This window comes from Nuphar pumila, chromosome 9 (genome assembly GCF_984573655.1).
Source record: "Nuphar pumila chromosome 9, dmNupPumi1.hap1.1, whole genome shotgun sequence".
NCBI lineage: Eukaryota > Viridiplantae > Streptophyta > Magnoliopsida > Nymphaeales > Nymphaeaceae > Nuphar > Nuphar pumila.
Genome location: NC_143257.1, coordinates 94,264,450 through 94,336,538, shown reverse-complemented (window position 1 = coordinate 94,336,538; position 72,089 = coordinate 94,264,450). Strand labels below are relative to the sequence as shown.

Here is a 72,089-nt window from a genome sequence, read left to right as displayed (position 1 = left end):
CTTGGCTAGGCCTAACTAACAAAAGGTCTAAGGGTAACCTAGGGGTAAAATTGTAATTTTATGAGCAAGACAAGATAAACTGACCTCTAGATCGGGATAAACCTAGGGGTGAGACTCTACACTGCCCTATAGGGGATTTGGCATCTGCAAAAGGAGAAGTCTTGAATGGACCTAAATTTTGAGGTATTTACAGCATGCTGCTTGGCAAATATGGCATTCTACGACCATTTTATGGCATTATTAAGGAACATCAACATATCATGTTTCTTACTCAAGACATGCATCATGGTTTATATAGCATTCATTCCATGACTTGATGTGCAAATTTCGTAGAAAATACATATATGCACATACTTCATCATATGCATCTTATGAATGCATGAACGTTTATACATAGGCATTCAGCATAAGCATGCTCACTTATGCAATACATAAAAATGCATATGTATGAGTTATTTCATCATATGCATCTCATCTCATCTCATCATAAATGCATAAATATTTATTCATAGGCATTCATCATAAGCATGCTCACTTATGATATACATAAAATTGCATATGTATGAGTTATTTCATCATATGCATGTCATCTCATCATGAATGCATGAATATACATAGGCATATTTTACTAGTACAGTGCATCAAACCGAAAATGCATGAGCTACTTTATTATATGCATTCTCATATTATCATGAATGCATGAACATACATAGATATGGTTACTTGTATAATACGTTCAATTGAATATATATGAGTTACTTTATCATATGCATCTTATGAATGCATGAACATATGCATTTGTAAATAGGCATTTTACTCATGGCCTATATAGACTGCATATCATATTCATTTTGTATCATTTTAAATTTTCACATGAATATATATATATATATATATATATATATATATATATATATATATATATATATATATATATATATATATATATATATATATACATATATATATAATAGGTTTCACAGAGTGGACTGGGCTGTTTCTGGTCAGTCTGCTCTGATTAAACATAGACCAAATCTGAACCTATGTGGTTCAAATCGGTTTGCCCTGGCTGGGTTCAGACCTGGACTGAACGGAGCATTGAGTTCAGGCCAGTCTGAACCGTCTAGGCACAAGCTAGGCCTGAATTGAGTGGTTTGATTCAGGCCGGTTTGGCCTGCCTGGCACATGACCAGGTCTGAACCGATTGTGGTTCAGACCTAGTCAGGTTTGTCTAGTGTAGACCAGGTCTGAATCATGTGCACGGTTCTTGTCGGACTGGCCAACAAGGGTTCTAATCTCTTGGTGCATTTTTAAAAAAAAAAAACAAAACATACTAAGGCATGATTTTTTTTTGAAAAATTATGGATGGGCTTTAAGAAAGAAAATGGTAAATGTTTCTTACCTTTGAAATGCTTCCTAAATGATAGGACTATACTAAGTTTTATGAACAATATAATTGAAAATTTTCTAATCATGATTCAACACTATAGAAACACATGGATAATACTTTATTCATTGAGATGATTTCAAAATCTCAAGGAAAATTTGTGTAGAGTATTTATAACTCAATGGCATGTTTTAAGAATGTTGTCACCTTGGAAAAAATGATACGATCACAAAAAAAAATCTATTAACTAGGTTTCTATCCATTGGTGTATTTCAAAAATGATAAGACACCATAATTAGTACACGTGAAAAGGTTTCTAATCATGAATGTGCTTCAAAAATGATAAGTCACACTAATTAATACATAAACAAGGTTTATAACCATGAATGTGTTCCAAAAATGATAAAACACCTTGTAAAATACATAAACAAGGTTTCTAACCATGAATGTGTTTCAAAAAATAATAATAAAGCACCATGTATAATACATAAACAATGTTTCTAACTATAGATGTGTTTCAAAATGATAAAGCACCATATAAAATACATAAACAAGGTTTTTAACCATGAATATGTTTTAAAAATGATAAAATACCATAAATCATCTATGGATCAAGTTTTCAACCATGGAGATGCTTTAAAAATAATAATGACAATAAATAATCTATATACAAGGTCTTCTAACCATACATGTGCTTCAAAATGATATGACCAAACTAATACATAAACAAGGTTTTTAACCATGAATATGACTCAAAAATGACAAGACAACAATGAACCACATATGAACAAAGTTTCCAACATGAGACACAGATCGAAATGATGAAACACCACTAAGATTGGTGGATATCATTTTTAACCATGGTTTTAAACTAAAAAATGACATGAATATAAGAGAAAGCACATTTGTATGTGCATTCATGGGTTTATCCATAAAGATCTATGTTCACACCCACATGCATTACAAGAATGCATGTATGTACGGATGGAAAGGAAAAAAACTGGGATATATTCAAAATACTATATGAATAGAAGATTAACTTACACTTTTAGATGAAATGTTGCTTGACCTTACAAAAATCCTCTACCATAAACTTCCCTCTAAAGTACCCACACTACACTTGAGTGAAAAAAAGAGAAGAGTCCTCCAAAAAAAATTTGGTAGATGTGGGAGACAGAGAGAGAGCCAAGGAATGACTCTCCTCTACTTTTTGAGAGGTATTTATAGGCAAATTTTAGGCCATGTAAGATGTGTGGTTATGCACACAAGAGAGAAGATGGAGGGTTGTGGTAGAGTCTAACCCTCTACTCCAAAAACGTTTTCCCAAGTTTGACTTCTTCTTTCTTAAGTCATATGAGAATTTTCACAAAAATTGTAAGCTACTACAAGGCCTTACAACATGCCTTACTACTTTCGTTTTTCCTTAGGAAAGTAGAGATCCTCCCTTGGGATCCCATGTGAGGATCTCCTTGGGTTTCACCCTTCCTTCACATGGTTTCCAAAGTTATCATTCTAGGCAAAATCCCCCCCCCCCCCCACCCCTTGGTTGGCTTAGTTGATCATATTCCAAATAAGTCCAACTAACTCTATCATTACATTATTTAGTATAGTTATTATACTTAAAAAAAATTAATTCATTTATTCTTATTTTAGAAATACCTAATTAGGTAATTTCTATATTGGATCTTGTAAATACCCCAAATTTTTCAGAGGGCGATACAGAGTCTCACCCCTAGGTTTACTCCAATCTAGAGGTCAGTCTACCCCCATTTGAGCAATAAAATTACCATTTTACCCTTGAATCACCCTTAGACCCTTGTCAGATAGATTTAACCAAACTCATCTTAAGTTCAGAGAAGTTAGAATATTAGTCCTTTCTAGCTCCGCTGAGCTCACGATGAGTTGTGTCAGTTCATTCTGGCTAAATTTAGTTTATTTTAAGCGAAATGAGCTTATTTTTAGCTTGAATTTTAGTCAAACTGTCTCCGAGTTAGTTTAACCTAGTAGATCCTATCCCCATAAGTCTAATCTGAGTTCATCAGGAGTGTGAATGGTCCAGTTTCAGTTCAAAGTCACTCTCCACATATCGGGACCTTTATTTTAGCTCATTTTAGCTTGTTTTAGCTCAATTCAGTCAGAATTGAGCTAACCCTAGTCGGTTGAGCTAGTGTTTTAGCTTCGAAGTTAGTTTACCTTAGTATAACTGACTTTCAGATTAGTTCATTCCAATTCCATCTAGTTCAAATTAGTTTAGACTAGTTTAGTACTGTGTTTTCTACTCCTGCAGGGCAAAACAAAAAAAATAAAAATTTCTTCAGAACATCATTTCTATCAATTTTCAAACTGAGATAAGTCCTAATTCAGACTCAAAACAATTCCTTTATCTGATATTTTATCAATATCCGAGATCCAATCCATATTTTAATTCGGATACTAGATCCAATGTTGGATCTAATGTCCATTTTTCATCCCAGGCCTAGATTTTTTATCTGATTCATTCTATAAACCATATTCAGAGTTTAATTCACTTTCTGAACCTGAAATATCACATTGGATATCCAGGATCCAATTAATTATTTTAGATCCATTTTCATCTAGATCCACCTTTTGATCCATTCAAAAGGATAATTGAATCAATTTCTGAATTCAAACTCAGATTAATCTAACATCTGAGATCCAATTTCACTTCTTGGATTCTGATCCAGATCCAAGATCCAATTTTATTTTCTAGGCTTGATCCAATATCCAAGATCCAAATCCAAATTTCATCATGAGCCTGGATCTTTTATTTCAATTCATTTTATAAATCCACATTCAATGTTCAAACATCGTTTCAAACCAATTTCCTTCATCATTATCTTCAATTAAGATCTAGATCCACTTTATTTAAAATTTTAGATCCAGATCCAAATTTAAAGACCAAATTTTTTATTCAATTTTCAAAATCAATTATCGAATTTCAAATCCAAATTCATCATTTTTACAAAATCTTTTAAAATTTAATCTGGATCCAGTTTTTAATACAATTTTGAAATTATATTTTCTAAAGGGGGTGCCACTTGGCATTTTGCAATTTCAAAAACCATTTTCTTCAAAACCCCCTTTTTTTGTTAAAAACCTTGGTTTTTAAACTCACTTTTAAATTCTCCTTTGTTTTTAAAGACACACATGGGCATCACTTGCCAAGTGATGCCATGTGTCACCCTAATTTTAAAATTCCAACATAACCCCTTTTAAAAAATTAAAAATGCCCACATGCCCCCCCCCCTCCCACTTGTGGCCTCTCAAGATGACATGTGGCAAGGGCCTTCTAGAGGCCTTGCCACATTAGCCCTAAGCCTAACTAATTCCTAACTTTTCATGCCCAAATTGCTCTCACTTCTTTGCTATAAATAGACCCCCTAGGGGGATCAATTTTGAAATCTTGAAAAAAATTGAGAATTCCCAAATCCAGTTTACGCTGGTCAAACTTCATAAATCCAATTTACACTGGTCGAACTTCCCAAGTCCAGTTTGCACTGGTTGAACTTCCTAAATCCAGTTTTATGCTGGTCGAACTTCTTAAATCCAGTTTACGCTGGTCGAACCTCTCAAATCCAGTTTGCACTCATCGAACTTCCTAAATCCAGTTTTACATTGGTAGAATTTCTTAAATCCAGTTTTACTTTGGTTGAACTTCCCGAATCCGGTTTACGCTCGTCGAACTTCCTAAATCCAGTTTACGCTAGTCGAACTTCCTAAATCCAGTTTTACGTTGGTCGAACCTTCTAAATCTAGTTTGCGCTGGTCGAACTTCCTAAATTCAGTTTTACGTTGGTCGAACCTCCTAAATCTAGTTTACGTTGGTCGAACTTCCTAAATCCAGATTTACACTGGTCGAACTTCCTAAATCCGGTTTACACTAGTCGAACTTCCTAAATCCAGTTTACACTGGTCGAACTTCCTAAATCCAGTTTACATTGGTCGAACTTCTTAAATCCAGTTTACGGTGGTCGAACTTCCCAAATCTAGTTTTACACTGGTCGAACTTCCTAAATCCAGTTTACACTGGTCAAACTTTCTAAATCTAGTTTTATATTGGTCGAACCTCTTAAATCCAGTTTTACACTGGTTGAACCTCTCAAATCCAGTTTTTCATTGGTCAAACTTCCAAAATCCAGTTTACGCTGGTCGAACTTCCTAAATCTAGTTTATGCTAGTTGAACTTCCTAAATCCAGTTTTACACTTGTCGAACTTTCTAAATCCAGTTTACGCTGGTTGAACTTCCTAAATTCAGTTTTATACTGGTCGAACTTCCTAAATCTTGTTTACACTGGTCAAACATCCTAAATCCAGTTTATGTTGGTCAAACTTCCTAAATCCAGTTTACACTGGTCAAACTTCCTAAATCCAGTTTATGCTGGTCGAACTTCCTAAATCTAGTTTTACACTGTTCGAACTTCCTAAATCCAGTTTATGCTGGTCGAACTTCCTAAATCTAGTTTTATACTGATCGAACTTCCTAAATCCAGTTTTATACTGGTCAAATTTCCTAAATCTAGTTTTACATTGGTTGAACTTCCTAAATCCAGTTTTACACTGGTCAAACTTCCCAAATGCAATTTTACACTGGTTGAATTTCCCGAATCCAGTCTTCGCACTAGTCAAACTTTCAAAATTCAGCTTTTGAGTCAATAACAATCTTTTCAAGGTCCAATGCTTAGTCACGAATTCATCAATCTAACATCAAGTAATAATTTCACAAAGAATTCCAGGACATATTGCCAATTTGCTACCAAAATATTATTCGATTTTAACATTTTATTACGCAAAAGAATTACCTCAAACTACCTTCAATATTCTTTCTAAGAGGGTGAAGCTTTCCCAAAGAAAGAATAAAATTCAAAGCTTTTTTTGTTGGTCAACCAAAATGATGAATAAAAATCCTCGATATGGCTGGCAAAGAAAAATTCAATGATGTTGAAAAGCCAAAAAGGAATTGATATTGATCGTATCTATGGCACATTTTTAAGGGTGATTCTTTTGGCAATAAGGCAGTGAAAATATCTCATGCGATAAAGAGTCCACTCAATTTTCTCAATAATGCAAACATAGTTGATTATCTGCAAAAGGGATCTCTTTACTATCATCAAGTTGAAGATCGATAGGCAAGTTAGACTCCTGGGGACAAAAAAACTGGGATCATCTCCAAGTTAAAGGAGCATGTGACGTATTCTTCCTGGAAAAGTTCAGATCATTGTCAAGTTGAAGGCTGATGTGATGAACCTTTCAACAAACCCAAAAAGATATTTGATTTATGTTACCATCAAAAGATTTTCAATCAAAGAGACAATATCATCAATTTAATCCCTGTGGACAAAGAAGGCTTTAATCATCTCCGAGTTGAAGGAGAATGTGACGTGCTCTTCTAGGAAAGCTGTGAAATATCTCCAAGTTGAAGGTTGATAAGACGAACTTCCTGCTAAACCCCAGGAGAGCTCAATTTTTATGTCTCAAAAAGAAGACAAAAAGATTATCATGGGAAAACCCCAGATATCAAACTGCCGAAATTGCCAGAAATCATCTTTACTTATGCAAAAATTCTTTCATCAATGTCTTTTCATCATTTGCTTTTATGAAGCTCAGAATAATTCCTCTCTTTTCATATCAAGGAAATGGATAGCTTCCTTGAAGAAACCCAACAACAACTAATTTGAATTTGATTCTTGATTCTATGGAGTTAACCTCAATGGGGGAAATACTCTAGGTAAAAGACGAAATATCTTTTGCACACACATTCATATTTTTAAAATCTGGATCATCAACAGTTTTTCTCTTATTGGCAAAATTTCCTGGCTATCCTGACCTGAAATAAGAACTTGATTTTCTTTTGATATATCCTGGCATTGCTTCATCCCTCTCTCACATGGTTGAAAGAGTTGCTTCATCCCTCGTTAGGACTTGATAACCTGGGTTTTCAAGATCCTTCCCTTCTTTTTGGTCTGAGCGCCCAGGCTCTGAGATCTGCACATTTCCCTGCTTTCTCCATTGTCCCACCATAGACAGCTATTTTCAGGTTCTAGGACAAGCATGGTTTTCTGCAAAAGGTCATTTCAAAAGCTCATTTTAGTCTCAGTCATGAGACGCGCTATTTTCTTTGATCTTTTTTTCAAAGCTTTAGGGACTCCCATTTTCCTTACCTTTTACAACTCCTTTCGGATTCTTTATGCGAAATTTGTAAGTCCCATCATGGTTTTTTCATCCGAAGATCCCATATCCATTCAGTTTAAGGATTATACCTGAGCCTCAATTCATGAGGTATTTTCATATCCGTTCACGTTAAGGATTGTACTTGAGCCTCATTTCATGAGGTATTTTCATTTTTCCGCTCAGGTTAAGGGTTAAACCTGACCCTCACTTTGTGAGGCATTTTCATTTCTCGCTCAGGTTAAGGGTTAAACTTGACCCTCACTTCGTGAGGCATTTTTATTTTCTTGCTCAGGTTAAGGGTTAAACCTGACCCTCACTTCATGAGGCATTTTTATTTTCTCGCTCAAGTTAAGGGTTAAACCTGACCCTTACTTTGTGATGCATTTTCATTTTCCCGTTATGGTTAAGGGTTAAACCTGACCCTCACTTCGTGAGGCATTTCATTTTCACGCTCAGGTTAAGGGTTAAACTTGACCCTCACTTCGTGAGGCATTTCATTTTCACTCTCAAGTTAATGGTTAAACCTGACCCTCACTTGTTACGACAATGAAGCCATACATGATATTTCAAGTACAAGGTTTTGATGATGAACAAGTGAATCAACTGCATTTCAGATAAGGCAATGAAGAAATGTGACAAACATTGAAGAATTCGATGAAGAATCATTGAAGACTTATGTGCAAATGTTAAAATTCATTAAAAGTCTTAGATTCTTGTAAGAGCCTTACTTAGAGTGCATATTTCGGTTGCATTTCAGCTAAAAAGTCTTTAGAAAAACTTTTCTAAAAGAACCCTTCATGAAAATCTTTTTAGAAAACTCTTTTCTTAAATTTTTGTGTTTATTAGTCGACCAATAGACTCACCAGTCGACTAATTCTTTCACGCCAAATTTTTTAAACAAAATGTCATTTTTGTCAAATTAGTCGACTAATGACTTTATCAGTCGACCGAACAGAATGTCTGTTTTCTGGAAATTTAGCAGCAGTCGACTAATGATTTTATCAGTCGACTGAACAGAACATGTATTTTCAGAAAAATTTAGCAGCAGTCGACTGAAAGGTTTTTCAGTCTACTGATGATATTATCAGTCAACTAATTTTTTCTCTAGTCGACTAAGTTTCAAATCTTCAGATTTTCAAACGGCTCGATAAACAGATCAGTCGACCGACGATAACTGTCAGTCTACTAATAGCTAATTATCAGTCGACTAACTATTGTTCCAGTCGACTAATTTTGTCATTTTTCCTAAAACTTTTAAAAGGCGTGTCTTTTTATTTTTCAAACATTTTGATCATTCAAAATGGACTGTTTTGGCACCCTTTCATACCCTCAACGTATGGAATCTTTTAACTATAAATATGAGTGCATTTTACACTCAAAAGCACTGCAATTCAATCAATTTGAATCAATTACTCTTTGCTTTTCACTCATATTCATTTTCTCACTCACATGATATTTTTTACTTCAGTTTTTCACTCAAATTCCTTTGAGAGATAGTGAATTCGTGAGTAGAGTATTTCAACAACCTCAAAAGCCAATTGCAGCTCATTTGCATTTATAAGAAGGGCTCATAGGTTGTATTGTAAGTTGTTACTTGTTTCGATTTTCTGTAAAAGGAAGGACTCCTTGGTTTAAAGGAGTTGTTTGCTTTCAGCAAGTGTGTTACTGAAAGTGGGACCGGATTTGGTCTGTATGATCTTGTAGTTATACAAGGTTGATAGTGGAAATCTCAAGCAGGTTTTGCTTGGGGATTGGATGTAGGTCGAGAAAGACCGAACCAGGATAAATTCTTATGTTATTTGTGTGATTGCTTTGCAAATTGCAAAATCCGTCAAAATTCCGCAGACGATATTTAAAAGCACTATTCACCCCCCCCCCCCCCCCTCTAGTGCTCGTTGCCTCGATCCTACTGCACTTTCATCACTTCTTAAGGCATTTCATTTTCTTGCTCAGGTTAAGGGTTAAACCTGACCCTCACTTCGTGAGGCATTTTCATTTTCCACTTAGGTTAAGGGTTAAACCTGACCCTCACTTCGTGAGGCATTTCATTCCCCGTTCAGGTAAGGGTCAAATTTGAGCCTCATTTCATGAGGTATTTTCATATCTGTTCAGGTTAAGAATTGTACCTAAGCCTCATTTCATGAGGTATTTTTATATCTGTTCTGGTTAAGGATTGTACTTGAGCCTCATTTCATGAGGTATTTTCATTCCCCATTAAGGTAAGGGTCAAGCCTAAGCCTCATTCCATGAGGTATTTTAGTCTCATCCAGGTTAAGGGATAAACCTAAATTTTCTGCAAAAAGATCGTTTCAAAAGCTTACTTCTCCTTTATCAATCTCTCTTTTCAAAGCTTTGAAGATCTCATTTTTTTCGCCTTTTGCAACCTCACTTTATGAGGATCATTTTCATAATCAATTTCTTCATACCCAGTCAGATTTTCCTAACTGGGGCATTTTTATTTTTAAAATTTGGTGTGTTTTCTTTGCTACTAACCTCGGCTTTCAACCGGCTTAGCAGCAAAAAGGGGCATCTGTAAACACCCCAAATTTTTTAGGTCTGTTATGGACACCTTCTTTCACATATGCCAAACCCCTGTAGGGCGATGTAGAGTCTCACCCATAGGTTTACCCCAGTCTAGAGGTCAGTCTACCCCCATTTGAGCAATAAAATTACTATTTCACCCATGAGTCACCTTAGACCCTTGTTAGTTAGATTTAACCAAACTCATCTTAAGTTCAAAGAAGTTAGAATATCAGTCATTTCTATCTCTATTGAGCTCACGATGAGCTGTGTCAATTCATTCTGGCTAAATTTAGTTCATTTCAGTCGAAATGAGCTCATTTTTAGCTCAAATTTTAGCTAAGTTATCCCTGAGTTAGTTAAACCTAGTAGATCCTATCCCATCAGTCTAATCTGAGTTCATCAGGAGTTTGAATGGTCCAGTTTCAGTTTAAAGTCACTCTCCACATCCTGAGACCTTTATTTTAGCTCATTTTAGCTCAATTCAGTCAGAATTGAGCTAACCCCAGTCGGTTAAGCTAGTGTTTAGCATCGAAGTTAGTTCACCTTAGTATAACTGACTTCCAAATCAGTTCATTATGATTCCATCTAGTTCAAATTAGTTTAGACTAGTTCAGTATCGTGTTTTCTACCCCTGCAGAGCAAAACCAAAAAAATAAAAATTTCTTCAGAACATCGTTTCTATCAATTTTCAAACTGGGACAAGTCTCAATTCGGACTGGGATCAATTCCTTTATCTAATATTTTATCAATATCCGAGATTCAATTCATATTTCAATTCGGATACTGGATCCAATGTTGGATTTGATGTCCATTTTTCATCCCGGGCCTAGATTTTTCATCTGATTCAATCTATAATCCATATTAAGAGTCCAATTCACTTTTTGAACCTGAAATATCTCATTGGATATCTAGGATCCAATTAATCACTTCATATCCATTTTCATCTGGATCTACCTTCTGATTTATTCAAAAAGATAATTGAATCAATTTCTAAATTTGAACTCAGATTCATCTAACATCTGAGATCCAATTTCATTTCTTGGATTTTGATCCAGATCCAAAATCCAATTCCAATTTTGGCTTGATCCAATATCCAAATCCAAATTTCATCATGAGCCTGAATTTTTTATTTCAATTCATTTTATAAATCCATATTCAGGGTTTGAACATCGTTTTGAACTAATTTCCTTCAACTTTATCTTCAATCGAGATCCAGATCCACTTTATTCAAAATTTCAGATCTAGATCCAAATTCAAAAAAAAATTATTAAATTTTCAAAATAAATTCTCGAATTTCAAATTCAAATTCAACATTTTTACAAAATCTTTTGAAATTTAATCTGGATCCAGTTTTTAATATAATTTGGATTTCGAAAAAATTCCAAATGAACCTTAGATCCAATTGAGATCCATTATCTTTAATTTTCAAATCCCCTTTATTTTTCACCAAGATATTTTCCTTTTATTTTCAAATCTTTCATTTTTAGTTTTGAAAATCAAAAAGAAAAAAATATATATTTTCTAAAGGGGGCACACTTGGTATTTTACAATTTTAAAAACCATTTTTTTCAAAACCCCCTTTTCTTTCTTAAAATCCTTAGTTTTTAAACTCACTTTTAAAATATCCTTTGTTTTTAAAAAGACAAATGGGCATCGCTTGCAACGTGATGCCATGTGTCACCCTAATTTCAAAATTCCAACATAGCCTCTTTTGAAAAATTAAAAATGTCCACATGGGGGGAGGCTTGTGGCCTCTCAAGATGACATGTAGCAAGGGCCTTGCAGAGGCCTTGCCACATTAGCCCTAAGCCTAACTAATTCCTAACTTTTCATGCCCAAATTTTCCTCACTTCTTTGCTATAAATAGACTCCCTAGGGGGGTCATTTTTGACATCTTGAAAAAAAATCAGAATTTCCTTGAAAGTTGGAATTCTCTCACTCTTTCTCTCTTGGGATTTGAGCCCATTTGGAGAAGCTTAAACCCTCTTCAGCCAAGGTAAGTCTCATCTCTTCTCTAATTTCAAATTTTTCTTTTCTTCTTCTCTTCTTTTATTCCTTTTTGCAATTTTTTATTTCTTTGATCTCTCTCCCTCTTCTTCTTCTTTCAATTTCTTTCTAATTTCATAAGTAGCAAGCTAGATCTATTTCATTTTTGTATAAATTTTTATTTTATATTTTTTTATTAATTCAATTTTCTATTTGATTCATGCAATTTTATTTTAGCCATTAGAATTATGAGATTTGATCTTCTATAGATCAAATCTCATATTCAGTTGGCCAAATTAATTTTAATTCATGCTTTAGCACTTTGATTATGTTTATGAATGCATTTTATCTTAAATTTCTTTTATACATGCATTCATTCATGATCTAAAACATTAGATCTCATGTTTGAGCATCCATGCATATGTAATTTGCTTTTATCATGTTTAATTGCATTTAGATGGCATTTTAAATTCTGACTTGTTTTTAGATCTGTTAATTCACATATAATTAGAATTCATTTTGATCTAAATTTTTTACTGCAACTTTATGCATATGTTTTTGCAACCTTCACCAAAAATTAGTTTATTCTAAGATTGTTTGATCCACTTTAAAAATTAGGATTTGGATCTTGTCATTCTTCACCGTCTGGATTTTCCCCGAATCTGAATCTACTTGCCAAAGTGATTTCTCCCTGACCAAAGGTGATCTCTCCAATCCCTAAAAAATGGTGTCTTCATCATTGAATCTAGTTTGTTCATGCTAATTTTTAACAATTTCTATGTTCATTTCATATCATTTTTTTATCAGAAACCATAACCCTGCCACTTTGTGTCATTTTAATGGCTCATATTTTAATCCATTTTGTCATAGTCATATCTCCCTAATAAGAGATCATTTTCTAGATCTATAAAATGGATTCTCTTCACCTGCATGTATAGTTTATCCCTGAAAACTTTCAACAATTTCTATGGTGTTTTTTTATTTTATTCGCATTTAAAACCGAAACTCAATCTGTCTACAATCTCAGGCATTGCTCAAACCCAAGATCGACTTGATGTAATGGGGAGATCCATTTTTAGATTTGTAAAAAAAATAATCTTTTTTATAATGTTTAGTTTATGCATGCCAATTTTCATAAATTTTTATTGCCTTTTAATATTCTATTCTGATCAAAAACTAGAACCCTATCATTTTTCTTTGTCAGGCTTTGCACAGGTTTTGAGCCAACTTGCTTGGATCAGATCTCCTCAATGGGAGATCATTTTTTAGATCTGTAAAATGGATTTTTTTTCTCTACATGTCTAGTTTACCTCTAAAAATTTTTAGTTATTTCTATGAATATTTCATATTCTATTTAGATCAAAAATCAGAACCTTATTATCTTTCATTATTAGGCATTGCTTAGATCTTATCTTATCTTGTTTAGATTAGCTCTCTCTAATGAAAAATTATTTTCAAAATCTGTAAAAAGGGTTTTCTTTAGTTTTGTATCTAGTTTAGCCGAGTCAATGTTTATACATTTTCATATTCATTTGCTATTTTAATTCTGTTAAAAACCGAAACTGGTTACAAAACTTAAAGTTTTGTAATAGGTTCATTCCCTAAGATGGAATAGTGACTTCCCGAAGTCACCATTTTTAAACAAAGATTGATTTTCAATTTATATAAATTGAAGTAGTTTTCTGATTGTGTTTAGCAACTTTTCTCACAAATTGGGGAGAAATTGAGTCAGTTTATTCTCTGAAACACTCAAATTATAGAAGCTTGTCTGCTAAAATTCAATTTTTTGCTTCTAAAATTATTGTTCTGATGTTTCATTCATATCTCAAGTTTCAAAAATAATTTTGAAGTTCTGTAAAAAGAAAATGCTTCTATGATGTGTTCTGAATCTATGGATTCATTTTAAGCATAATTTGAGTTGTTTTGAATCTTTATTCACCCGAAATGCTCTAACAAGTTTCTTTGTAAATCCTGATTTTATAAATTCCTGTTTTAGTTGAATAAAAAAACCCTAATTCGGGTTTTTCTTTAATATTTTCTTAAATTTTTCAATTTTAGAGTGTTTCTAAGGTTGTTAGGAGTCTCCATGTCAATTTTCATAAATTTCAATAGTCATTTGACCTTTCATTCATAGCATTTTTTAAAACTGGTTTTATAAAAAGCATATTTTTTTGTTAAAATAAAGTTAAATTGGGCATTATAACATTTTAAAATTTAATTATCAAATATAATTCATATATTTCATAAATTAAAAATGTTTTTTAACAACTTAGAATGCCTTATCTTTATTTTAACAAGTTTTGGAGTTTATTTACTCTTTATTTCAATAATTTTCAATATCTGTTTTATAAAATCTTTAATTTCAAAGTAGAATTCACTTTAAATTCAAATTTTAAAGTGAAGTTATATATTTCAAGTCACAATTTTAAAATTTTAAAACTCCAAAAATACATTTTTAAATGCTTTTGTAAAGTCATGCACCATTTCCAATTATTTTGTTTAATTTTCCTGTATTTTTGGGGCATAAAAGGCTAATTTTAGCTATTTTTCTTTAATTTTCCAATAATTGAAAGGCAATCTATAAAAGCCTACATTTATTTCTAACAAGTTTACTAATTTTGCAGGAATTTTCCTTTTATCAATTATTGTATTAATTCAAGGGTTGTAATTAATTAATTAATGAGAATTTTACTTTATGCTTAGTTTAGGAATGAATGAGCATATAGTTTAAATTCAATTTTCATAATTAATTTGTTTTATTTTTCTTATTTTTATTTCAATTACACCATGATAAAACACGAATGGCATGTGCACCACTTTAATAGAGGGTAATAAAACTAAGTAAAGTTCATATTTGTGGCCATGGTCAGAATACGAATAATACTTAGAATTATTATTCTTTATTAAGAAAAAATTTGACCTACACTCTTAGGTCATTTTCAAAAATTATCATATTTCAAAATCCATTTTTTTCTTTCTTTATTAGAATTTAAATAAAGACTAATTCAAAGTATATTTGTGGCCATAGGTATGAATATATAAAAAGTAATTTTGTTTAAATTCTATAAAGGCACAAAACCCTCTTTTAAAATGAAATTTTGAATAATGCATTCATCATTTATGATAAAATTGCATCATTTTATTCTTCAAAAATCTGAATTTTCAAAATATTTTCTATTTCAAGATTAATATCAAAGTGATTTTTTAAATATTTTTCTTTTTCAAGTTTATTTCAATTTATTTTCAAAATATTTTCAAGCTTATTCCAATTTATTTTCAAATCATTTTCAAGTTTATTTCAATTTATTTTCAAAACATTTTCGATTTTAGTTCAAAACATTTCAAAATCATTTTCAAGTTTATTTCAAATCATTTTCAATTTTATTTCAAGTCATTTTTGAAATATTTTCAAAGTTATTTCGAAATACTTTCAAAATATTTTCAAAGATTATTTTCCAAATATTTTTGAAATATTGTCGAAGTTATTTTTAAATATTTTTGAAACATTTTCAAAATATTATTTTAAATCATTTTCTAAATACTTTCAAAACATTTTCTAAGTAATTTTTAATTCCAAATTTAACTTCAATTTCAATTCAGATTCAATTTCAAATTTCAATTTCAAATTTAATCTCAACTTCAATTTCAATTCATATTCAATTTCAAAATGATTTCAATTTCAAAATCATCTCAAATCAATTTCAATGATTTTAAAGATAATTTTCCAAGTAATTCCAAAAATCAAATTTTCCAAATCATTTCAAGTCAAATTCAGGATATTTTCCAAACAATTTTTCAAAGTATATTTTCAATTCAATTTCGAAATCACTTGGAAGTTCAACTTTTGAAATATTTTCAAAACAAAAAACAAAAAAGCAATTATCCAAAGCATGCACCATATTTTCAAAATTAACATTTTCTGAAAATTCATAGCATAAGCATGATTCTATGTGCATTTAGGATCTAGAATAATTTCTTAGGCAAAGCAAAGGCATAAATTTGATTGTTGGTTCAATTATCCCTGGTAAAGGTGCCAGGAACGGTTAAACCTCATAACGACAAGCGAACTCTGTCTCCCAACTTTCTCGCATATTTTTCAAAAACGGAGGCGAGTTATTTTCAAAAGGTCAAGTGGACCTTGCGAGAGTTTTTTTTCTAAAAAGAAGAAAATTTTTGCAACGATCACAAATCTCCAATAGGATCCGACTTCAATTTGATCTGGTCTAATTCAAGCTTACTTAATTTATTTAATACTTAGTATAAGTCTTCATCAACCATAATTTTGGTCAATGCATCTTGGTAATAATTTTTTTTATCAAAGTATTAATCCACTATCATAGCCATTTTTTTATTTTCCTCTGGTTAGCTAATTGATTGACTTTCTTATTATTTTATTATTATTTTTTTTCTTAGTTATTAGTCAGAACAATAATTGTCACTATACTTATGAAAAATTCAGAACTTATATACTTTCTTGAATTCATCACACCTACAAACTAACTTGGACAGGTGAAATGAAATTTCTTCACAAATTCTTATTTAAATTTACTGAAATTTTTGTGGGTCTTACAATCTGAACATGATTTTGTACTATATGAAAAAATCTCAAAAAAAAATTAAAAATCCCAAAAAAGTATATGTCTTGTTAGGAGAGGGCATCACTTCCCCCCTATTCCAGAATTCATTTGTACTTGTGAATAGGGGTCAAGAGGTCTTCATCATTATCTCTTTTTGTCAATGTTTTTGTCCTTTGTTTAAAAAGACAAAATAAATTGGATATCTCAAAATTTAAAAAAAAATCAAAAAATTGAAAAATCTGAAACTGTCATTCCTATCGAGTTTGCAGAGTCCGAGCCAGAGAGCAGTCTGGACCATGAGTGTGAAGTGAGAGAGGAAGGACCTGATGAGGACATCACGAAACTTCCTGAGTTCAAAAGAATTTTTGAAAGACAGAAAAATCCTTCGGTAGTCATGGAAGAGAGAATAGAAGTTAACCTAGGCACTATAGAAAGCCTTCAGGTCGTTAGGATAGGAGCCTCACTGAGCCCAAAATAAAATCAAACCTTAGTCGAGTTCCTAACCCAGCATAAGAACGTATGTGCATGGTCATACCAAGACATGTCAGGTCTCGATCTGGAACTTGTCGAACACGGCCTTATTCTGCATCCTAACCCCAAGCTAGTCAAGCAAAAACTCAAAAAAATAGATCACAGGGTAGAACTGCAAGTCAAATCAAGCCTAGAGGACATGCTCAAAGGGGGGTTCATCTGAGCCATAGATTACCTTGAATGGTTAGCCAACATTGTCGATGTCCTTAAATCAAATGGCAAAGTCAGAGTCTACATAGGATTCAGGGACCTCAACAAGGCTATACCCAAAGATGACGCCCCCTACCTAATATTGACCTTATTGTAGATAGCCCTGCCAAATATGAGATATTCTTCTTCATAGATGGTTTCTCAGGATACAACCAAATTAGGTTAGTCATAGCTAACCAGCCTAAGACCTCATTCACTACACCCTAGGGCATATTTTGTTACATTGTCATGCCCTTTGGTCTCAAAAATGCAGGAGAAACCTATCAAAGAGCTATGGTTGTGATCTTTTATAACCATATCTATGACTATGTAGAAGTCTATGTAGATGACATCCTGGTAAAGTCTAGGACTAACCACCTTGACTCATTAATGAGGGTTTTCGAACCTCTAAAAAAATTCTTACTCAAGATGAATCCTCATAAATGTATCTTCGATGTCGAGTAAGGTAAACTCCTTAGTTTCATTGTCAGCAAATGCGGTATTGAGATTGATTTCGCTAAGATCAAAGTCATTGTCGACATTCCTCCACCCACCAACCTCATAAGAGAGAACTCTCTTTTTTTTCTTTTTATATAATAAAAATCCACCAAGAGTGGGGGCATCCGCCTACTTGGAGTTTCATCCTATTCGGAACTCTCCAGAGTCGATCCCTATGAGTCCTATTCTAAGGGTATTTCAACTAATTTTTTTAATTAATTAAGAAATTAATTTAATTATCTATTATTTTAGTCTTAATTAATTACTAATTAAAAATAAGTATAAGTTTACAAAATAAATTCAGATTTCTGGTAACCCTATTTTATAAAATCTGTAAAAAATAGCATAATGCTTATAAAATCATGGGATTTTGATTGTGGTTACCTGTACCTATCAAGAATACAACCCAATGGACCGTTTGCAAAAAATAATGAATATAAAAATAATTAACAATCTTTTACAAAACCCTTTCCTAATAGAGTTTCAATCCAGAATGTGTAATCTGCAAGATGTTAATCCAATTAAAGTATTTATTAGAATTTTTGTAGAATATTTTTTTACAAAACCCTTTTGACACAGTCTAATATTAGGTATTAAAATTCACCCAAAAAAATTATAAAATATTTAGAGACATTTTCCATAGGTGTTTATAATATTTATCAAAGATGAGTCAAAATTATCCTATAAGCAGGGTCCGAAATTGGGGATCTATTAAAATAGGCATAACGTCAACAATACGGATCCAAAATGAGTGAAACAATATTCTAAATTCAAGATCAGGATGTGTAGATAATCATGATCATTTTATTTATATTTTATGAACTGGTATTCATAATGTTATTGATTTATTTTTGAAACTGATCAAAAAATAATATATCAGACATCACAGCTTTAGGTTTCTCAGAAAATGATTTTGTAAAACCCTTTTTAAGATTATAAAACCTTTAGAATCTTATTATTTTCAGTTTGTTTTGACTTAATATGGATTAATACATGAATATCACCATAAAGAATCATATTCAAACACCAAATCCAAAACAACACTCGATCCAACTCAAGTTTGGATACGAAATTAACTCAATCCAAGATCCATAATACAAATGTATACAAAAATTGTTTATTCTCTTGTTTAAGCCACATATTTTAAATTTTATAATTATTATTGAAATTTTCTTAATAACTTGAGTATTAATTTTATAATAACTCAAAATCAAAAATTCCAAAAAAATCACAGATGTTACATTCTACCCCCTTAAAGAAATTTCCTCCACAAAATTTGATATAAACATTAGACAAAAGAACCACCAAAATATAGTTCATTAATCTTTCGTTGCACACTCTGATAAAATATTTACCCTTAAATATTAATAATTATCATCTAAAAAAAACAAATGTTTATTTAATTATCAAGACCTACAGTTAGGTTTGTCATGTGAGGTCCCTAGCATGTTTCTAAGTTCTTGCATTACACTACACAGTTTCAACAACAAAAATCAAACAATCAAAATTTTAAATCGGACCATACTTACAGTAATGACTGAATGCTCGACAAGCCATGCACCACAAATTCTTTAACTTATCCCTGATACCAAGACTATAACGCCCCAATTTTTGGAAACCGAAAATTTAAGAAAAATGTTTTGCTTTTTTTTATGTAATAATGCAATGGTCTTATCAATAGACTCGTTCCAACCATACCAAGTATTAGACGACCCGCCTGAGCACAAACGTGAGCTTGTCTTAGCCTCCTAGTACCAGATGCAGTATGGAACCACCGTGAAAGAATCCAATTGAACCATTACATATAAAAAATTCTTTAGAATAAGTATTTCATCATTAGCCTTGCCTTAACCAAATTTAGCTCTAGGGAGTCAGCCTGCGCATGCACTGGTGTTTAATATCTTCATAGAACCAAGTTTGAAATTAAAGCATCCAAATGAAAAAAACCTTAAATTATTACTTTTCAAGAAACACAATAAAAACTTTTTTAAATATGATTCAAGCCTTGGGCGGGTTACAGACACAACACACACATATGAAACTAGAATAATTAAATCAAACTATGTATTTAATAAATCAAATACTAGTCTCAAACATTATCAGAGTTACATGACTTAATCAAATAAACAATTATCAAAACATTAAGTTCCCTCAAAGTCGTAAAGAAATTGTGACCCTCTTGGCGCCACTCTGAGCTTACGGTCATCACCCACCGGCCTATTCATTACCGGAAATATTAAAAATAGAGGCATAAGTCTACAACTTTAATAGGTGAACCAAACACGTGAGCACAAATATTTCAATCACCTAAACAGACATTGACACATTTTCAGATATCATCTAAATCATTCAATATTATAATATCATAATTAAGCATAATTTACAACTACACAACTAATCCTGCTTGCATTCATATTTCAGAAATAAACATGCTACAATGCTTCATGCTAATGAAATAACAATTTATGCACTAACTAAATATTACAATGATTTCTTTTTTATTTCTTATGTGTCACTTTTTCTCACACCCGAAGGTACACTCTCAGGTTCCTAACTTTGATTCATCCAATCCAATGAGGAGTATATTATGACATATATTTTATTAACCTCATTGAACTGAAAGAACCTGCAACCTCACCTCGAGGTCCTACTGGAGTGGTTCGTAACCGAGAGAATTCTTAGTGGTCCAGCGTGGAATTGATTCTTACTCTGCAGAGATTTTGGCCCTACCACCTAGAACACATGGTAGTCCGAGACCCCTACGATCAGAGACAGGGGACCAAGAGACGCCGCCACTCTCCAAAACAAAACAACGATCGTTCGGTCGTGTGTACCCTTACTTTCTCCAAAGTGGGCCCCAGTCTAAAGAACCTGTTCTGAATGGGTCATGGGTATTATTTAATTATTAGGCTCATAAATTAAATTACATGTAATCACCGCACACACTCGGGCTCACCAGCCCAATCTCCCCACTGGAGATTTCATAAGCAAGTATGTTTCTGACTCATCCAAATCTCACAGTTTACACTATGAGCCCGACCTCCATGAGGCAATTATGTGATTATGTGCATGGATATTTTTTCTGTCTCTGGTGCACCACAGACACCCATAGGTTCCACCGAACCCTGGCTCACACTGAGCCTTACACACATGCTCATATCATACATCATTATCACCATGTCATATGCTCATATTCACAAATAAATATTGCAACTATAGGCATTTCATGCTCATGCTTAAACAAGCAACAACATGTGTAATGATTCACTTTACATTGATCATGCCTTATAATATTCAATATTCATCAACATGCATGTCATATGAATGGTTATAAAACAAGGGAAACATAGAATACATTCAGATTGTATACATCCATAACCATACTGCATAATGTAAAATACATTCAAGCAATTATGCATGGCCTCATTTGTAAATATTGGGTCCTTGTTAACCTTTTTTTGAAAAATCCACCAAAAATTCTAGAGATCGAATTACACTTTCTTAGTTTTATTGATAATGACCTTATATCTTATGAAAATAATCCAAAAAATAGAACCTAAAAATTCATTGAGTAAAAATCACAAAAATTCTTAGACTAAACCTTGTTAAGAAAAAATATAAACTAGATCCTGTCATTTGCATAAATTTATCCTAGTTTTGAAAATTTCTTCAGGCCTACAAAAAAAGGTTTTTACAAAACCTTTTTTATAAGATCTTCTTATACTTATTACCTTTCACCCAGATTTTTCTCAATTTTTTTTTATTAATATTTATTGGATATTTAAAACTAACAAAATCATGGGTCAGAACAGTTCTATAAACAAGGCAGAAAACTAATGCTCTGTTATGAAGAATGTTTCAGCCTCAATACCACTTCAAACGAAGCGATTCAAGAGTCTAAATTCAATCTCTAGATGTGTAGAACACTCCAGTATTTTTATTTTAATTTATTGACTTTGATTTAAATGAGTTATTAATTTTTTTTAAATATATCAAGATAAAAAATAAGGGCAAAAAACCAAGATCCAAAATCATGTAAGATCCATCAAGAAAGATTAAGATTCAAGGTAAAGATTCATACAATCATGACTTTTTTATGCTTTAATCATGTTTATGTCATCATACAATAATTATTTGCTTAGATCCATATTAATCTTGCTAAAACAAATAACATACATCATCCAAGAATCTTAAAACCATCAAGAAATAGCTCGAACAAGGTTTCATTTATGCAAGAATCATAATAAACCTTAATCAATCATGAAAACATGTATTGTTTATACATTAACATGGAGTTTAATCATGCTAAATATGAAATAATCTATTATACATGCTTATATCAACTTTCTTTATCAAAAACAATAAAGCCCTAAAATATTTTTTAAAAACCTTCATTAAAATAATCTTTCGCATACAAAAACATGGATTCAAGCATATAACAAATTTTTAAATCATATAAAATCTATATTTTATAAATATAAACTAAGATTAACATATTAATCATGCTAGAACAATAAGATCTAACAAAAACATTAAAGAAACTATTCTCAAATCATTTTTTTTATAAGCTCATAAAATATCCTATTTTAAAAATTACTTTTATTTTTCTATTTTTTAACAACATAGATCGATAAAACTGTATTCTCTAGATTGAAAATTATCCTTACAGAGGTGTTTCAAGGTCTGATTCACCATTGGTTCATATCTAAAAATTGTCCCATGCATATTTCATGCGTTTGGAAAAATCGGTGTCTACGTGATTGCACTACAACAAAGCAGTAGATTAGCGACGACCACATTCCGTCGCTAATCCGTCGCTAACCATGTTAGCGACGGATTAGCGACAATGCGGCGACAGTATGCTTACGTCGCGAATATTTCGACGCTAACTGGCGACGGAATAATTCCGTCGCCAAGTCCGTCGCTAATTGCGACGGAATAACGAGCGCTATATTCCGTCGCCAATCCGCCGGTACTAAACGGCGACCACGGCGTGGCGACGGATTTAATTCCGTCGCTAAGCCGTCGCTAGATTAATATGAATAGCGACGGAATCATCCGTCGCAAAAACGAAAAAAAATCAAAAAAAAATTATTTAAAAATTAATTACCGAGAACTGTACAATTTATATTTCCTGTACAATTTATATTTCCTGTAAATAAAAAACAAACCACACAAAAAAATTCATATAACAAGTATCTATAATAATTAATCGTTCCACCTTAAAACTAAGAAGTTTAATTATTTACAATTCAACAATTACAATTAGGAAAAATAAAAAAAATAGAACTTCTTCAACACAGTCCTCTAATCATCGCCAAGATTTTGTGCGTCTTCTTGTTCATTGTCTTTATCTGTCCCTTCAGCTCCACTACCCTGATTATCGCTAGCAGCCTACACAAGAAAAGAACAGTCAGTATTGATAAACAAAATATAATGAAATAAATTACACACTATATGTGATTCTATCATGTGCTCATGTGTGATCTAAGGCAATAAAAAAACTCTATATGTGATTCTATCATGCTCATATGTGTGCTAAGGCAGTCAAAAAATTGAATATGTGATTATAGCATGTTCATATGTGTTCTAAGGCATATAAAAAAACTCTATATGTGATTCTACCATGCTCAGATGTGCTTTAAGGCAGGCAAAAAACTATATATGTGATTCGATCATGCTCGTATGTGTGCTAAGGCAGTAAAAAAATTGAATATGTGAATATAGCATGCTCATATGTGCTCTAAGGCAGGCAAAGCCAAAAATTTTATATGTGATTCTATCATAAATGATATATAACATGTTCATATGTGTTCTAAGGCAGTTAAAAAACTCTATATGTTATTATAGCATGTTCATATGTGTGCTAAGGCAGTCAAAAAACAGAATATGTGATTATAATATGCTCATATGTGTTCTTAGGCAGTAAAAAAACTGAATATGTGATTATAGCATGCTTATGTGTTCTAATGCAATCAAAAAAACTTTATATGTGATTCTATCATGCTCATATGTGCTCTAAGACAGACAAAAAGTTAAATATATATATATATATATATATATATATATATATATATATATATATATATGTGATTCTATCATGCTCATATGTGTGCTAAGGCAGTAAAAAAATTGAATATGTGATTATAGCATGTTCATATGTGTTCTAAGGCATCTAGAAAAACTCTATATGTGATTCTACCATGCTCAGATGTGCTTTAAGACAGTCAAAAAAACTATATATGTGATTATACCTGAGAGGGACCTGGAATCGAAGATCCCCTATCCTGAACAGCGGCCTTGATCTCATTTCGGAGAAAGGGGGCGACGGTGTATTGGAAGTAGTTATTCAGTGATTCATTAATGATCTCGCGTACATCATCACCGGAAAGAATAGTCGGCTGATTGGAGCTTATGTCGGCGCAAGAAGTTGGTGAGCCGTAACTGGAAGAACCAATAACTGGTGAAGTGTTCATATTACTCCCAAACCCGAACACGCGACCTTTTTTGGGTTCACCTGCTGCAGTCACCCATGCTGTAGGATCAAATGATGGATGCTGAGTAGCGTCTTCGCCATATCGCTCTACCATTTGTTGCTCATATGCCTCCTACAAAATAATGTTTAAAGTATTCATTAATAATTAATGATAACATTATGATGACTTGCATATATATTGCAATGATTATTAATAGAATTAATACATACCGTTGTCGTTCTCGCCTTCTCTGATACGAAGACTCCCGTGGTCTTCCGTTTATGTGTTTCTACAAACACATCCTTATATGGTACACTGCCTCCTTTTTCTGCTTCCTGCGAAGTTAAATGACAAAAGATTTAGTACACAAATTTGCAACAATACTTATAAAATTAATATTATATATTGATGAGTTACCATTTTCTTTAGGTGGCTCCCAAATGTCTTAGATCCACCTGTGTGTAGATGGGCTTCGGGCATCTTCGATCGATTTTGTGAAGCCTTCGCAGAGCGATTTTTAAATGCATCTCCCGCCCACATATCGCACATTTCATCCCAGTAATCTCTCCTGATAGTAATAGGACCATGGCCCTTCCACAGTAATGGATCATCTACTACGCCAGATGCTTTTTTTGCTGCAGTCTTCATAGTGTGCAGCATGTCTGCAAATCGATTGGCAGCCACCTTCTGCCACACCTTCCTTGCATCATTTTCTTCCACCGTAGTTGCAAAGCGATTCGAAGCCTACAAATATTTTCAGAAAGTTAATAGACATTGCTTAAATAAATTAAATATGAAACACATTAACTATGAGGAACAACTGTATACCATGAATGAGGACCACAATCTGTCTAATACCTCCTTTGGGTACTCTTTCCATTGAGCAACTGGTCCTAGTAGATGTTGAAGAAGTGAATTCCTAATCTCCCGTACTACTTCTTGTGGCTCAAACCTCGTGCTGCACATGAATTGTTACACAGTAAATATCAATATAAAATATTTAAAAGATATGCAATAATTGAAAACAAAATACTTACGGTCGATTATCGATATACACTATTCGAATGAGTCTTCTTGTGCCAGCCTGAGAAGACCCTGTTTCCTGTGTTGGCTGTTGACTTGTGCGATCAACTGGTGTAGGTGGGTCGTGTACAGGCGCAACATCATCTGTAAAAAAATACACACCAAGTTCTCAGAATGTGCATTTGAACTAATCAAGCATCTAATTAGTTATATGATATACCTATCACAGGAGCCCATGAAGATGAAGGTTGAGCCTGGATACTACTGGATGAGCGACCACTATAACCTCCACGAACCATATTCTAACAAATAACATATGTCATACAATACATTCAAATAATTCACATCAAGTATTACAATGCATTCAAGTCATTCACATCAAGCATTGCAATGCATTCAAATAATTCAAATCATTGACATCAAGTATTGCACTAATTCAAATCATTCGTTAATTGCATAAATTATAATACATTCAGATAATTGAAATCATTCACATCAAGTATTACAATGCATTCGAATCATTCGTATCAAGTATTACAATACATTAAAATAAAATTTTTAATCATTCACACCAAGTATTGCAATACAACTCACATCAAGTATTACAATGCATTTAAATAGAGGTTTGTAGTATAAGATTTTGCTCACTAGCTTGAGAATTCTTCCTCGTCACTAGTTTGACTTTCTTCTTCTTCTTCTTCTTCTTCTTCTTCTTCTTCTTCTTCTTCATTGTTTGCCCATCCACTTGGTACATCATTTGGATCACATTCCTCTATGAATGTTTCATCAGCCAATGGAGATATGACATGCATATCATGTGCAACATCATGACCATAAGCGAAGTCACAGACATCATCTGATTGATAGTAATCACTGTCTTCAGCTAACTCATCTTCTTGTAACTGATCATACTCGGGGTATAGTTTGGATTTCACCTTGCAAACTGCCCACCATTCATTTCTATCTGACTTTTTTATACTCGGATATGAAGTATAATAAACTTGTTGAGCTTGCGAGGCTAATATGAATGGTTCATATGTTCCAAACCTGGATTTATGATTCACCTCCACAATGCCTGAAGCTTTGTCGAGTCTTGTTGCAGTTGGATCAAACCAATGACACTTGAATACCGTAACCCTGTTATTCATGCCTAAGTAAGTCAACTCCATTATTTCCTCTATAACACCGTAGTAATCATGTTCATTTTCACCGTAGCTGCTACCCTTGACACACACGCCACTATTTATCGTTGATTTGTTTATACCGTAGTCTTTTGTATGGAATCGATAACCATTTACGATATACCCGTTGTAGCATTGCACAACTTTGGTCGGACCATTTTCTAAATCACATATTCCTTGATCTTTAACATCACCATGGCGAACCTACGCACAGACATAAACAATTATTGTGATCACGATCAATTAAGTAACTTAGTGTTGTTTATAAGTACAAAATTTATGTTAGCTTCTTTACCAACTGTTTCAACCACTCCACAAACTTAGTTTCACGTTCTTTTTGTACTTCTGCATTAGTGAGATGTGAAACTTTGCTTTGCAACTCCAGATCAAATCGTCTGCAAACCACAAATACTTATATTACCGAGCCATGTATCCACATATAGAACATAAAAGGATTTATAATTGAGTTGCATATACATATACTTACTCGATGTATGGGTCGATCGCTGAACAATTAAAAAGAATATAGATGTGTGTTGCATCTTGCTCTCGATCTGTCAATAGCCTTGATCGGCAACTACTAAATGCATGCCCAAGTCATTGAAATATCGACAGCTTGTCAGCTACAGTTACTTGTTCTCCATCATCGTTACGGGGCGGGCATGTGTAACGTGTTGAAATATGAGGTTCGAAGTACATAGATGAGAAATTTGAAATCTCTTCTAAAGTGTACGCCTCACAAATAGAGCCTTCTACTCTTGCTTTATTACGAACCTTTTTTTTTAGGTCGAACATGCATCTGACAAGAATATACATTTCAAATTTTAAATATCTGTCATTAAAGAGACAAATATAAAAAAACATTATACCTTTCAAATGGGTACATCCATCGATATTGCACAGGGCCACCAACCCTTAGTTCATATGGCAAATGTATGATCAAATGTTCCATAACATCGAAAAATGCTGGCGTAAATATCTTTTCTAACAGACAAACAGTGGTGATGACAGAGTCCTCGAGATTCTTTACATCTGATACAATGACCTCCGATGCGCACAATGTTCTGAAAAATCCGCTCAACTCAGACAATACCCCCCATATAGGTTTGTCTAACATATCATGGAATGCTAGGGGTATCAATCGTTGCATAAAGATATGACAATCATGGCTCTTCAACCCATATAACTGTCCATCGTCAATCTTCACAGCCCGAGCAATGTTAGAGACATATCCATCTGGAAATCTCAGTTGTCTCAACCATTGACATACATGTTTTATTTGATCAGGTCCGAGCACGTACTTCGCCTTTGGTTTCAGTACTTTGCCATTATACTCTTTGAGTTCCAATTCTGGTCTTTTACATATTAATTTTAAATCCATACGGGCCTTCGGATTATCCTTTGTTTTTCCTTTAATATTCATTACTGTATTGAACACATTATCAAACACATTTTTCTCTACATGCATCACATCCAAATTATGTCGTATCAATAGGGTCGGCCAATACGGTAGTTCCCAAAAAATAGATTTTTTCGTCCAATTGTGTTCCTTCCCAAATCCACGGAAGGGTGTAGGACTGCGGGCATCTGTTAATACATCTGGAAAGTATCGCAATCTTCTTAAAATCTCTATGCCAGACAATCTTGAGGATGGACCTTCCATTTCAGTTGTGCCTGCTGTAAATGCATTCTTTTGACGTCGGAACGGATGATCGCTGGGTAGAAATCGACGATGGCAATCAAACCAGCAAGGCTTCCTTCCATGCCTCAATCTAAAAGCTTTGGAATCCTCCATGCAGTACGGACAAGCCAACCTCCCATGTGTGCTCCAACCAGATAACATACCATATGCAGGGAAGTCACTGATTGTCCATAGAACAGCGGCCTTCATGTTGAAATTTTGTTTTTTGTGGGCATCATACGTGGTAACACCGTCATCCCACAGTACTTTTAATTCATCAATCAATGGCCTTAGATATACATCAAGATTTTGGCCAGGTGAGGTCGGACCAGGGATCAACAGAGACAAGAAAAGATTTGGACGTTTCATACACAAGCTTGGTGGAAGGTTGTATGGAGTTACAAATACTGGCCAGCATGAGTATGGAGTTGATCTACCCCCAAATGGATTAAATCCATCTGTACATAGACCGAGTCTAACATTTCGCACTTCCATTGCGAAGTTCTGATGAGTACGATCAAAGTGCTTCCAAGCTTCAGCGTCAACAGGATGCGTGATCTTGTTTTCATCGTGTCGAACTTTATTTGCATGCCATCTCATGTGTTTAGCTGTCTTTGAAGACATATACAATCGCTGCAATCTAGGAGTGATAGGAAAGTAGCGGAGCGACTTGTATGAAACTTCCTTTGATCTCGTGCTACCATTGCCTCTTGTCTTTGGCTTGAACCGAGGATGCCCACATGACGGGCATGATATGTCGTTTTCCTGCTCCTTGAAATACAACATGCAGTGATTTGGACAAGCATCAATCTTTTTGTAACCCATACCTAGAGCGTTGACCATAACTTTCGCACGATAGAAATTTTGTGGCAATTTCTCATCTTTAGGCAACATACTCTTCACAATCATGCACAAACGGTCAAAACATGATTGACTCAAATTATACTCGGACTTCAAATTCATTAGTTGAAGAACTGCAGATAAGATAGTGTGACTCTCACAACCGTTCCAAAGTGGCTCATCAGCATCTTTAAGTAAATCATAAAATCTACTAGCTGCATCGTTTGGTGATTCTTCATCTACGACAGTTCTTACATCACTAGAACTCATAGCAGAACCCAGTTCTATTCCTGCAGCATCAAATATCAAATTCGTATATGGATTATCGTGCACCACATTCACCCGTGCATCAAAATCGTTTCTAAATTCTTCTCCATGAAATGCCCAGTTCTGATAATCACTCACAAAACCCTTCCTGTATAGGTGATGTCTAACGCCATGAGGTTCTACAAATCGATTATTCTTACAAATCTTGCAGGGACACCTAATCCGACCTGTGGGATCTACCGTACTGACACTCGCCGTTGCAAATTCAATAAAACTATCGACACCATCCATATATTCATGCGATAACTCATTGTCCACTATCCTGCGGTACATCCATTCACGGTTTGCAGTCATTCTGTCTTATGATGTTACGAATAGTATCCTAACGAATTAAGAAAAAAACAATCAGAATGCGACGATGAAGAAAATATCAAATTTATCATGCAATATACTATGTCAAACAATAACAAGAATTTTGATGCATGCATTGATAACTTAATATTTTCATGTGCAAACTATTAATGACATGATACAATCATTTGAAGCATGCTTTTATTATAAAATTTCACATGGAAGTCAAAATCAAATTGAAAGTAACTACATGCAAGCGTGGATACAATTACATCAAACATTGCAATACATCATAATCATTCATATCAAATAAATGGCAAACATGTACCTGCAGCAAACACACTTCAATATCTCACTAACTACTACCATGCTTAGCATGGACTCCGTACTCCAAAAATAAGAACACTTCCATATTTCTACATTAAAATCATGCTCAGCATGATCTCCGAACTCCAACAAAGCAGTCCTAGATATCAACAACTAAGTGAGTGTGTGAACAATAAAGTGTTGCATTCAATAAATTAAATAACATGTGATACGTTTGCATCACTTACTCACCACGGGTATTTATCCGATTTGCATTGTTTTTGTCATTTACTTACCACAGGTGGCCGAGCACGAGTTGGTTCCGTTGAAAAATCTGCACAAAAACAAAACAAATTAAGTAACAAACTAACTAATCATGAAACAAGATGAAACATTAACTAAAAAAATTAAAACAAATTAAAACAACTCTAACTAATTGAAAGAAGAGAAAAGAAAAATAGTATATATGTTAAGCCAAATCTAACTAGAAGATGCTAATTTAACAAACCAGCTATAACATGTTGAACCAGTCGACTAACATAAAGTCATAGACAATTTCTAATCTGAACTACTTAGCAAAGGAATAGTAAATCAATCAATTAGTTTACTAGAAAAGATGTGAACTCCGTTTAACCACCACTATCATAAAGAATTCAAATAGCCCTAATCTAACTAACTGATTGTTAGAACATTAAATACCAATCTATCTAAGAAAAATATAATTATAAAAGACTAATAGATTGAAATACTCTAACTAACCAGATTTCAAGAAAACAAATTGAAGTAAAACTAACTACCAGTAGACATTAACAAACTAACAAATTGATAAAAATTTATGAACTACTCTAACTAGAACAAACTAACAAATTGATAAAAATTTATGAAATACTCTAACTAACCACAGTTGATTAAATCTCAACCTAGCCAGTTGATTTCGATTTGAATTTTTTTTTTATAATTAAATTTTTTTTTGAATTTTAAATCTCAACCTAGCCAGTTAAACCACCTGCCTTTCCGGCAGGGAAGGGGGTTAAACCCCCTGCCGGAAAGGCAGTTCCGGCATGGGGGGTTGACCCCCTGCCGTGCCTTTACGGCAGGGGGGGTCGACCCCCTGCGTTTTCGGCAGGGGGTCGACCACCCATGCCTTTCCGGCAGGGGGTCGACCCCCCTGCCGGAAAGCACGGGGAGCGGCGGCTGGCGAGGTCGCCGGTGGCTGGCGCAGTCGACAGCAGAGAGGGGGAGACCTGGAGCGAAGCTCGGGGGCCACTGGGTCGCCGGAACTCAGAGCGAAGGCGAAGAGGTGGCTACAGGGAGGATCGTCGGTCGTCGGCGGCTGAGGACGCCGGTTGCGAGTCGCCGGCGAAGGGGAGACAACACCTCCCGGCAGCAGCCACAGAGGAACAGCAGGGAGGAGGAAGAGGTCGGCGGCGGGTCGCCGGTGCTCGGAGTCCCTGGCGCAGCCGCTAGCCAAGCAGGGAGGTCGGCAGCGAGGATCGTCGGCGAGGCGGCGGCCGGACGGTGGCGAGAGCCGACGGGCGGCGGGAGGGAGAAGGCGGCGGGCGGGAGCAATACAGCGAAACAGGAAAAAGAGAAAGAGGGATGGGATTAGGGATTTACGCGATATTTAGCGACGGCTTAGCGACGGAAACATTCCGTCGCTAAGCCGTCGCTAAATCAAAATACAAAAACCGCGACGAAATATATACTGTCGCTAATTCGTCGCTAATTAGCGACGGATTAGCGACGATAGAGTTCCCTCTCTAAATCCATCGCTAAAATGGTGTTCTTGTAATAAAAAGTAGCGACAAAAAATTTAGTCGCTAATCCGTCGCTAAGTAGCGACAGATTAGCGATAAAATTTGTTTCTTCGCTAATCCGTCGCGAATTAGCGACAGATTCTATCTCTAGCTAATATGTCGCTAATTAGCGACGGAAAAAATCCGTCGCTAATTTCCGTCGCTAATTAACAATTTTCTTGTAGTGTTGATCTACCTACCTTAATCGAGTTTTCAACCATAGATCGGCCTTCATTCTCCTACTTAGCACCTTAAAAGAGCTCCAATGGCTGCTGAAAAAGGTTCAAGAAAGAAAAAGAAAAAAAGAGTTAGAAATAAGAATAAGAGAGAACTATATATATATATATATATATATATATATATATATATATATATATATATATATATATATATATATATATATATAATCCACCAAGGGTGGGGGCATCCCCCTACTTGGAGTTCCATCCCAGCCGAAACTCTCTAGGGTTGATCCTTATGAGTCCTAATCTAAGGGTATTGCAACTATTTTTTTAATTAATTAATAAATTAATTTAATTATCTATTATTTTAATCTTAATTAATTACTAATTAAAAACAAGTATAAGTTTACAAGACAAATTCATATTTTTGGTGACCTTATTTTATAAAATATGTGAAAAATAGAAGAATGCCTATAAAATCACGAGATTTTGACTGTGGTTACCTGTACCTGTCAAGAATACAAGCAAACATACCATTTGTAAAAATAATGAATATAAAAATAATTAACAATCTTTTACGAAACCCTTTCCTAATAGAGTTTCAATCTAGAATATGTAATCTGTAAGATTTTAATCCAATTAAAGTATTTATTAGAATTTTTATAAAACATTTTTGACAAAACTCTTTTGACACAATCTAATATTAGGTATTAAGATTCACTTAAAATTTTTATAAAATATTTGGAGTCGTTTTTCATAGGCGTTTATAATATTTATCAAAGATGAGTCAAAATTATCCTGTAAACAAGGCTAGAAATTTGGGATATGTTAAAATAGGCATAACATCAACAATACGGATCCAAAATGAGTGAAACAAGATTCTAAATTCAAAATCAAGCTGTGTAGATAATCATGGTAATTTTATTTATATTTTACAGATTGGTATTCATAATGTTATTGATTTGTTTTTAAAACTGTTTAAAAAATAATATATCAGACATCACAGCTTTAGGTTTCTCAGAAAATGATTTTGTAAAACCCTTTTTAAGATTATAAAATGTTTAGAATCTTATTATTTTCAGTTTATTCTGACTTAATATGGATTAATACATGAATATCACCATAAAGAATCATATTCAAACACCAAATCCAAAACAACACTGGATCCAACTCAAGTTTGAATCCGAAACTAACTCAATCCAAGATCCATAATACAAATGTATACAAAAATCGATTGTTCTCTTGTTTTAGACACATTTTAAATTTTATAATTATTCTTGAAATTTTCTTAATAACTCGAGTCTTAATTTCATAATAACTCAAAATCAAGAAAATCAAGAATTTCAAGAAAACCGCAGATGTTACATTATCTGTCTAAAACCAACACTAAGTGTATCCATATCATAAGAAAATGTAATTGATGAAGTTGTTGTAGTGGGATGACTCTGTATGAAAATAGCTCTGACACGTGGTTGTAGGCCAACCATGGAAGGACTAGATGCAGCTAATGCACGAAAACAAAGAGGTATAGGCATTGTGGGTGGTCTAAAAGTAGGGACATATCACCAGTAACATTTAGAGGCATATGGCCTTTCTTTTCACACATTTGGCACACAAGATTGAAATTATTTTGGGGTGTGGGTAAGAAACATGCACCTCAACCACTACAACCAAAATTCCGTCCACCGCCCTGCCTCTTCCTCCAAACACAGAGGATCTAGTATATCCTTGGGCAGCAACCAGCACTACATGGCTAACTTCATTCTTTTGAGGTTGTGCTAATAAACCGAACATGGCCTTCAAAAGGTGAGCATGGAGTCATACTTGTATACACGGTGATAAACATATTGTATTCTGCCCCTAGTCCTCAAATAGTTTTTGTGCATATGTCCTCCTCAGACAAGGGAGAACCAATGGTTGTCAGTTGATCCACGATAACCTTTATCTTGGAAAGATAGCCAACAATACAGGAATCACCTCTCTTAAATCTGCAAATTCGGCTTTCAATCGATATACCTTTGGAGTAAAAATCTCTTAATTCTAGTGGTGCAAGACATCCCACAATTGCTTCGCAGGAATGCCAAATGGGATATGCAACAGAACTTCACGTGAAAGAGTGGTCATAATGAATGCAACCACTGTTTGATCATCTTTCGTCCAAACAATAAAATCAAGGTTGCAAATTTGGGATTCCACTGCCTTTTCTAAACATTTTTTTTGTACTGAAGTTGTTTGGAAACAAATTCCAAAGGTACATGGATTGACCTGCCAAGATATCCTATTAAATTATAGATGCACAAGAATGTAATGATTTGCTTTTTTCAAGTAGTAAAATTTGTGAAATCAAGTTTTTCGATGACGAGATGGTTGAAGAAAGAAGCATTGAGCCCAGCCATTATAGGAACCAAAAAATAGAAAAGACAGGAATGAGAACAGATAAGAAAAGTCAAAAACAAAATAAGACAGATTGCAAAACAAAGAACGAGTACCGAAGAGGGATGAAATATCAGAGGAACAATAACGCCTTCCTTTTTTTTTGGTAGGCAAGGACGTTTGTCAAGAAAATGACATCAGTAGAATGTTCTTCCCCCTTTCTTAAAAGAAATTATATATATATATATATATATATATATATATATATATATATATTTAGAGAGAGAGAGAGATAAACACAAATCAGATCTCAATATGGTATGATTTGATGCAGAAATAGGAATGTAAAACTATATCTGATGATTTTTCAATCAGATCTTTAGAGAAAACAATAAATCTAAATGATTGTGGTGGAGAAAAGATGGATCTGATCTGATTTCAATTAGATCTGCGAGAAAGGTGACAGATCTAAAAGATCTCGATGATTGGGAAGAAAAAAGTTAGATTTGACACTATTCTGATCATATCTAAGAAGAAAAGGTCTAGAATTGGTGAAAAGTGATAGATCTGAAAGATCTTGGTGATTAGAAAAAAAAGAAGTTAGATCTAATGCTATTCTGATCAGATCTGAGAAGAAAATGTATAGATCTCGTGAATACAAAACAAATCCGACACAAAAATGGTAATGAAAAGGAGAAGGGCATATCTGATTTAAAAATCAAATCTGATTCAGAAAATGGGGAAACAAGAGATCTAGGTGTGATAAGAGGGGCAGATCTGATTCAGAAAATGAAGAAGCAAGAGATCTAGATGTGAGAAGAAATTGTGCGGTCAAGATTTAATGAGACTTACCTTTTTGTAGCCTCTGATACCACATGAGAATGCCTCAAGAATAAGTTTTTATGCACAAGAAACAGACGAGAGAAAGAGAATGAAAGAAAAGAGGATTTCCAAATGAAGACATCACCCATTATGCAAAGCAGGTTATATGTTCACCCCCCAAACAGGGCAGTTAGCTACATCTCATGTTAGGGGGTCCCAAAGAGCACCACGTATGTAAGCATGTGCGTCTCGTATCCCCATGTTTGTCAGCATTAATTAGCATTGGAGTTTGATGCGATTGGAAAGACTTAAGTACCCGCTCCTCCATTGGTGCCAAAAAAAATGACGATTCTTGAAAAGGAGTGGTTGTAAAGACTTAAGTGCCCCGAAGATGATTATTTAAGACCTAGTCTCTGCACTGCAGGATTATCTGAGAAAGAAATCTCCCCTGGAGGAGGCCATGAACATCAACCCTCTCACTCTCTCTCTCCCCCTTCTATTTCTGCTTCTATGCACATCCAACAGAAGGTCTTACATTGCTCCATCAAGCATCGGCTGACCTGCACATTGACTGTTGTGGAGCCTGATTCAGAGTTTTTACCCTTACAGGAGGAGGGTTTGGGGGCTCATCCCAGCGTGGGTAGCATCATTCAACTAAATGAGTTGTAGATCCTGAATCAGAGTTTTTACCCTTACAGGAGAGGGGTCTGGGGGCTCCTCCCAACGTGGGTAGCATCATTCAACTTGAAGAGTTGTGGAGTCTGATTCAAAGTTTTTACCCTTACAGAAAAGGGGGGTCTGAGGGCTCCTCCCAGCGTGGGTAGCATCATTCAACTTGATGAGTTGTGGAGTCTGATTCAGAGTTTTTACCCTTACAGAAGGGGGGTCTGAGGGCTCCTCTCAGCGTGAGTAGCATCATTCAACTTGATGAGTTGTGGAGTCTGATTCAGAGTTTTTACCCTTATAGGAGGAGGGTTTGGGGGCTCCTCCCAACGTGGATAGCATCGTTCAACTTGATTCGTTGTGGAGCCTGATTCAGAGTTTTTGCCCTTACAAGAGAAGAGTTTGGGGGCTCCTCCCAGCGTGGGTAGCATCGTTCAACTTGATTCGTTGTGGAGCCTGATTTAGAGTTTTTGCCCTTACAGGAGGGGGGTCCAGGGGCTCCCCTTCGGCACGGGTCCCGGGTGTCGTGGTCAAAAAATGCACAGGGTGTCGTGGTGAGAAAGACATATGTTTGTTCCAAGCAAGGTTGGAAGAAATCAATGGAAAATCCAACAGGGAGCATGCCAGAATCAAGATGTGGATGTCAAGCGAGAATGGTGTTGTGCAACTCAAATAACACAAAATAATAAGGGTCTGGTTTTTAGTTAAAATGGGGAATGAAATGACAATAGAAATTGCTTAAAATTTACAGAAATAAACTAGACTCAATAACGAAGCCAATATTTTTTACAGATTTGGAATATGACCTCCGGTTAAGGAGATATGGCCCTGACAAGTTGGTCCTAATTCGGGTAGCGATTTGCTTACTGAATAACACTATAAATCGCTATAGCGATTTGCGGAAGACACTACAAATCGCTATAGTGAGATTCAAAAATACTATAAATCGCTATAGCGATTTGCGGAAGACACTACAAATCGCTATAGTGAAATTCAAGAACACTATAAATCGCTATAGCGATTTGCGGAAGACACTACAAATCGCTATAGTGAGATTCAAAAACACTATAAATCGTTATAGCGATTTGCGGAAGACACTACAAATCGCTATAGTGAGATTCAAAAACACTATAAATCGCTATAGTGATTTATGGAAGACACTACAAATCGCTATAGTGAGATTCAAAAACACTATAAATCGCTATAGCGATTTGCGGAAGACACTACAAATCACTATAGTGAGATCCAAAAATACTATAAATCGCTATAGCGATTTGCGAAAGACACTACAAATCGTTGTTGAAAAGCCGAATAACACTATAAATCGTTGTGGGGCTCGTTGGAGACCCGAAAATACTACAAATCGTTGTAAGAAAGCCGGATAACACTACAAATCGCTGTTGGAAGGCCCCAAAAAAAATTTGGTTCGGAGGGCGCTGCCCCCCGAGCCCCCTGCCCACTGACCGCGCAGCGGGATCCGCGTCGGGGGGGAGCCCCCGAACCCCCCTCCTGTAAGGGCAAAAACTCTAAATCAGGCTCCACAACGAATCAAGTTGAACGATGCTACCCACGTTGGGAGGAGCTCCCAAACCCTTCTCCTGTAAGGGCAAAAACTCTGAATCAGACTCCACAACTCTTCAAGTTGAACGATGCTATAGTCAGTGTGCAGGTCAGTCGGTGTTTGATGGAGCAATGTAGGATCATCTGTTGGATGTGCACAGAAGTAGAGAGAGAAGGGAGAGAGAGTGAGAGGGTTGATGTTCATGGCCTTCTCCAGGGAGAACTCTTTGCCTCACTTGATTTCTTCTCTAGAGAGAGAGAGAGGGTTTACAGTGTTTTACGGAGAAAGAAGAAGAAGACTTTGAAGAGTCAACATCATCCTCGACTTTCTAGATGGAGGACATGTTTGTCCTTTTTTTGAACGGAGAAAGAAGAAGACTTTGAAGAGTCAACATCATCCTCGACTTTCTGGATGAAGGACATGTTTGTCCTTTTTTTGAACGGAGAAAGAAGAAGAAGACTTTGAAGAGTCAACATCAACCTCGACTTTCTGGATGGATGACATGTTTGTCCTTTTTTTGAACGGAGAAAGAAGAAGAAGACTTTGAAGAGTCAACATCATCCTCGACTTTCTAGATGGAGGACATGTTTGTCCTTTTTTTGAACTGTTTGTTTTTTCTTTTTTGAATGAAGGGCATTTTTGTCATTTTCTCAAACCATCACTTTATGAGAAGAATAGCAAGCAAGGGTACTTAAGTCTTTGCAACAACACCAGAGTCCGATGCAAAGTTATGTCAACATACACGAGAATACGAGCCCCATGTGCTTGTATACGTGGTGCTCATTCAAAGCCCCGAACACAGACGTGGGATTCAGTGAATCATCCGGGGGGAACATACACCACCCTCTCCCCATTATGGGTGGGGTGATTCTATATTTATATTATAATATAGAAAGTATAACAATGCCCTTCACTTAGTTGGCTATTTATAATGTACACATTACATATGTTTCTCATGGATCCTGTCCACATCCGATCCAAACAGCATACTCTTAACACATGCATGCAACTAACGCGATCTTTATGTGGCAGGCGTGGGCAAGCTCAGTTATTCAAATGTACTTGACATATATACAAGTATAAAATGATATAAAAGCAACATGCAAGCTTGTTATAAATAAAATTATTATTTTCTATATGAAAATGGCAGGAAGGGAAAAACAAATGAAAAGTGATATGAAGTGAGAAGGATACATTAAGTGATAGGGAATCAATTTAGGAAACAAGAAAGATGCAGGCTTACGGCTGAAGGAAATCAAGTTTTTCATATTTCGGAAGTGGGTTTGCCAAAACTTCTTCTTTTTTCAAGTGAAAAGTTCCTCGCTTCTGAAGTCAACTTCCTCATGTAGCAAGAAGCTTCCGGTAACTATGATTTGGACTATTAGGGGTGCAGCCAGCAAAATGTTTGAGAGCCCCAAAAAGTTGCCAATTAAAATAGTACTACTTACCAATCTGACTACTAAAACTCACCCCCAAAAACTAATACATGTTAAATAGTTGGTGAGGAAACTCCTTTTTTGCTTTGTGTTAACAGTCAGGTCAGGGTAGGCTCAAGTGTAATTGGGTTGCAGTATGCATTTGTAGCACCATGGCAGGGCCAGCCAAACAAACCGAACAGAAGGTGTTAGACTTGACTCGTTTAATATTGAAAGATACTTGAACTCGTGCTCGTTTCATACCAAAATGAGCTGAGCCCAATTCGGGTTTGACCTTGAGTTAGATGAGCCCAACACAAGCGGCCCTGTGTAAAAAGGATGCGTATTTTTTTTTTTTTGAAAGGCAAGCTGGGGTTAGGCAGACCTCTACCAGAACAGTCCCCAAGTGGCAGAGGGATTTGATCCTGGGCCTTTAGCTTGACACAGGACCCCGCTTACCACATGGGATACCACCTCATTGGTAAAAAAAGGATACTTATTTTATAGGGTAAAGTCAATGACATTTCAACCATGAGCCTCTATGTCGAGAGGCATCTACTCTTTCCAGTTGTACCATGTTGCATTTTATGGCACACTAATACTTAAAGACCTAAGACCTGTATATGTTTATCTGCAGAAGCTTACCCGAGCCGAATACCGACTATTTGTGCTAGACTCATTTAAGCTAAATGAGCTGCTCGTGACTCAGTTCACCAGCTACTCAAACAGATGAGCCAAACCACAAGCTGCTCTGTTAGTTTCCCAGAACCCAGGTCCAGTACCCCACAACCAGCCTCTTATTCATCCAAATAAAGCAATCAGTTCCCAGCATTGGATGACATGAGATTAATGCTGCAGCTGGTAACAGCCTAAGCTTGTGACAGGTGAACTTGCCCTACTTTCTTGAGGCCTGTCTTGCAAACCACACTGTTACTGTCAATTCACAATGGCTGAAGGCATGCAATCAAAATAACACTAAGCAGTACAAGAGTGCCTACAGAAAGAATATGGATGCGCACATATAAAACAAAACAAAAATGCTTCAGTTAATTTCAAAGTTAAAAACACCTTCAGGATAGCCCCAAGGGGTTTGGCGTAGTGGAGGGGGCCTTGGCCACTAGGTGGGTGGTCAGGTTTCCATTCCCATGAGCGTCAGCCCCTTGCATTAATGAAAGCAAGGGATAAGCCCTTGCTCAGCCGAAGCTTGGCAACTTCCTGGGGGCAAGTGGTTTCCCCATCCTTCATGGAAAAAAAAACCATTTAGATAATGCAAAACTTCAGTGAATGTCAAAGACTACCTGTTTTATCTCCCAATGTAAATTACACCAAAAAAAAATTCACACACAAGCGCAAGTCTGCAAGAGGAGAGCCATGCCCACATGCAGACAGCTTCTGTAAACAATAAGGTAAAACCAAGAACTATAAAAACTGAATATCTAACTTGGCTCGGGTATCTGAAATTACAAGACCCAGTTGAGCAACAAAAAAGCAGGCGCAGATTTATAATCTCAGTAACACGTTATGGCTTGTGGGCCATACTTGTGTGTGAATGACCAAACATGCCTTACTGAACTTTAAGTGCCGCTTTGTGAACCATGGTCTCCTTGTGGATTTGATGGCAGCTCTTCTCCACAAGTTCGAGAAGCTTCTCTAAGTTTGTTGCCCATGAGTTAAGAATGTCATTGCTGTCCTTTGCAGTCTGGAAGCAAATGATACCTGCTGGCCTGTCAATCTTCGCAATAAGGGATTTGGATACAACCATTTCTGACAAGTACTTTTCTGTCTCCTGAAATGGAAAGTTGAAGCCAATAATGTATTGGTTTCACATGAAATACCTGATCTTCCTGTCAACTATGAAGTTAAGTTGGCCCATTGTTGAAGACTTGAAAAAGAGTTAGATTAAACAGGTGCAGTGCAGACCAACGGTAGCAGAATATGTAAAATTTGAGAAGAATCACAAAAGCAGCAAATTCCAAGGCACAATGTTCAACCTATCAGGTGTACTGTGACCTTCCACATGCAAACACTGGCGTTTCAATTACAGTTTCATTCGTTACCGAGCTTGACAAAGCTATCAAGTCCGTGAGTTTAGACTTGCACAACTTGGCCAAGAGGTGTTGTATTTGTTGTTAATGGATGAATCACCAATTTTCGAACACTAAAAGCAGTTTTTTTGTTCTCCCCTGCCCATCAATCCAATGCAAACTTTTTGCAATTTCCCAGAAACAAACTGAAAAAAATCAGATGGCATACTGGTTCAATGACTACCGTGGATCATTCTCATAGGCTGTAAATCTAGACAAAGTTCAAGATGAAAGATCAATAGGTGCAGACTCTAATATACAAGTCACAAACCTGTGAACTAAGGCACAACAGCTCGGCAAGCCTCTTCAGGGTGATCCTTGTATAGTATTTTGAAACCACCAAAATGTTCTGCAAAGGTAGAGCATATTTCAACACAGAAAATAGAAGCATAACCTAGAGAATAGTACAGTAAAAGACTACAGGTGAACACCTACATGTTCAATAATTCGTTGACGAAGGTCTTCAGCTGCCTTCTCACCCAAATGCCCACCTAGCATATCTCTCTCATGCTCGAACTCATCCTTGTATGTTTCCCAAAGAGTTGTCCACCGGATGACCTCCATTGTTACTAGTTGCTTTAACATCAAACTTGATTATGCACAAATCCAAGAATAGCAAAAGGATAAGTCATGCATCAAACGCAACAGGTGTAGTAGCAACACAGATGGTGAATTGAATTACCCTGTAGATGGAAACTCAATAAAAAACAAAAGCTTACCGAAATTTAGGAATCTCAGTGAGATTCTTATCTTCCAAAGTAGAGTTAAGAAGACTAGATTGCATTGGGCCATGTGGAGACAATGCAAGATACCAACAAATTTTCCTCAGGACCTATCATCACATAAGGAACATAAGGCAGAGAATTTCAGAAACAACCGCCATAAAGATGTAAAAATAGATTAGCACTTACTGGCACCCACTGCACCAGGTCTTCTTTGACAGAAGGGATTTCATAAATTGCCTTGTAGCTACGGCAAATCTCTAGGTAATCATTGTGATGGGAGTGATACCTAGCAAGAGAGAAGCAATAAAAGAAAAACAAATAGTTTATTTCTATTACGGAATGAAGTAAACCATAGGCTGAAAGTTGCAACATGAAGTTCCATGCATTCTAATTTCCACTAGAAAAACACTTTATCTCATCAACCAGCAGTAAATCAGAACCTAAATCAACATGCCAAAGAAGTTTTAAACCAACAATTTCCTCATTTTCAGTGAAAAGCACTTTGAAACAGCATCTAGGTTCAATATCATTTCCCTTATGCAGTCAAATTCTTCCTAATTTATTCTCTAAACTCTCGAAATGCATATGATCTGACCTTCAACCACAAAAAATGAATGCTGCAAGAAATTCCTGATATCCAAACTATGCTGGGAAAATCTAACTGAACCATATACTGCTTTCTACCAGCGTTAACCAACATCAGTATGAAATCGACCTCAAGATACCCAAATATAGAAGCCTATGGACATCAACAAGTTGGAAAAACAAATTAAGAATCCAGCCATGTAATGAGATGTTGGGAACACAACAGTAAGTGGCTTTAGTTAGAACAAAACAGATTATGAAACCATTAAAATCGATTATAAAGGACATGGTCACAAGATTATGTCATGAAATTTTGAACTTTATACACACATGCACACACACCTATGTTGGACACTAACACGGGTATTGGTGTCAGACACAGCGGCTTTGAAAAACTAGCTACATGGAGACGGCTATATATATATATATATATATATATATATATATATATATATATATATAGAGAGAGAGAGAGAGAGAGAGAGAGAGAGAGAAGTAATTAAGTAAAAGTAAAAGAATTATTTCAAAAGAAAAAACAAAACATCCTTGGTTCTCTCTTCCCTATATGTGGCACCACACAATTCATCAAAATTGTGAAAAAGGAGAGTTCTTAATTGGGACTGAGCAGGTCTCAACTGCGGTAACAGCAAGAGTCTTTTTACCAACTAGCTTAACTCCATCAACTGAGAGAGAGAGAGAGAAAGAGCCCCTTTCATATAGTAAAGAGGCATTCCGACTCATTCTCATGGAATTAGGACCAAATAAGACATATAGAGAGAAAAATACAGTTTAAACAATGTTGACAAAGTGTCAGCAATTGAACACTTCGTGTCTAAGACACCCAAAAGTGTCAGACAGGCGACACGAAATGTCCATTTTTTCTTGGACATTTTTATGTTGAAAAATGAAGTGCCCATATAGTGTCTAAGAGTGTAGGTGTCAGTACCCAAGTGTTGGACACTGACATGTTGGCCCTCTAGAAGTGTCAAGGTAATATAGACGCACACACACATACATGCATTTGCACATGACAATATTATGGCATGGAAATTCGAACTCTACACATGCAGGCATGAATGCACAAATACAAGCAATTATTTTCCAAAAAGCATATTATATTCCTTCTCTCAAGTTAAAAAAAAACATGCTGCAAATATTAAATATAAGTACAGTTTGTGTCAGATATAACTGAAATTCTTCAACTTCTAAGCAAGTACTTCCCATTACTCATTCTCCCTGATGATTAACATATAAGAAGATGCAGCCCTACAAAAAATGTGAAAATTTATTTCAAAATGACTGGTTTTAAAGGAAAAAGTGTCACCTTTTTAGTTTATAATCACGCTTGCTGCTGATACAGAATCAATTACAAAATCAATCTTTTCCACATGTACTCCAAATTTTGATCCAGCATTGGAATCCCTTGACAATCATGTCTTTTATATTATCACATTCACTAACAATAGTCTGGCTTATTTCTCAAATTTAAAAAAAAGAAAAAAAGAAAATTCTAATGCTTGACATGTTTAAGTGATTGCAATTACAGAAGCACAAATTGTGCAACATTAAGATTCTCCAATCTGTGTATTTTCTTCACGGGCTCAAATAGACAATCAGCAACATGGTCTTAACCAATTGGAAGAATGAGAAGACCAGAACTACCAAATTCATGGCTAGGACAAATTTGGCACTTCTTGACACACAACTGAGGTATCTTAAGAAACCTAGGTCCTCTCTGACCTTAAGTTCAGATTTTTCAGTCAAATAGGCAAACCAAGACAGAAATCACCAAGGTTTAGAAGTTTACAAAGAAATAGCCTGTAGTGTTAGACACCATTAAAGAAGATCATTAAAACTAGAAACTTGACAAAAGCAGTTCAAAATGATCAAAGAATTAGTGGAAACATCAAGAAAGCTTAATTACTCCAGTATCATATCAGAAATTGGCAAACAAAACATGAAGTTCCTGTAAATTGGGCCCCACAATACAAGCATCTACTGTAACCACACCAGCATGGCATACCCAACACATGTTATGAAGAAACAGATGTACCATAACCACAATAAAGCTGACTTCTATAACTGCTGAGTCTAACAGCACAGTGAAATTGTTCGGGAAAGGATGGAGACAAATTTCCAGCGGAATAAGAAACAAGGCAATAAACAATTCTGTTACCAAAGGGAGACATCGGAAAGGATCACCCTCTTACATCAATGAGTTTATTTCTAGCAAAAAACATTTCTCAATAATCAGTCACCAGAACAAAAGCATAGCAAGCTTGAAAATGTAAGAACTAGGAAGAAAAAACACCATTTCCATAAGAGTAGGAGCATAAAATGGAACCAGCAAACAGAGAACTGAATATGCAGCTGCACATTTAAACATGTAAAAGACAAAAATGATGTTTTACAAAAAGTTCCAAGCATCTTCAACACTGCCAGACTGCCCATAATAGGAAGCCTAGACTCTAATTTCAAATAATAAATAAGCAACTGAAGGAGGTAGAAAATCATGCATTAACCAAAACAAAGACCACTGGTATCCTGAGAGATCAATAACAAAAGCAGAAAATATGCAGGTGATATCAATCATAAATAACATAACCATCCTACAGCATGTCAATAACATGATGCTAGAAAAAAGGCAACAAAAATATGAGGCAAATTTGCAACAAGACTAAGTGCTGGCTGAGAAAGGGAGAGAACTCAGCCCGCCCCACTGAGTAATAAGAAACCTCACTTAATTAACAAAGGACACGGGACGATTAAGCACAAAAAACGAACAATGATTAGAAAAATTACAGAAAGATCACTGTCACGTAGCTTGATAAAAGCAATGGAATTAATACGCTTGCATAACAAGCAAAAGTCATCATACCGAATCATTAGTTCATAGTAAATTTGTTTAAGCTCCAACAGTGAAGGAATATCTGCAGGAGTCTCCTCAACAACATTATCACCTTCCTTTGGCTTTTTCTTCTCCTTTGAAGTCTCAGCATCAAATACTCGAGGACTAATTTTCCTGGAGAGGATTTGTGCACGAACGTAATCTTTGCAATCCAAACACAAACGTACCTACAGAAGTATTATCAGGATGATAAACCATTTTTTGTAAGAAGTTATCAAAAATAAATAAATAACTTTGTAGTTTGTACAGAATATATTCTTCATGTGAAATATAAAGCCGAGGTTGTTCAATACTTGTTCAAGTATGAAAGCTATTTTTTCTGTCTTGGCCATTGCACCAAATGTCTCCACCTACAGTCCAGTATCAGTGATAAAGTCAATGAAAGTTACCCATAAACTTGATAAAATAATGTGAAGTATCAAATTTTCATAACTGCAGCAATATCATAGTGAATATATAAGTTTAGACTACATATAAGATTACATTCTGTTCTTTCTATTGAACATTGAAAAGGAAAGTTCTTTTGGAACAGATATCATAGGTCGTCACAAGAATATCAGATATCTTCTTTAATTCCACAAGTAATATGATGCTTGAGTTTATACTTACAGCAATTTCTTGCATCAAATCAGCAGCCTCTGCAATAAGTCCTTGTTCTTCTTTGATTTTAGCAAGTTTCTTTATAAGCCTCGCCCTTTCAATTTCAACATATATCTGTTACATAATATAGGCAGGGGTTAATGATCATAAACAGAATATGCTACAAGCCTACAAGAAGATAACGGGTAACATGTAACAGCCCCAAGCATAAGAAGAAACCTTTCCAGCTGAGACATTATTCAATGTTTTGATAAGCTCAATGCGAGTTTCCAGATCAGGTGTTTCATCTATATATTGCATCGCTTGCTGCACCATTGCAGTTACTGCCTGCAAACCAGCAAATAAGAGCACACACAAGGTAAAGATGATGATGATAAAAAGAATCATGTAGTGGATAAAATATTACATTTTCTGCTAAATTGATCTGACAATATCGGTCACAGAAACCAGGCACTGTATGCTTTTTTTTCGATAATCACTTTATGCAATATGAACACCAATATAATGGTAAAATAACACATGTAATCTATGTCACAGGGACTCGCCCAACTGGGTGCCGCACCCGCGTCGATGCGACGCAGGTGAGAGTGCGGGTGCGGCACCCGATGCGGTCAACCTGACCCTGGGTGCGTTGACCGCACCCAGGGTCATTTATGTCCAACTTTTGGACTTTAACTTTATATATGTCACAGGGACTCTTCAACTGGGTGCCGCACCCGTGTCGCACCTGCACCCGCACCCGATGCGGTCAACTTGACCCTGGGTGCAGTCAACACACCCAGGGTCATTTATGTCCAACTTTTGGACTTTATATATATATATATATATAATTTTTTTTTTTTATATATATATATATTTTTGCCGCACCCCCGCACCCGGATTTTTTGAAAGTGCCGCACCCCCGCACCCATGTGACATAGCATCAGTGTTGTTAAAAGCGTTCAGGCGTAGCGAGGCACTCCACCAAAATCTGAGGCGAGGCGTAAGCCTCGAGGCGCAAAGCGTAAGCCTCAAAAAAAAAATTTAACTTAAAAAAAACTATAAAAATGATCTAAAATTATAAATAAATAAGAAATGTTTTATTGATGAAGCGCCAACCAACACGAAATAAAAAATCTCAAATAAATACGAAAAAATATGAGATTAACATGTAAAAGTAGCATTAATGCAACAACTTGATCTATATAAGTATCTAATTGCATAAATATGAGCATTCATTCAATAAAAAACTAACATTAACAACAAAATGCATATTAGCACTAACAACATCATGTCATAATTAAAAAATGCATGTTAACATTAACAACCAAATGTTAATGTATTTGTCCAGAATTCTTCAAAATGAAAGTGTTAACATTCACAATTACAACTGAAAGTCCCAAAAAACATATAAATGGCCAATAGCTCTATGATATGAATTAGGGCTTAGGCTCTTGTTGTGTCTCGTCATCATCAATATTTAAGTCTTCAATATCATCATCTGAAGAATCCATATAAATAGGTTCTTCTTTATCTTCATTCTCTTACTCTTCATCATCTACACTTTCTTCATCCACGTCCTCAATTACTTCTTTTGCTTTTCTTTTTCCTTCAATAAAAAAACATGTATTAAATATTTAGGTTATGTAATTAAAAAAATACATTTATATTCATAGCTAGGTAAAAGGAATATAACTTTACCTCGATCTCTTGAAGACATGTCTTGCCTAGAACCACTTTGTGAAACATGAGGTGAAGTGACTTTTTCAATAGGAACATGCTCAATGGCATTTATGTCGAAGTTCGGATCCAACCATGAATCCTCCAACCAATTGGGATCACTTGGCAACACTGGATCTTCCTTCTCCACAATCCACTCATCGTCTGAGTCTATATGATCTAGACATATAGGGTCTTTGGTAGCCCTCCTCTTTATATTTCTCTCTCTTAATTTCATATTGTACATTACAAAAACCAATGCATTCATCTTCTCTTGTTCAAGTCTATTCCTTCGTTTTGTATGCACCTATAATTTCAAATCATTGATAATCAAATATAAGATAATTAAAATATAAAAATGTATTTCAAAAATAAAATACAAAGTCACAAACCAATGAGAAAGTACTCAAATTCCTCTCACAGCCCGATGCACTGCATGTCAAACTTAAAATTCGAATTGCAAAATTCATCAACTCAGGATTTTCGTGCCCAAATGAACTCCACCAATCAGCTGCATTCAAATAAAATAATAAAAAATTGATAAAAACATTAAGAATGTCATAATTAACAAAAACATAAAAAAATATTGACAAATAACAACATAATTGCAAACTTACCAGGACTTTTTAATTTTCTTGTTGTAAGAGTTGTCTCTCTGCCAAACAAGCCATTTGCCTTTTTAAATGCATCGATTTGTGTTGTAATTTTCAACCGAATATTTGCATCAAAAACTAATTTTTCAACACAATCATAAAAGCCACCCATAACTTCTCCATCAGGGTTGAAGTTGTCAGCATAATGAAAATGTGGATTTAAATAATAGGCAGCTGCATGCAAAGGCTTATGAAGTTGCAAGTCCCATCGTCTATCAATGATATCCCAAATAGGTTTATATTTTCTTTGGACATTGTCAAGGTTTGAAGCAATTTCCTCCTTCGCTCTATCCATTGCCTCATACAAAAATCCCATAGCAGGTTCGTCTGCATCAACGAGTCGCAACACTTTGACGAGAGGTAGTGTAGCTTTAATTGCATATGATATGGCAGCCCAAAACTTATGATCATTAAGAACAATACAAGAAATGTTCTTAGCATCAGATTTCTTATAGTAATTAGATGTTCTAAAATTTGAAGATAAGAACATCGACTTTAACTCTTTCTTATAACATCCAATACTATGAAGTGTAAGATATGTTGTGGCAAAACGAGTGACGGCTGGACACAGAAGTTTTTTCTTCTTTGTGAATTTTCTCATTAAATTTAATACACATGCATGACTATAAATGTATCTTGTAATTTTTTTTGCCTTTTCCACTGTATCTTTAAAAATTGATATCTTTCCAATATCTTCTAACATAAGATCCAAGCAGTGGGCTGCACATGGTGTCCAAAAACATGTTTTTCCTGCTGTTAACATATTTCCAGCTGCCACATAATTTGGTGCATTATCTGTAATGAATTGCACCACATTACTTTCACCAACTTCTTTAACAACTTCTTCAAACAACTGACACAAATTTGCACCAGTTTTTTCCATGTCGTTGATGTCAACGGACTTCAAAAATACTGTCCCAGATGAGTTGTTCACAAGAAAATTAATTAAGTTTCTTCCTTTCCCATCTGTCCAACCATCTGCCATAATACTGCAACCAACCTTTGGCCACTCTTTTTTGAACTCTTTCAAAATTTCATGAGTACAATCTACCTCGTCCTTCAAAATCCACGTTCTGATCTCATGATAAGAAGGTGGTTTGAACCCTCGCCCATAATTTGCAATAGCTTCTACCATTGCACCAAAATATGGACGGTTGCAAAGATTAAATGATAAGGCATTTGCATAAAAAAATCTACCAATGGCACGACATGCATTTTTTCTTTCATCCCTTTTGAAAGCAGTGTTTATTGTGGTTTGCCCTGCTTCTTTGTTCACAAAAAGGTCCATAGGACCAGCTGCACTTGTTTTTGCATCACTACCTGATCCACTAGCTTCTTTATTCACATTATCGCCGGTTGATGATCCAAAATAAATACTTCTCCCGATATCCAACTTGGTTTGCTCTAACTCTTCTTTCTTTAGCCTCTGATCCTTTAGATGATTCTGAAAAAATCTTTTCACGTCAGGTGGAACCGCTTCGCACATGCTTACACCATGCTTTGTGCCAGCTAAGTGATGTTTTAGCCTATAGATGCCTCCTGTAGTCTGTTTATGACAGTAATTGCAAATTACATGTCCTACAAGTTTGGGATCTTTAGTAGGATTTGGAACTTTAACTCCATGATCCCATCCTACATCTTTTGCCATTTTTCAACTGCAAAAATACATAACACAAAATATATATTAACATCATGCATTCTGCTGACCACATTACATGAAAACAAATGCAAAATAGACAATCTTGGTGTATAAGCTATATACGAATCCTAGAAAAAAACATAATTGACGAGAAAAAATTAATAAATATAATTAGGTCAGTTTTTTAATTGGGTCTCAAAGTTCATTCAATAATGCACACTTATAGCCACACACACACATAGTAGAGATAGAGTGGAGGTGGTTTGGATCCCAGATTTCTTCTCAAAAACAAAAAGAAAACACCAACCAACTCCGGAGATCAACCCCAAGAAATTGTGAAAATGCCGAAAAAAAAAAACATATATTGAATATGCTAAACAGAGGTCACCATTATGTTTGAATATTTCAATTGTGTGTTCTATCTCAGTTTACACAGTAGTGAAAAGAAACCTACAACCCCACAATCTGTTTTAGTTTGCTTCATTATCCTATTGTAAAAGCACTCAAAACTGAGACTATTTTCATACTCAAAGATGTGAGCCAATAAAAATCACAAATTAATTCAATTAAAATGGGTTATAGTGTAAAATATCCTATGGATCAACATCTAGATAGACCTAATAGCATCTTGAGAGATCCTTAAATAGTCAGTTTGAAGAAAAAGTTGCTTTTTATTGTTTCATTCAACAAATTTATTTCCAAAATGTAGGTCGGGTGGGCTCCTATACATCAGAAACTGATTGAAATAACCATACAACTGCTCCTTTATGTCCAACTTTTATCTTCAAGAGAAGTTGCGATGAAGTGACCACCAACATGACAAGGGATACAAGTTCCATAAGAGCCTTTTCAGTTCCTTTCTTTTCAAAGCAGATTGATATTCGCCACCATGAAAAGCAAATGATGCTTTCCAAAAGAATAATAAAATATGCAAATTTAGCAGCAAGGAATTAATTTCTGGACTGTATTCTGCACAAGATGTCCAGGCTCTCTCTCTCTCTCTCATATGCCTCAAGTAAGCAAGCATTATTGACGAAAAAACAAATCAATGCATGCTTAAACAATTCAGGACATCGCATATTTGATTGCACACCAAGAAATCATCATCGCTACAGTTATATGGACAAAAAAGGAAAACAAGGGACCGCAGTCATATGGACAAAAAATGGCTACAATTATTAATAAAAATCTATTTCATATGGACAAATCAAACTATTTGCTGCAGTCAGGGCTGGGCTAGGACTGGGCTGAGCTACAAAAATGGATAAAAATCTATTTCATATGGAATCAGGGTTGGGGTAAGACTGGGCTTTTAAAAAAAAAAAAAAATTTAACTGTTTCGGGAGGCAGGACAGGGCTACAGCCCAGTCCTGCCCCCCCCTAGCTACGCCCCTGGTTAATAAAAAAAAAACGAAAAAGCCATACCTGAAGGAAAACGATGATCGGCGACGGGTGGTGGCCGGCGGCGAGTGGTGGCCGGCGACAGCAGTGGCGGCGGCGAGTGGTCGCACTGCGAGTGATCCCTTCTCAGCAGAGGCGGTGATCGGCGAGTGGTGGCCGGCGGCGAGTGGTGGCCGGCGGCGAGCAGTGGCCGGCGGCGAGCAGTGGCCGGCGGCGAGCAGTGGCCGGCGGCGAGCAGTGGCGGTGGACGAAAGGGGACGGAGTGGAGAGAGAAGGGACGAGGGCTTTCCCTCGCCCCGAAGCGCCTGTGTCTTTTTTAAAGACACAGGTTCTCGATCTTTCGAGAATACGGGCCCGGATCCGGGTCGAACTCGGGTCCGGGCCATCCGATGTTTAATGTGCGCCTCACTTTGAGGCGTGCCTCGCCTCAAGGCGTACGCCTTGCTCAAGGCGTACGCCTCAAGGCGTACGCCTCAAGGCGTACGCCTCAAGGCGTACGCCTCAAGGCGCATGAGGCGTACGCCTTGAGGCTGTTGCGCTTTTTACGTGCGCCTCAAGGCGAAAAGGGCCTCGCCTCGAGGCGAGGCGCGCTTTTTGCGCCTTGAGGGGCGCTTTTAACAACACTGCATAGCATGTAATGAAAAGAAATTTTATTGATAAGCTACTGATGCTACAATAAATTATAGCCACCAATATCAGTTTCATGATATATTTTTAAGAATGCTCCATGGCATCAACTGTTCATTCACAAGGTACTCATGACACCATTACTTAGATGTTGTCTACTTCCTTGGTCGTATTAGGTCACTAAACCCGACAGGCCCCAAACCAAAACCCCAAAAAAAATGAATGAATAGATCATAAAGTGGTATCACATGACCTTTCAAAAAAGAAAATAAGGCCAGGAAAAAAAATCATATTTCCATCTCCATAATCACCTTTGATCCCCCTCATCCCATCATCTTTCAAAGATATACAAGAGGACAAGTGCCAGTCATGTTAATCTAGGTACCATAATCACCAATATCGCTGATATTTTGAAAATACTGGCCATGTTTTATTGGCAATTTTAGGTAAGCTGGTATCAGCAAAATATTGGTATATTTTCAAAATATCAACAGAATTCAGAATACCATGATATTGTCACAATATCTTTGTGATATTTTTTAAAACAAACTTATTTTTGTATATTTTAATCCCAGTTTTGTATTTTTTGTTTCTTTTGTATTTTTTGTTTCTTTTATATTTTAAAAACTTTTCAAACTTGTTTCCTTATATTTTTGCAAGAAAAATGGTAAAAAAACCTATTATTTTCTTATCTTTCTTATCATTTTTATATTTTTTTATTTTTAAAACTCCTTTTCCCAAGATCTGTCCGAGAAAAACCACTTATTGGAAAAAGCTCCAAGAAAAACCCTCAGCAAGAAATTACCTCGAAAGTTACAAGTGACCATGCTAGAAACTATGTGAGATGACAAGTACTAGTCATGTAATCTAGGCAATTGCACAAAAAGGCTAAATTCAAGAGATGCAGCAGTTTGCACACCCAAATGCAACCCTATGTCACACAGATACGCCATTTTTCGCTTTTGTAACATATCACCTTATTTACTAGTCATATTGGTAAACTTCATAAAAATGGCTGTATCCCTGTATCCACAGGCATATCATGTGACAAAGATCCAACCACTATAAATCTGAGGATCAAGATAATTCACCTAAAGAGCCAATATTTCAAACCAAAACCTGTCTCGGTCAAATAGCTTATGGAAGGCCATGCCTATCAGGCTTATCAGGCAGCCAAACTGAGGTAGTTCAGGCAGGACCCTAGGCTCAATTGTCCTTGAAAACACTCCTATGCCAGACCAAGTCCAGCCAAAATAGATTTAGCTCCGTTCACCTATCAAGCTAACCCTGCCCTACAGCCACCCCATACTTGTGGACACCAATGGCATAAGCAAGTGGTTGCATCTCCTTAATTGTGAAATATCAGATAACTTTTCTTGGTCTAATTATCTTTCTTCTTACCACATATAACAAATATTGGCAAAAGCATATTATAAGAAAACAACAGTTCCTCTAAACCAATCAAACACTTTCCCTTTATACATATTAGTTGCAAAATAGAATAAAATAACTGTAACTTTCTGTGTGGGAGGGTGTGCAAGTATGCATTATCAGGTCTCAAAATCCAGGCTTGCATCAGACCTTTAGTAAAGAATTATTAATTTTTTTCCTCTTCTTTATCAAACCTGTACAGTATAGGACAAAACTATCACAATTAATAGAATCCAAGACATGGTAATGCTGTACCAAACATCAAAGATGAAAATCATAAAAAGAAAGATATTTTGACATTCTGTTCATGAGCTATCAGAAACAAATATACCTGCTTAAGCTGACCCCTTCTTTTTGATAGAAGAACAATTTGGTCATTAAGAGTTTTCCATGCACGGGCTTCATAGCAAAGCTGCACAATTGCATTGACTGCCTTCTTAGTTGCAGCAACATCGCCAGCAAGCCTCATCTGTTTTTCTACATTCAGAAGAGAATCTATAGAGGCATCCAGAGTTCCTTCCTATATAGTGCCAATAGTTACCCACATAAGTAAAATTTCATTCAGTTAAGTGAGAAGAAATTACAGAAGCAGTCAACTGAGATGATAAGACAAATCACAAAGAGACAACATAAGAAATAAGATAAAAATAAATAACGATTTTCTAAAGAATCTTATTATAACACGAGCCAGTGAGTGTAAATATTTTGGAACAGCCAAAGCAATGGAAGGTATATAAACAAATATAAATGCAAGTCCTACCAGGAAATATATGTTCCATCCATCATTGTTTCATGTTTTGCTTATACTATTACGACAAAGAAGCTGTACACAACACTTCAAGTACAAGATTTTGATGATGAACAAGTGGAATAACTGAATTTCAGTTAAGGCAATAAAGCAAGATGACAAGAATTGAAGAATCTTTGAAGACAAGTGTGCAAATGTAAATCTCTTTAAAAGTCTTAGATTCTTGTAAGAGTCTTCGTTTGATTGCATATCTCACTTGCATTTCACCTAAAAATACTTAGAAAAAACTTTTATAAAAAGAACCCTTAACGAAAATCATTTTAGAAAACTCTTTACTCACATTTTCAGGTTTATCAGTCGACTAATTTTTTTGCGCCAGTTTTTCAAAGCAAAATGTCAACTTTCTGATTAGTCGACTAATCGACTCTTAGTCGACCGGACAGAATGTTCGATTTCTGAAAAATTTAGCATAGTCGACCAAAAGTTTTTTTTTCAATCTACTGATGATTTTCATCAGTCGATTAACTTTTCTTTAGTCGACTAAGTTTCAAAAACCAGAATTTAAATTTGTTAGGCTAGACACAGTAGTCGACTGATTTTAACTGTGAGTCTGCTAATATTTGATTTCAATCGACTAATAACTATTTCAGTCGACTAATATAGTTGTTTTCTGAAACTTTTAAAAGGTGCGTCTTTTCAATTTTTCAAATGATTTGACCGTTCAAAACTGACTGTTTTGACACCCTTTCGTACCTCCAACGTATGAAATTCTTCAGTTATAAATAAAAGTGTGATCTACACTCAAAACAATCGAATTGAATCGAATTACATTTATTTGAAAGATCGAATTCTTTGTTTTTCACTCATATTCATTCAAGTATTCTTTTTCTCATTCACTGAGTATTTTCACTTTGGTTTTTCACTCCAATTCCTTTTGTGAGTTAGTGAAATTGTGAGTTGAGTATTTCAGCAACCTTAGAAGCCTAATCCACTTCATTTACATTCATAAGAAAGGCTCGTAGGTTGATTATAAGTTGTTTATTTCAATTTTTCTGTAAAAGGAAAGAGTCTCCTAGGTTTAAAAGAGGTGTTTGCTTTCAAAAGGATTGTTGCTGAAAGTGGGACCGATTTTCGTCTATTTGATCTTGCGGTGACACAAGTGTGAGTGAAAATCTCAAGCAGGTTTTGCTTGAGGACTGGATGTAGGTCTGAAAGACCGAACCAGGATAAAATTCTTATGTTCTTTGTATGTGATTGCTTTGCAGTATTCAAATTCCTTAAAATTTCAAAAACGAAGATTAAAAGCACTATTCACCCCCCTCTAATGCTTGTTGCATCGATCCTACAACACTTTCATATACCACCATCGAGCAGAAATTCAGTCAACTTCTCAATTGAAAAAGGATTTACAAGCATATTGTCAACAGAGTCCAACAACATAGGTCCCACCAATACGAACTAAATGCACATGTATCGAATTTTTGAATATCAAAAAAAATTTGACAAATAAACAAGGAAAATAAATCAAATATAGCCACAAATACCACCACCATTTTGAAAATATCATGATATTAACAGGAAAACAGCTCCAGCTGATATTATTGGCAAAATATCGCAATATTTTCAGAGTATTGGTTATAACATACATATATTGATATTATTGTTATGATATTATGATATTTTCAAAAAATTATTTTATACAGTTTAAGTATATACCCTTGTTTGTTTACTTTATTTTTAAAACTTTTGCAATTGTTTCTTTATATGTTCATAAAAAATACTGCTAAATCCTTCCAGACAGTCATCCCTCCTTTCATCGAGTGCCCCGCCCGATTCACTCACTGGGTTGTTAGCCTACCAAGCACTTGCCCGCTGCCCCTGCGAGCCGCTTGGCGGGCTCTGCGCTCGTTACCCTGATTGTTCTCTCTACTAGGGCCCCCATTGCTCTAGCCATAAGCGTTGGCAGCTCTAGCTTGCACCCTCAGGGGCCTGCCCTGTGAGGCCAGAGTGGACTCCGCGGTCAGCCCCATCCCGTTTCCTTTCATTTGAATTACGTGGCGGGGTCTCTCTCTTTTTTTTGCCAGATCTAGAGAGATACTACGAGTCCTCCATCCCAGATTCCCTCACCGCGGCCATTTGGTTCACCGGTACTACCAAAAAACTCACGACACGAGCTAACGACAGCCATGCAGCACTTGTATGAAAGTCAGTAACATCCTGTTAAGGACAGGCACACTTGTTCATATGTCAAGGGCTGGTAAGGTTTTGTGCATTGTATCGAATTAAACCACATGCTCCACCGCTTGTGCAGGCCCCCGTCAATTTTTTTGAGTTTCGGTCTTGCAATCGTACTCCCCAAGCATAGTGTTTCACGCATTAGCTAGGCCCCTGATCCGCGTAGACCAATGGCGAACACTCATCGTTTACGGCATGGACTACCAGGGTATCTAATCCTGTACGCTCCCCATGCTTTCGCACCTCAGCGTCGGTAGGGTCCCAAAGAGTTGCCTTCACTTTTGGCGTTCCTTTGTAGATCTCTGGATTTCACCCCTACACACGAAATTCCACTCTCCTCTGTCTCACTCAACTGAATTAGTTTTGAGAGCATTCTTACACTTTTTGGCGACTTTCACTTTCCACCCGATTCACCGCCTACGTGCCCTTGATGCCGAGTCATTATGAAGAACACTTGCCAACCCCCCGTCTTACCGCGGCTACTGGCACAGAGTTAGTCGGGGCTTCTTCCTCGAGTCTTGTCATAATCGCGTACTCGACGAAAGAGCTTTACAAGCGGCATTGCCCTTCTTCACTCACGCGATATTTCTAGATCGGGTTTTCACCCATTGTCCAAGATTCCCCACTACTGACCAAGCCAATGATGCTTAGCTGGTCTTTTCGGATGATCAGCCACACTAGGACTGAGACACCACCCGAACTCCCACGGGGTCACCTCTTATCCTTTTAATTTTTCTTTGCATATTTAAATTTGTTAAAATGACAGAGATTTTGTGAAAATTTACCAAGAGAAACAATTAAAAAGACAAAAACTCCCCAAAAGAAACTTGCTGAGAATGAGATTGGTGGTAATAACATCAAATAGTTATATGAAGAAACTCATATAGATTTTTTCCTCATTCCATGTAAGCATTCCTAATGTTCCAACTTTAGAGAAAATCTTGGAGAAGCCATCTACAATCATGGAGGAAGAATGCAGGTCAAAATTCTCAACATAGATAAAGATATATGAGATCTATGATCATGCATAAGGTAACACACATGAAGAGAACAAAGATGGGTAATGAGATAGAAACGCGCTTTGGAAACCGTATACGATCTTAAGGAAAGAAATGCATCTAAGAAATCAAAGGTGAGACTAAATCCACTTAAAATCTTTTGACTCGCCAAGCATAAGGGTTGATAATCATTATCAAGAACATGTGAACTGATCATGCATATATTTTGCATCTTATACATACATTTTTATGCATAATCCAGCGAAAAATTGCATTAAAAACTCATTCTTATCAGTGTTTTTGAGAAACTACTTTGAAACTCAAAATAAAGATAAAATCACATTTTTTAAATCTTTCCCTGCGTTTCTCAGTATTTTGATTAGTTTAGGACTTTTTAATTATTAGTTTAATTAGTTTAGAAGTGTTCAACTAATGTTTTAGTCTGTTTAGAAGTGCTCTTTAGGGAAATATGTTTTTTTAGAAGTAGGCTTTTCAAAATTTTCAAAAACTAATTGGACTTTTTCTGAACAATCGTGTATCCTAATGTGTACTATAAAATCTTCTTTTTCAGAAGAGAGGGGCATCTCCCTCTTGAGAAAAAATGTGATCTCCTTCTCCCTCTCTCTCTTATCTTCCTCCTCATTTTCGTTCCCAACCGGTTCTCCCTTTTGCTCTTCCCTTTTCCTCCTTTTTCTTCTTGCTTCTAATCTCTTCTGGCGTCGGTTCTTCTTATCCCCATCGACGGAGGCACGTGCAACTCGGAAGAAAGACCGTTTCTTCTTCTCAACCCCTCCATCGAAGGCGAATCGTGAGGTTTGCTTCTTCTCCCTCATCTCTCCATAGTTCTTTAGTTAGAGTAAGTTTTAATATTCAGTATTCATTTAGATTTAATTTTTTTAGCAATTTTTCATTAGCCGATTTAGTTTTTTTCGTTCAATCGAATAAGATAGTTTAACTTTTCTGTATTTATAAGTAATTAGATGGGTGTTATATTCAATTTCACGTTATTAGATTAATTAGAAATTAAATTAATTAAAAAGTAGCTTAGTAGATTTAATTAACCGAGTGTCCCTCTTTTAGTAATAATTGGTTTTTAGCATAGTTAGATTACTTTCTTAAACTGTATTTTGCTGCAGATGATTTCTATTTAATCAGTTAGATTTACTTTAATTCCAAAAGTTTAATTTCTAGATTAGATTAGCAAATAGCTATTATTTACCCATTATCGTTTTCAATTAGGGAAGTTAATTGTTAGCCGATTCACTCTTTCATTTAGATTATCGTCTTCTATTAGATAGCATCGTTTTTATTTTCTTTTAATTATAAATTGTTGTAGATAGTTTATTTCTAGTTCAGCAAAATAGTTATTTGATTTACGTTAGTCCAGTTTAATTAGTGTTAGTCATGTAAAGCGTTAGATTAGTTTAGAGTGTTTTAAAATTAGAGATGTTGATTCCTTGATGTTTGATGGATTTCTTGATTTAAGTTAGTTTTTAGTTAGTTCAAGATTTAATTTAGTTAGTTCAGATTTAGTTTTATTTGAATCACGTCAATTTTAGTCTAGTTCTTAATTTCAATCTTTCATTCAATTGTGTCAAATAGATTAATTGGTAATAGCTGATTTCTTCTTTTTTCTTAACTATTGTTTTCTTTAGAATAATTTAGATTATTTTTCAATTGTGTATTGTTGTAGCTTAATAGTAATTTAATTCATTTAGTCAAAGTAGCTTTGTTTAATCCACGTTAGTTTTAGTTAGTTCAATTTAATATTGTGAATCTTGTTAAATTAGTTTGTTAGATAGCAATAGTCGGTTCTTGTTTCATTCTTTTAATTCATTAAGTAGTTAGATTAGATAGTTTAGTTAGTTGTTATTTTGTTTCAGATTTTGTTATTAGTTTATTATTTTGTAAAGTAGGTTTGTTATTTGATAGTTGTTAGTTAGTTATTGTCTTTATTCAATTAGTAGCATGTTAGTTAATTGTAACAAGTTTCTTCCAGTTTGTTAGATTAGTTTCTTGATTTTCTTGTTTGAAATATCACATTTTGGTATAGTTTCTTTGCTTTGTTCTACTCGTTTTGTGTTTTTTTTTACAGGAAAGCGGTTGAACGTGCGATAAGCCCTCAGAAGAGCCCTTCAAGGAGCCCTCAGAAAAACACTAGAAGCCTTTTGTAGCATGCTACGCAAAAGAGAGAAGCAGTGAAGATAAAAGGGACCTCAAGCAATTGAAGACTTTTTTTTTTCTTTTAGATTAGGTCTATTTAATTCATTAATTTGGGTTTGTAATAAAACCATTTATTATTCTTTTTGAGTCTTCTGCAAGAGGGTAATTCATTATAATAGTTAGTTATTTTCATATTTTTATTTTAAAGGCAATAAAGTTTGTCATTCTGTGGAATACAAAGTTTCTTCTCCCATTCCCTGAGTTCGACCCGGATCACACCCTAGTGTGAGCCATTTTTTATTATTTGATGTCTGGTTTTCACAAACTATTTTTATCAAAAATATCTTTTTAAAATCTATTTCATAAAACTACAATATCCAATTATTGTCCTGTCCAAGAAGAAAATTACACAAACACGCTACTTGTCCATTTTCACCAATCCCTGTGGGGAAGAAAAAAGGAAAGGGATTTTTTGTCAGGAATTCTAAGCTGTCACATGGATACAGCTTCAGATACAGGGATATGGACATTTTTATGAAGTTTCCAATATGATTTTTATATAAGCTGATAGAGGGACAGAAACCAAAATGGAGTATCGGTGTGACATAGATTCTAATGTTCCAAAATGTGTTCCTGATAGCTACAATACAGACATAGGAAGTCTTTATCTCAAAATCTGAAAATTACTCAGGGAAATGGTTGATATGAATATGGTACTATAGGGCATGAACCAGAAAAGAAAGTTATTTTATTGGAAAGAATGAATTGAGGAAAACAACAAAGGAAGTAAGAGATAATTCAACTTATCCCAAGGTGTCCGAACTCAAACATGAAATTCTTTAGAAATGTTACTATGATAAAGTTGGCTCTTAAAGCACAAACTTCTCCAAATTGGTGGTCATTGTGATCAATATTTAGCTTCGGTAGGACACATATCCAAGATCAATAAAAAACATATTTACTCTTTTCGAGATTTTATTGCAGTGGCGTTCAAATGAAGACCAAAGTTTCAGTCAATAATTAAGATTAAGGTAAGGTGGGCATAGGAAAAAAACGAAAAAAAATTACCACAGAAGTAAAACTCCTGTTTCCAGCCAACTCAAAAAACATATAACATAGCCTAAATCAAAGATTCATAAATACATCGAAAAATATGTATCATAGGCTTTCATCAGAAAAAACTGACTTTGGGTAAGCAGGGAAAAAAAACTCATGTGAGCATTTTTTTAATAGAAGAAAACAACCCAATTCGGAAGAGGTATATAAACAATATTTCAGATCGGAGAAAACCCTAGAATTCAAAAAGAGGAATCCTTTTGCTTATAGCATGAAAGATAAGAAAGGGGTCACGAAAGAGAGCGTTAACACTAACAACAAACTCGAATCGGAACTCACCATTCTTCTTTTTCCTTTGAATCCCCCGTTGATCGATTCCTCCCTCGTCTACGAGAATCTAGAGAGAGAGCGAGAGAGAGATATTCTACTTCCTTTCATATTGGGGGCTGGTCTATCAACGGGTCGGATTGGGTTGTGATTCTGGATAAATCCGGATTAGATATAGGTCAGGTCCAACTGGATCCACCGGGGGAATGAGTCATGACCAAACCCAGATGAACCACATTCATCATGTCACACAGATACTTAGCTTAATATGCGTTGTCGCAACTAGGGCTGGTAAACGAGCCGAACACAGGACGTTCAAGCTTGGTATGGTTCTTATACTGAGCCAAGCCTAGCTTCAGAGCTGAGCACAAGTTAGCTTATTCAAAATTGATTATTTAAAAATAATCGATTTTAAACTCTAAACCTACTATGCCAAGCTGAAACTGGCTTATTTACAAATTAAATAATTTTTTTAAACTTGAAAGCAATAGGATTAAAACGCTAAACCTATTGCCTCAATGTCAAACGCTTCAGCCATCTATGACATAAAATATATTAATTATTAATTAATGAGAATATAGGAGCCGAGTTAAGCGGAATATTCATATTTCATGAGTTTGAATGAGCTCTTTACTATTCCAACATGAGCCGACCTACTCATCTAGCTTCCCCGGCCTAATTGCAATGTGGCAGTAAGAACACACCACAATACTTTTTTTAATTACTTGTATTAAATCATGCTGATATTTCTTATCCACCAACTTTTTTGTGATCACTATTTCCAACGCTATAAATCGTATCATAATCATAAAGAATATAAATGCATAAAAGGATCATCCATGCCAAAAAAACGATTATTTATCACCATAAAAGGATCATCCATGCCAAAAAAATGATTATTTATCGCTTTTCTAAATTACATTTTTCATGTGTTGTGAAAATGTAACTATAAATTTATTTGAGCATGTGTATTAAAAAATAAAAATAAAAAATGTTACGCACGTAGCATGCTTGTATTTCTTAAACTCTCTCCCTGTCTCTCTCACGCACAAAATCATACTAAAGTTACAAATTATTGAAATCGCTTCCCTATTTTTAGATAATTATTTTACACATATTATTTAGGATTTTACGTCTTACTTTTAAATATAGTCTCTCTCTCTCTCTCTCTCTCTCTCTCTCTCTCTCTCTCTCTCTCTCTCTCTCTCTCTCCATATCCGTTTTAGGGGAAATATATCAAATTATCGCCAAGGTCATGGCGAATAGGATGCGTTTAGTCGCTCCTCGGATTTTTTCGGATGCACAGTTCGCCTGCATCTCTCATAGACAGCGGCAACATTCCTTCATTCTGGCCACAAAAGTGTTACACTCTTTCAAGATCAATGAGGGACCTTTCTTCACTTTGAAGCTTAACTTCCATAAAGCCTACGACTTGGTTCATTGGCCTTTCCTTTTTCACATGCTGGCGAACTTTGGTTATGGTCGGCATTTCTCTAGTTGGGTGCATGGGCTGGTTACAAATGCTCAGTCACAAATTCAGATCAATGGGGTCCATGGCTAGCAGTTCAAACTTGGTTGCGGTCTTCGGCAAGGATGCCCCCTGTCTCCTTTGCTCTTTAACATCGTTTATGAATGCCTTGTAGTTTTGTTTAAGAGAGTCGTGGAGTGTGGTCTCATTGTTTCTCTCAGAATCCAAGAGTTTCCTAGTCATATCCTTACTTATGTCGATGACATGATAATTTTCGACAGTGCTTTCATCCAACAAATGTTAAGAATCAAGCTTATCCTTCTTCTTTTTTTCTATCGATGTCAGGTTTATCTATGAACAATGATAAGTGTTGATTGACCATGATAAATGCCCCTCCTTCTATGTTGGCTATTGGTGAGTGAATTTTTGAATGCGCTATTTCGGAAAATTTATTTTCCTACCTGGGTCTGCCGCTACAAATCTCGTGTATCCCATCTACAGCCTGGAATGCATCTCTTCAAAAGGTTCAGACTAAAATATTGGCCTGACAAGCATCCTACCTTTCCGTCGCTAGTAGACTTACTCTTATCATGCACGTTTTAAATGCTATGCCAGAATTCTTTATGTCTATGTTCCTGATGCTTATGGGGGTCAGCAAGAAACTCTCTCAGTTGTTGGCGAATTTCCTTTGGTTTGGGAGAAATACCAACAACAAGCGTCACCTGGTGGGTTGGGAATCTCTAATGCTTCCTGAGAATAGGGCAGGGTTGGGGATTCCGGATTCCAGGTTGAGAAGTATTATTTTCGTCGTAAAGCAAAGATGGCTTGCGCACCAACCGGGGTCCCCATGTGCAAGTTTTCTTCTTGCTAAATATGGATTGGTTGAATCATTTGTTGACCATCGTGTGCTACGGCCAACCGTTTCGCAACTGCGTCGCTTGTAGATCCAAGCTTGGTCTGTCGCTTTTTCTAATGAGGGTGATGATGTCTCTTAGGCCCAGTTCTTTCGCCGCACTCTCGCCCCTAACGACTCTTTCTGCACAAGAGCTTGTTACCTGTTTCTCCTTCCTTCAGGGGTGGATTGGTTCCCTGCGCACCTTATCTAGGGCAAGGGACCTACTCCTCGATCGTGTTTCCTAGCATGGCTAATCCTTCATGAACGGGTACAGACAGACAACTTCCTCATATCTATCGGTTTCCATCTTTCGAGTAAATGTGTTCTGTGCGAGGCGATCGAAGAATCTGCATTTCACATTTTCTGGGAGTGCTCTGTTTTTCATAACCTCTTTAAGGTTACCTGGAATAAGCCTGTTGTTAGCATGCGTCAGGAGTCGTTCACTATAGACCTTTTGTGGGGCTCTCAGCGAGTTTGCAGTTGCAAGCACTGGCGGATTATTTGGAGAACGTGGCTTCTCTCATCCTGGTGGGTTGTTTGGATGACTCGCAACAATGCCATTTTCCGGCAAGTTCCAACAGTTTTCAATAAATTAGTGAACTCTATTTTGGCGGATGTGTACGCCATTTTGTGTATTACCATCCCTGATCTTCAGTGCTTTCTGTCGCTCTGGACCCCCTCTGAACCAGACTGATCTCATCTTGTTTTTGTTTTTAGTTTTGTTTTTGTGCTCTTGGCCTGTTTGAGGCCTGTTTTGCATTGTCGTCGAGTTCAATGTTTGTTGACCCTTTTCGTAATGTTGATGTTTATAGTTCATCTCTCTCTCTCTCGCTCTCTCTCTCTTTATGTGTGTGGAGGGTCACATTTGAAGAGTTGTCACAACTATTTTAGATCATTATTTTACCTATATTATTTAAGATTTTACCTTTTAGTTTTATATAGCTAGTTTTAAATATTGTTTTAATATTTTAGATAATTATTTTGTCTAATAGTATTTTAGATTTTCCATCCCTTCTTTAGATAAGTGATTAACCTATTTTACTTTCTATTTTATTAGTTTATTGTTCTACTTTGGGGTATTTAATAGATTCACATTTGGTGTAATGCCCCAAAAATTTCAACTTAAAATATGTAAAATTTCAACCGAGCTTTTTTATAGTCTTTTGAAATGTGACACAACGAAAATAGTTTTGGGGTTCGAAGTTGGACAACCATGGGCAATTTACAGAAATAATAAAGTCTAGGCTAGACTGTATCCAATTCTCATTTGGACTTAGATCCAAGTTCACATAGAGTGATCCCAACAAGAACACTTGTCCGACAAGAATAAAATGAAAAGCATATACATTAATAACTTGATCAAAATATCATCATTCATAATTAATAACATGTTCATAAGATAAATTCAGAACTTTCCAGTCTAACTAAGATAAACAAAATCTTAGGATCGACAAGGAAGATAAAAACATGGTTTTCGGCCTCGCCACTACATCAGATCATCGCACCGCTACTCATTCATCACCTACACCCCATAAAATGAGGTCAAACTCTTGCGAGTAGGTAAGATAAATCACAAATATAATAATTAAACAATACTAGAACATTCATCAACAATATGATGTCATAATTCATCACTTTAACACAATTGTGCTCTCACAACATATCTAACAATCAAGATGTAACTGTAATGGAAATAGCTAGCAATAAATATCTCATCATTGAGAACAATTAACAATTGATGTGTCATTATAAGCTTTGTTTCTCTTGATTATTCCCTGGGGTACGCAGAGGGTGACTTTGTTGTAACTGTTGAGGTTACTATGGTGTTTATTGTGCTACAATTCTGCTTTTCTCGTAGTGTCTAACAAACCAGATCATTGCCACAAGCGAGCAGTTTGTGACCGAGAGAGTCCCATAAGGGTTAACTAGATTATAATTTGTACTACTGCAATAGATGATTTGTATCACTTATGGATAACCCTGACTTCCCTAAGTTTGAGTGACAAGAGGTCAAACACTACAAGAAAATAGGTCATTAACGATGATAAATATCGTAAGCAATATATGATTTATGGTGGCCAATAACATAAATGCCAATAAATTTTGTTGCCCCAGGCATCGACTTTTTACAACCATTTATATTACTATTTTTTATGAGATTTATATATTATCTTTTTTTATAAAAATAAATTTGATGATTTGATTGAGTCGGTATAAAATGGTTGGCTCTAAATATCGTCAGTAATAGTAATTAAAGGTGATTATAATTATCGTCGATTATACTAGTTAAACCGACGATAAATATTGTTGCCTATATTATTTAAAGTCGACGATAAATATCATTGGTTGTACTAGTTAAAATCGATGATAAATATTGTCACCTATATTATTTAAAGATGATAATAAATATCATCGATTATATATTAAAATGCAATGATAATTATCATCGTATTTATATTAAAAATCAAATATATCCAAATAGCTGACGATAAATATTATCGGCTAAGTTAGTTAAAGTCGACGATAAATATCATTGCCTATATTATTTTCAGGCAACAATAAATATCATCGATTATATATTAAAGTCAATGATAATTATTGTTATATATGTATTAAAAAATCATATATGTTGAAATAGCCGATAATAAACATCATCGATTGTAGTAATTAAATTTGACGATAAATATCATCGACTATGTTTAATATCAACAATGATATTTATCATGAGTTATATATTAAAAACTGACGATATATATAAAACCCAAGAATTTTTGTTGATAATTAAAATGAATGAATGATGAATTATTGGTGCATTTATGACTATAATCGTAAAATCTTGATTTTCTTGATTGTGATTAATTATGATTTTTTGTCTTAAGTTATAAAGAATATTTCAAGAATAATTAAAAAAACTAAAAATATGTAAAATAAATAAGAAAGTAAATTATTTTAGACTGTAGATTTTAGATTTGGATCTAGTCTTATTGGTTTGGATCCATAGCGTAGGACGCTCCGAACAACATCATTATTACTTTGACAAAATTTTTTGGCTGATCAGTGACTTGCCTATTAAATCAGAGTTGATCTTGATGTTCCTCATTTCGACGACATCAAAATCGACTATCTGCAAGCCCAAATTGATATTGAATGAAGCATTTTATCATTGATCGAAATTCATGCCTAATTATAAGTCAAAAATTAACATTTTTCAACATCAACTAAATTTTCTTATCAATCTGTATGCTTATGATCAAATCTAAGACTACCACAATGATCTACGTTTTGAGGGCTATCAAATTGATTATTTAAATGTCGAATTTTAATGAGTCTTTGGGTTTGTAGGCCTTCCGAAAGGTTACCATGTCACTAGAGCACAAGCCAAAGTAAAAAGTCTCTACTTTTCTTTTATAGCTTAAGTAATTTGGAAATTTAATTAATTAGGTCTCATAATTTATTTTTTTATTTTATTAATAAATTTTTTTAATAAATATTAACTTCTTATATTAGAGACGAAACTCTTGTCTAAGCCTATCTATAAATAGAGGCCCTCATGAGAAAAATTAATAAGGATAATTCTCTCTCTTTTTTTCTATCTTCTTTTTCTCTTTTTGTTTTTGGGTTTTCTCTCCTCCAAAATGTGTAGGAGCCTTGAAGAACCCTTGTGCAACCATTAGACCTGTACTTAGTCATTGGGTGGTGGTAGAAGAGGAGTCGATCGTCTGTTCCTTCGTTCTAACCGTGAAAATCGATCGTAGGCTCATAAGATTTATATAGCCAATGTTTTTACACCCTTGGAGTATGTATGATTGAAGTATTTTGATTTTTAGCAACTTTTGATATGTTCTAAATCTGTTCTACATATTTTCTTGGTAGAATAAATTATTTTTTGAATAAAAAAAATACAAATATTGTGTTCTTTTTCAAAACAATTTTGAGAAACATACAAATTTAGGGCTTTATTATTATTTCATATTAGATCAAGTCATATTCTGATTCTTTATAGTGTTGTTCATGCATTAACCTGTATTAAGTTAGATCAAACAAAAAATAATCAGATTATAAAGGTTTTATAATTTTAAAAGGGGTTTTTATAAAATTGTTTTCTAAGAAACCTAAAGCTATGATAACTGATAAATGTTTCTTGACCCATTTTGGAAACAAATCAATAACTCTATGAATACTAGTTTGGAAAATCTAAATAAAATCACTACAATCATTTACACATCTTGTTCTTAAATTTAGAATCTTGTTTCACTCATTTTGGATCTTTATTGATGCAGATATGCCGGTTTTAACAGATCTCCAATATTTAGCTTTGTTTACAGGATGATTTCGACCCATATTTGATAAACATTATAAATGCCTATAAAAAATGACTTTAAATATTTTATAAAAATTTTGGATGAATCTTAATACTTAATATCAGACTATGTAAAAAGGGTTTTGTCAAAAATGTTTTGAAAAAATTTCAAGAAATATATTAATCTGATTAAGATTCTACAAATTATAGATTCTGGATTAAAACTCTATCAGAACAGGGTTTTGTAAAATATTTTTAATTATTTATGTACTTATTATTTTTTTAAACAGTTTATTGGGTTGTATTCTTGACAGATATAGGTAACCACAATAAAATTACCATGATTTTATCAATGTTTTGTTATTCTCGACAGAATTTATAAAATTAGGTTACCAGAGATCCAAATTTGTTTTAGCAACTTATTCATGTTTTTAATTAGCAACATGTTAGAGACTTATGATTTTAAAATATTTTTTATATGTATTAAATATTATCAGTGACTATATATGATATTACACTAAGATTAATGAGTTAGACATATCATAAGATCTAATTGTGATATTTATGTGAATTGTATGTGTAATACATGACTCTTTTTCTATTGTCCTATAAATATATTATTCTAATTGATTCTAAATGCATACTTAAATGATATATAAATTGTTTGGACTCGTATGTCTTGTTTGCTTGATAAACAAGTGTGTATAATGTACATTAAGATGGTTAATAAGATTTTAACGTACCTTTCTTATGCAATTATATCTAAGGTAATATATTGATTTATATGATGAAATAATGTATATATGACTTTCATCTTGTGTGCATAACTCGAACTATGTAGGTGTTACGTTTGTTGAAGTTTAGTTGTTTCGTATTATGAAATATGCATGTTCATGTATGCATGCATAGAACTCATATTTTATTTACGCATGCTTTGATGTTCAATTTATGAAAATATAATATTTCTTGTGGCGATGATTGATGTGTAGAATAATATTCTTTTGTATGATATGATTTAAATGCCACGTGATGTGAAATTATGAATGCATGCAATAAATGTTTAAGTTCAATAGTGAACTATGGTTTATGAAACCTTATTTGGTTAAATGTGTGATTTTATGATTTTAATACCATATGAAGTGATGTATGATGTGATGCTTATTGATTGCATGCATGTTTGTGCCCGTGTTGGTGGCTATAGACCCTGAGAGTGGTCAATTATTTTGATACATGTATAACAATGGTTTTCACTATATATGGTACTCATTGAAGAACTATTCCCAAGGGATTCTCTGTGAGGGTGTGTATGACCAGATCAGGTAATACACTAGAGCGATAAGTCCTTGTGAGGAAGTGCATTGTCCAAGAGTAGGTAGCCTGCAAAGACGATATATTCCTGTGAGGAAGTGCATTATCCAAGACCAAACATACCATTCATCTAGGGCAGTAACTCCTTGTGAGGTCATACATTTTTCAAACTAGGTGATCCGACATGAATCTTGTAAATCTTTATCGTGAATAAATGAAATGTTGTGATAAATGGTGATGATATTCTGAGTTGTTTGAGATAGCTAGTTATAAATCTATAGATTTGACTTTTCTATTGTAGCATGATTATATATTGAACTCAAATGTGATAATCAGATCCTTATTGATTTTAGATCTTGATGTGAGGTTATGATTGCGACACTTATGTTAGCGTATATATGAATGACGCATCATGCCTACAAATGACTAGGTTGACTTATTAGGTGAATGACACATCACACCTACAAATGACTAGGCTGACTTATTAGGTGAATGATGCATCATGCCTACATAGTCTTATTGCAAATTATTGCATTATGATTGTCTAATTTGAATATATCACACCTATGTATCATGATTAATGTGTATCATGAATATCTAACCAATTTACTTAAAAAGTATGTGCATGTGTTTCACGCTTGAATGATCAAATATGATTTGACCTATTGTTTATAAGAATTATGAATGCATATAAAAATGATGTAATGATTTAAATGTATGAGTGCAGAAGTGAGTGATCATGATCATCATTGTGACGCTGGTGTCATGCCCCGAGTAGAGTTCTCTCGGAGCGACCGTTTCCTCTCACGGTTTTGGACTCTGTCCTTGTGGGATATGACTCAAGGGGCTACTCGAGCATAATAAAATACATATCATAATAAACACCCGTACTAGTCAGCCAATTTCGGGTTGGTCTACGTCATACATAGGTGGACCCAGAAATTCAAGATGAAACATAAATTACTTGCTTACATTACTTTATTGCACCTTGCTTTACTTTACTTTATATTACTGCAAATTATTCTTGTTCCTGAAAGTTGGTTGATCATGCATGTATTTTAGCATTTTATCATATTAATTCATGCATGATTTGATGAATAATCACATTAAATTCTTACATTTATCGTTAGTTTCGAGAAAACACATGAAAAAGATAAATATCGAAAAAGCATAAATTGCAAGTTAATTTGGCGAATTAGGTTGTTTAGGAATTAGTTAGAAATATTTTATTTAGGATATTAGATTTTAAGTAAGTTTAAATTCAAAAAAATAAATCGGCGAAATAGTTTTTAGAAAGTTTTAGTAGTAAGTGTAGGTTTTTAGAAGTTTTTTTAGAAAACATTTCTTTTGAAAACCTCTTTTTGGAATTTTCGTAGAATAGTAGGAGTAAGTTTTAAAAGTAGCAAAACCCCCTTCTCTCTTTCAAAACCCTGCGTAGGGTTTGAGAGGGGTTGTCCTCTATTGCCTATAATTTCCCCTTCTCTTCCTCTCAACCCCTCTCTTCTCCTCTCTGGTCTTCTTTTCCTTTTCTTCTTCTTTCTTCCTTCCTCACCGAAGATCCTACTCTTCTCAAGGGATGTTGCAACAGCAAGGGAAAGACCACCTCTCCTCTCAACCAAATCCACGGTCAGCTTCTTCTTTTTCTTCTTCTTCTCTACTTCTTCTCCTTCTATGCATTCACGTATTCTTTGTTTCACATAAAGTATTCATATGCATCCACAGTATCCTCTGCATAGTTTTTTTTATTTCATTATCAATGTGATTTAGTTGCATCGTAGATTCATTTAGCCTCTGCATTCATTAGTTTATTGCACAACATATGCATCAACTGCATCATCACCGTGAAATCACTGATGTGAATTCCTCGGATTGAATTGCTTCAACCATGAAATTAGAGCAACTCATTGGATCTGCTGGGATAGCAGATCTGCCAAAATTGTTCACAAGTCTACCGGAGTTTCTTTGAATTCACAGTGAAGAGCAGATATGTGAAATTCGAAATCCTTAGCATCTGTGTCAGATTTGTCGGAGTTCAGATCTGATCGACCAGATGATTCACCGTGAAGTCCCCTGATTCACGTGAAGATCTAATTTCGTGGTCCAGCAGTTCAGATCTATCGTGAAATACATTCTCAGAACTGTCGTGAAACCCTCTCTTAGTTGCCATGAAATCCCTGTTCATGACAGTCCTTTTTTTTTTACGGTGTTGAATTTCACGGTAGTGAAAGTCACTGTTCTCCATGACTAAATTTAAGATTCGTCGGTGTTTCCCTCCCAGCTCATGGCACATTTGCTGTTCAGTAGCTTAGATTTGCTGAAAAGCCTTCCCTGTAAAAACTTGTTTATCCGAACCCCTTTTGGAGTTGCCGGAATTACTCTGCCCCCTTAACCATTCACTATGAAATCAGAATATCTTCAGCCAACGTCCTTAATCCTGAGTCACCTGTTCCTCCATAAATCTCACCGGCATCTCTTACTCTCCAGCAGCCTTCATGAACTACATTTCAACGGCAGCCCATCGTGAATGTTATGCTCTCTGTTGAGCCGTGAAAAATGAAATTCACAGTTTGTATTTCTTTAAAAATGAATTTCACGGTTTGCTTTTAAAACGATATTTACGGCAAGTGTTATTTTTAAAACAGTTTTTCATGGGTGTGTTTGTTTTTAAAATGATTTTCACATGCCTTTGTGAATTTAAAGCTCATTTTTCACGGGCCTTTGTGTGTGTGTTTTTTTTTAACCATCTTCACAGCATATTTCCATTTGATTTTCACAGCTGCATTATATTTTAGGCATTGTTAGTTTAGGCACCACATTTTAGGCATTTTTGTTTTGACTTTTATTTCGTCATTTTTGCATGCATATCATTGTATTTTAGGTTTAGTAATTTTATTTTAAACATTGCATTTTAGGTATTTTCATTTTAAGCATTACATTAGTTTTTATTTTTCTCTTTTCATAAATCTTGCATTTTATGTTCGTGTTTTCCATTTACTTTATGCAATATGCTTTTAGTTATTTTCTTTTATTAGTTTACATTCATAATGTCAGTCTTGTTTTGGTAGCTAGTGTTAATTACATTTCTGCATTTATATTTTTTAGTGTATTGTTAGTTTTTCATCTTTCGCTGCTTTGTGTGTTCGTGTTTTTGAAGGAAAACGCAGAGTGAAGGCAAGTGAGCGAGATACATGGTGGTGTGCATCCAACACATGACACGAGATGCGAGTGCAAAAGAAGACTTTTTATTTTTATTTTAGAATTTAGGAATTTAATTCTGGGTTTGTAAATAATGTCTTTTACGCCCTCTGCGTAGGGTATTCATTCAATGTAATAGCTAAGTAGTTCACTTTTCTTTCATATTTTTTCTCCATTTCAGCAATAAAGAAATAGTTTAATTGTTTGTTTGAATACGAAATATTCTC

General features: G+C 35.1%; 2 protein-coding genes across 3 annotated transcripts; both read right to left on the bottom strand.

Moving 5' to 3' along the window:
• Positions 1–22,975: 22,975 nt before the first annotated feature.
• Positions 22,976–24,366, bottom strand: LOC149828714 (uncharacterized). Its single transcript, XM_090016942.1, has 2 exons — positions 24,136–24,366; positions 22,976–23,275 (listed from the first exon to the last, which is right to left on the bottom strand). The coding sequence occupies exons 1-2, from the start codon at positions 24,355–24,357 to the stop codon at positions 23,189–23,191; spliced, it is 309 nt and encodes a 102-aa protein (XP_089873068.1). The 5' UTR covers positions 24,358–24,366; the 3' UTR covers positions 22,976–23,188.
• A 15,753-nt stretch (positions 24,367–40,119) lies between these two features.
• On the bottom strand, positions 40,120–60,802 carry LOC149828713 (26S proteasome non-ATPase regulatory subunit 12 homolog A-like). Of its 2 annotated transcripts, none has more exons than XM_090017691.1 (11): positions 60,709–60,802; positions 53,501–53,689; positions 45,940–46,047; positions 45,730–45,834; positions 45,414–45,470; positions 45,091–45,287; positions 41,814–41,913; positions 41,622–41,734; positions 41,338–41,491; positions 41,174–41,251; positions 40,120–40,604 (listed from the first exon to the last, which is right to left on the bottom strand). In XM_090017691.1, the coding sequence occupies exons 1-11, from the start codon at positions 60,709–60,711 to the stop codon at positions 40,383–40,385; spliced, it is 1,326 nt and encodes a 441-aa protein (XP_089873817.1). In that variant the 5' UTR covers positions 60,712–60,802; the 3' UTR covers positions 40,120–40,382. The 2 variants fall into 2 exon arrangements, with proteins under 2 accessions (XP_089873817.1, XP_089873818.1); XM_090017692.1 differs by having other exon boundaries at positions 40,396–40,662.
• Between the last annotated feature and the right edge of the window lie 11,287 nt (positions 60,803–72,089).

Bases quoted from the DNA above. Each gene is read 5' to 3' on its own strand.
- LOC149828714 (XM_090016942.1), bottom strand. From the start codon at position 24,357: ATGAACACTTCACCAGTTATTGGTTCTTCCAGTTACGGCTCACCAACT. The intron at 23,276-24,135 runs GTATAATCACAT...TTTCTTGTGTAG, and splicing joins CGATTCCAGGTCCCTCTCAG to GCTGCTAGCGATAATCAGGG.
- LOC149828713 (XM_090017691.1), bottom strand. The intron at 41,914-45,090 runs GTATGATGACTT...CTCTCTTGCTAG, and splicing joins TACTATGAACTAATGATTCG to GTATCACTCCCATCACAATG. The intron at 41,492-41,621 runs GTAAGCTTTTGT...TGCATAATCAAG, and splicing joins ACTGAGATTCCTAAATTTCG to TTTGATGTTAAAGCAACTAG.